General features: G+C 39.0%; 1 protein-coding gene and 1 long non-coding RNA gene across 2 annotated transcripts; both read right to left on the bottom strand.

The window, feature by feature from the left end:
- Positions 1-40,143: 40,143 nt before the first annotated feature.
- Positions 40,144-41,226, bottom strand: LOC110906659. Its single transcript, XM_022151762.1, has one exon. It carries the CDS (start codon positions 41,224-41,226, stop codon positions 40,144-40,146), a length of 1,083 nt encoding a protein of 360 aa, XP_022007454.1.
- Positions 41,227-60,448: 19,222 nt separating this feature from the next.
- On the bottom strand, positions 60,449-60,827 carry LOC118486624. The gene is made up of 2 exons (XR_004879239.1): positions 60,660-60,827; positions 60,449-60,577 (listed from the first exon to the last, which is right to left on the bottom strand). It is a non-coding gene; the product is annotated as an uncharacterized LOC118486624 (long non-coding RNA).
- Between the last annotated feature and the right edge of the window lie 11,262 nt (positions 60,828-72,089).

Raw genomic sequence — 72,089 nt, 5'->3', positions numbered from 1 at the left:
TTTACGAGAACTTGTGATGGATGAAGCACACAAGTCATGCTACTCGGTACATCCAGGTTCAGATAAGATGTACCACGATATCAGAACAACGTATTGGTGGCCAAGCATGAAAGCTCTCCTCGCAACCTACGTCAGCAAATGTTTGACCTGTGCAAGGGTCAAAGTTGAATATCAGAAACCATCAGGCCTACATCAGCAACCCAAGATACCGCAATGGAAATGGGAGGAAATTTCCATGGATTTTGTTACTAGCCTACCTAGATCTCAACGTGGGAACGATACCATTTGGGTGATCGTGGATCGACTCACAAAGTCTGCACACTTCCTGGCTATTAAGGAAACGGATAAGTTCTCCACTCTTGCAGACGTATATCTTAAGGAATTTGTTTCAAGGCACGGAGTGACAACATCTATCATTTCAGATCGGGATGCACGATTCACTTCAGAACTATGGCAAGCAATGCACAAAGCTTTTGGCTCACGGCTAGACATGAGCACAGCATATCACCCTCAGACGGATGGGCAGTCTGAGCGCACGATTCAAACCCTAGAAGACATGCTTCGGGCATGTGTTATTGATTTCGGCAACAGCTGGGAAAAGCATCTCCCTTTAGTGGAGTTTTCGTACAATAACAATTACCATACCAGCATCCAAGCCGCTCCATTCGAGGCATTGTACGGACGTAAATGCCGGTCACCTCTCTGTTGGGCAGAGGTGGGGGATAGTCAAATCATAGGTCCAGAACTTGTAGTTGATGCTACTGAACGAATTGCACAGATACGACAACGCATGGCGGCAGCTCGCGACCGTCAGAAAAGTTACACTGATTAGCGCAAGAAACCACTCGAGTTCCAAGTTGGGGATCGAGTGCTACTCAAAGTCTCACCCTGGAAGGGTGTGGTTCGTTTTGGTAAACGAGGCAAGCTCAATCCGCGGTATGTCGGACCGTTCGAAGTCACTGAAAGAATAGGCAAAGTAGCCTACAGACTAAACCTACCAGCTGAACTCGGTGCAGTTCACAACGTTTTCCACGTGTCGAATCTGAGGAAGTGTATGTCAGATGAGACCCTCATAGTTCCTTTGAAGGAGCTCACTATCGACGAGCAGTTGCGATTCGTCGAGGAACCTGTTGAAATCACGGACCGGGATGTCAAGGTCCTCAAGCACACTAGAATACCTCTTGTTCGAGTTCATTGGAACTCCCGTCGTGGCCCAGAGTTTACCTGGGAACGAGAAGAGCAAATGAAACTCAAGTATCCCTAGTTATTCGGAAACAGTACAACTACTACTGAGGCTGAAGCTACTACAGAATTTCGGGACGAAATTCTAAATCAACGGGGGGATGATGTGACACCCCAGGAAAACCAGTAAACTACACAACACAACTAGCTTCCTCAGTGACCACGTGCTAAATTTCGGGACGAAATTTCTTTCAAGTTGGGGATAATGTGACAACCCGAGTTTCAAGGTTTCTATCCGACTTAACTTAGTATTTGTTGGCAATTGTGTCTTTGTATTTATTTGTTGTGCACGATTCGTGTTGTTTATATGTCCTTGGTGTGCATTATGTGGGTGCATGTTAATAATATTCTTGGTGTAAATATTATGTTATATATTTAATAACAATGAAATGGAACTTTGCTTTACACCCTAGCCGAAAACCCATACCCTATGAAAACACTCGATGACCGAAAACACCTCAGGTGTTTTCGTCCACAAGAGGCCAACGAAAAAAAAACCAAATGGGCTTTGGGCCCAGTCATGATTAGATAAACATTTGTTCTTAATCCTTTACGCTAACTGTTATTTGGCAAACCCTAATCACATCTTCTCTCTCTCACTACCCTTGAACCCGACGGCAATCTCTAAACTCTTTGGGAACCCTTGCTAGCCTCTTGTCATAACTGGTTAGTATATTATCTTGGTGATTGATTGTTGTAATGATTGTTATATAATTCCTGCAAATTTTTATGTATATTAGATGACGTACATGTAAGATGATCGGCTGAGATGTGATGTTTGGGGATTTATTCGAACTGTATGATTAGGAATTCTGGTAATGATAATCCGATGAGATGAGCATTGATTCGATGGGTGTCTAAGTATACATACAGGTGTTAATTATTTGCATGATTAATAGGGTTGAATGTTAGTAGATTATTGATGAATAACAATGATTATAAATTGCTAGTAGTTCTTATCTGTTAACTTTCATATTTGTGGGATATTGTCCATATGAGATATCAAATGAAAATTGGATATGATTGGACCGATTGAAAACAATTATTATCTCATTAATTGGCATGTGAGCTACTAATAACTAAACTAACATGTGAATATGTGATGTTAACATGATTTTTCTTGTTGATGTCTATGATGGTTCTCTGTTATATTACTGGAAAATATGGTTATGATTGTTTGTATGCATGATTCTAGAGTAGTTGATGTATCGGCCCAATCACCTTAGCACTGATTCAGAAGTTGTCGTCCCATGTGCCTCTTGAAGTGTGTGCTTTTTGATGATGTGTGATGTTGTAATTCTGAAACCCCTTGTATGTCGGCTGCCCTTCAAAGTCAAGCCCTAATCCAAACCCACATGTCCACCACTTTTATTGGCGGCCCAATCAAAAGTCCGACATGCGTGCGTGATGTTATCGGCCCACTTTTGGGTTTTAAGGCGGTGACTGGTCCGGAATTTTGAAGGACTCCTTGGGTCCGAATTTTATAAGCATGAATGGTCCAAAGTTTGGTTGGTTGCCTAGTCTGAGTTTTTATTAATACTTGTATGGTCCGAGTTTTGTGGAAATGTACCTTAGGTCGTGGGTACGGACCTAACCATTAATTAACACTAGAAGCACAATAACAAACCGAGCAAACCAAGGTGAGTTCACACTCTTACCAAGGCATGGGATTCCCGGTGGGTAGGGAATGGGATTGAAGGAAAAGGATTGATGAATTATTTGGATTTACACTGTTACTAGACTATCTACCATCGTCCTCGGTTGCGAAGGACCCTTACGTAAAACCTACGTAATACTTGTGCTTACTACTGTCCTCAGGGTTCGAGGGACACTTACGTAAAACCTACGTAAACTCATACATACCACTGTCCTAGGGTTATGAAGGACACTTACGTAAAACCTACGTAAACCCCCACGTACCACTGTCCTCGGGATAAGAAGGACACTTACGTAAAACCTACGTAAACCTCGTACGTACTACTGTTCTCGGGTTAAGAAGAACACTTATGGTTACCTCTAGTCTAGTACATACATACATGGGAAGCCCCAACTAATTGAACATACAATTGACTTAGTTAATAACGCATGGTGATGCAACGAACTTACTATTACGAACTTATTTCCTGTGAACTCGCTCAACTAGTTGTTGACTTTCTGTTACATGCCTTGCAGCACCATAGGTACTCATGGAGCTTGCACGGGAGGCGCGGTCGTTGTGGACATGGATTGTGGGTGTTTCGATGAAAACATTATGACTCTTTAAACTTAACACTTGTGTTGGATTTTTCATACTATGCTTTCGCTACTTATACTATGTTTTGAAATGAACACCAATTGAATTGTGATGAATTACATTTACACTTACTTATTATTTACATGTTCAATATGATTGGTGGCTTGATCCTGGTCATGTCACGCCTCCAAGCGGTGGTGCTCCACGAGTGGATTTTGGGGGTGTGACATCGGTGGTGCCGGGTTTTGTAAGAAGACCCAGAATGTTGTGAGAAGCTTTGTGTGGGATTTCAGTGGGTGTTGACGATGATTTGGAAGTGGATTTTGCAGATGACTTCGATTTTGCCATTTTGGAGAAGATGATCGAAGCTGGGTGTGAACAAATTTGAGAAGATGAGATGAAAACTGCTTTGAGAAAGGAATTTTTAAGAATTCAATTCGACAGTAAAACCCTGTTAGGGATTTTGAAGGGGGTTTTTTTGGAGAAAAAGTGAATGCTGACGTGGCAGCGGTTACAAAAGGTCTGACCACTATGTACAGTCCATGTGCCAACCCCTGATAAAATGAAGGACAGTACTTTTATGAAAACCACTGATGAAAGAGGATCAGTGGTTGCAACGGTAACAAATGAAGGCAATGGGTGATTTTTTACTATCAGTAGATAGCACATCAGTGGATAAAACACTAATTTTGAACAACAGTGCTTATCAAGAGAATGAGAGAACACAGGATGACTTTCAGCAGTGGACAGACTTTGAAGTAGAACAGACTTTTGAACAAGGCAGTGGTTATGGCAGACTTTTAAGGATTTTAATGAAAACTTTCATTTTTATCTATTTTTTAGGGTGGATGTTTTATTTTCTAAAAACATTTTAATGCTTTTATTCATAGAAAAACAAGATTTTGCCTGTTATTCCATGTTTAGCATGCCAATCCTAGAGATCAAGCTTTCAAAGGTGGATGTGTCTAATGCTTTGGTTAGCACATCTGCCAGCTGATCCTTAGTTGGAACATGATGCATAGAAATCAAACCTTTTTCATAGCAATCCCTCTCAAAGTGATGTCTGATGTCAATGTGCTTAGTGGTTGAGTGGGAAACTGGATTTTTGATGATATTTTCTATTGCCTGACTATCCAACATGAGTGGTGTCTTTAGGGCAGTGATACCAAAATCTAGCAACTGATTTTGAAGCCAAAGCAGTTGGGTTGTACAGCTTGTAGCAGCTATATACTCTGCCTCAGTAGTGGATGTGGAAACAGCTGCTTGCTTTTTGCTTTGCCAAGACACTAAACAACTGCCTAGGAATTGGCACCCTCCTGAAGTGGACTTCCTTGTCTTGTCACGTCCAGCAAAGTCACTATCTGAGAAACCTGAAAGCTCAATTTTACCAGATACCAAGTGTGGGAGCACCTTTTAGGTATCTAAATATCCTTTTTACAGCAATAAGGTTTGACTTTCTAGGGGCTGATTGGGATCTTGCACAAACACATGTTGCAAACATGATGTCTAGCCTAGATGCAGTTAGGTACAATAAAGACCCAATCATGCTTCTATATAAAGTTTGATCAACCAAATCATCCTTCTCATCAGACATGACTAATTTATTGGTTTGCAATCATCCATCTCAAATTTCTTTAAAGTTCTTTGGCATATTTGCCTTAATGGATAAAAGTGTCATTTTGCAGTTGCCTTACTTGGAGACCAAGAAAGCACTGGAGTTCACCCATTGCACTCATTTCAAACTCAGCTGTCATGAATTTTCTAAACTCTTCACACATTTTATTACATGTGCTTCCAAAGATGATGTCATCAACATAAATCTGGACAATCATCAAATCCTTCCCTCTCCATTTTAGAAACAGTATTTTGTCTATCTTACCTCTTGTGAAACCAATGGAATAGAAAGGTGGAAAGACTTTCATACCAGGCCCTTGGTGCTTATTTCAGACCATACAAAGCTTTATTCAGCTTGTAGACATGATTTGGATTAAATGGATCCTCAAAGCCTGGAGGTTGACAAATATAAAACTCCTCTTGAATCTTACCATAGAGGAATGCACATTTGATATCCATTTGGTACACCTTGATGTTGTGGTTGACAGTAAAGGCCAGAAATAATCTGATAGCTTCAAGTCTTGCTATAGGGGCAAATGTTTCATCATAATCAATGCCCTCTTCTTGTCTGAACCCTTGAACCACAAGCCTGCCTTTATTCTTGACAACAATACCCCTTTCATCAGTTTTATTTTTGAAGACCCATTTTGTGCCAATAGGACTTACACCCTTTGGCAATGGTACAAGCTCCCAAACTTGTTGTCTTCTAAACTGTTGGAGCTCCTCTTGCATGGCTTCTACCCAGATGTTGTCTTTAGTGCCTCTTGGTACTTGACTGGCTGATGGAGTGATAGAAAACCATCAAAAAGACAAATGTTTTGGGATTGACTTCTAGTGAGCACCCCTTCATTGATGTTGCCAATAATTTGGTCTGGTGGATGAGATTTCAAGAAGATGAGCTCTCCTTGGTATGGAACAATGGCATTAAATGGGGAAGGCTGCAGATGTGAATCATCTGAGCTAACCACTACTGGTGACTTTGATAATCCAGCAGTGGTTTCAAAAGGTGGTGGAATAGGTGGTAATGGTGTGGACACATGCTGACTTTGATCCACTGTTTGAGGACTTTTATCAACAGTGTTTGATGATGTGGAAGCAGGGGTTAAGGGGCTACTTTGGTCAACAACTGTTGAGGTAGCAGTGGTTGAGCTTTGACAACTGTTTTGAACATCTGTTGCTCTTCCCATTGTGACAGACTTTTGTTGAGGAATGATGATTTCATACCCATAGTCTGGTGAAGATTCTTTTGATGGACCTGCATTGTTAGTCTTGACAGCAGTATTTTCAAAAGTAAATTTATCAAGATCAAACAATTCTGCAGGGTTTGCTGGGATTTTCATTGATGAAAGTTCATTGAACTTTACATTCAATGTCTCCTCCACTGTTTTAGTCCTTGCGTTAAACACTTTGTAGGCCTTAGCAGAGATTGAGTATCCCAGATGATAACCACAATCAATTTTGGCTACAAACTTTGAGATAAAATCTTTTAAGTTTAAAATGAAGCATGGGCAGCCAAAATCTTTTAAATATGAGATCAATGGCTTAATTTTATACAGTAGTTCATAGGCAGTCTTTTGATGTCTGGGGTTGATTAAAACTCTGTTTTGGACATAGCAAGCAGTGTTTACTGCCTCTGCCCAAAAAGTTAATGGCAAACCTGAATCAGCAATCATAGTTCTGGTAGCCTCAATCAAAGTTCTGTTCTTTCTTTCAACAACCCCATTTTGTTCTGGTGTTCTTGGAATGCTGTATTGCCTCACAATTCCTTTTGACACACAGAAATCATCTAACTCCTTGTTCTTGAACTCTGTGCCATTGTCACTTCTGAAGATTTTTACTGGAAGGTCAAACTGCTTTTCAACCTGTTTCACAAAGTCTTGTAGAATGCCTGCAGTCTTATCTTTTGAATGTAAAAAGTACGTCCATGTAAACCTAGAAAAGTCATCAACAGTAACCAAACAATATCTCTTTTTCTTCAGACTCATGACTTTAACTGGGCCAAATAAATCCATATGAAGCATTTGCAAACATTTGGTTGTTTTGGACTCATCAATGGATTTGTAGGAGCTTTTATGTTGTTTTCGTTTTAGACAGGAAACACAATACTCAGGACAGGTGAACAATTTTTGAGGTAAACCTCTTACTAACCCATGTTTTGAAATGGAAGTGATTGTCTTGAGATTTGTGTGCCCCGTCTCCTGTGCCATAGTTCTGTCTCTTTTTTTGACGCAGCTGAGAATAGATAGGTATCAGTTCTAGGGCACTCTTATGACATATCCACCACATAAACATTGCCACTTCTTTGAGCAACAAGTTTAGTTTTTCCTGCTTTTATTATTGCTTCAATCTTTTCAACCATTTCTGGTCCAACAATCCTACAACACTCCTTTGTGAAGAATGATCCATACCCCTTATCACTCATTTGTGAGACACTCAGGAGGTTGAACTTTAGATTGTCTATTAGATTGACATTTTCAAATTTTACATTACCAGACTGTACTGTACCAGATCCCAAAACTTTCCCTTTACTATTATTACCAAAGGATATATCACCCCCTCCATGGATTTTGAAATCTTTGAGAAGGGCTTTACATCCTATCATGTGCCTGGAGCCTCCACTATCTACATACCAAAGGCTATCTAAGCATGCAGAAGCTCCCTGCACATGAAGTAAAAGGATTAGTTCATTAGGGTCTCCAAAGCCAATAAGGCTTTGGATGGGGTCTCAACAGTGTCTGGGATGATTTCAGGTGCATGGGCAGTGGTTAGCTCAGGGGTTTGAACATTTTTGGGAATGTTTTTCTCTAACCACTGTTGGGGGTTTTGACCAATCACCTGTTGATAACCAAAAGGATGTCTGTTCACTCTTGGTTTAGAAGGCCTTTTGTAAGCCTCATAAACATGTGGCATCCTTTGGTATGATGGTTGTCCCTTACCTCTTCTGAATTGATTGGCAGGGGGTGCATCAGTCGCTTGAACATCTCTTTGGACAGATGTTAGGTTCAGCTGTTTTGTAACAGCTGTTTGGACTGGCACAAACAGTGGTTGGTTCTTTGTGAACTTGACAGATGATGTTGATGAACTCAAGGATGTTTTTGCAGTGTACTCATTCTTTTTTACATCAAAGTTTTTAAGATACACACATCCTTGAGTTTTGCGGTTTATTTTACCACAGATGGTGCAGCTTTCAGCAGGTACAATGACACTTGTTTTGTTTAGATCATATGCTTTTAGATGAAAACAGTCTTTTGTTAGATGATCCCTCTTTTCACAAAAATCACAAAACAGGTTTTTGATCTTTTCTCTTTTCTTCCTTTTCTCAGACTCCTTAGCAACAGAGTTTTGAACCACTGTTGGGATGTCTTTGAAAGGAATGAACTTTGCTTTTGGAGCTGTGACACCATCAGTGGTTGTCAAATCCATGGGCTTGAAATTTTCAAGAATGTCACACTCATCAGACCATGTGGGTTTAAATTGGTATTTCTCAATTTCCTCAAGAGGTTGAGGACCCCACAGATGGTCTTTCCAGAGTGATTTTGTTACCAAGTTTGTCAGTAATCTTAACTTCTTGGCCGTTCTTGTTGGTTGGTTTTATTTCAGTTGAACCAGCTTGTTTGAGAGTAGTGTTTTCAAGTTCATCATATTTTCTAAATCCTATTCCAAACTTGACATTGCTTTCAAGCTGTTTCTCAAGCATGACCTCATAACCTTTGCAAGATTCCACCCATCTTTCACAAGTGATTTGGGTGGACTCCAACTCCTTTTTACAAACTTGGTATTTTTCTACCATAGTTTGGAGTTGAGTCTTGGTTATGCTTTGCTCTTCTTTGAGACTGCTGATTTCTTTGTCTTTTTCAGCCAATTTGTTTTTAAGTTCTTTCAATGACTTTTCAAATTTGACATCATCAGTTAAGACTTTATCCTTAAGGTTTTCATTTACCTCTTTAATGTTAGCAAATGCTATAATGCATTTGTCTGAACACAGTTTTTCAAGAACTTGAGGTGATACCTTAGCAGCAGCCATCATGGCACAAACACATTGATAATCACCTTCTTCATTAGCTCTAGCTTCTTTCTCACCTGCTTTCTTCTCTTCCTCTTCTTCTTTGTCTACTTTGGACCAGGGGTCAGATAGTGGTTCAATCAGAGTTTCTGAATTTTCTCCCAGCAATAGTTCACCAGCAACTGCAGTATCAACTGCTTCAGCCAATTCATCCACTGTTTCAGCACTTAGCTGTTCACCTTCAGCTTCTACCCCTTCTGGTATTAACTCTAATGCCATGAAACAAAATTCATCATTAAAAGTATCATTAGAAGCATAGAGTGCAAAACTTTCATCACCAAGCTCATCAGGCAAGCTGCTCTAGTCAACAAAGCCTTGGGTGAAAAAGCTTTGTTGATCTTGTTGTACCACTGTTGGAGCAACTTGTTGAGGTGCAACAGGTTACACTTGTGCCTGAGGGACAGGGGCTTGAACATACTGAATTTGTGGAACAGTGGTTTGAACATAATGCACAGGCACAGGGGTTGCAGCATAGTGAGCAGTGTTAACATGTGCTGCAGGGGTATATTGGGTATATTGCACAGTGCTTTGATGTTGTGGTCTAGGGTTTGAGCTGGGATGAGTTATTATTGGACCAGTGGTTTGACTCCTGCATTACCTAGCAAAATGACCTAGTCTATTGCACTTGTAGCATTTTGGTTTTGATTTATCCAACCCCACTCTCAAATTCCCATGTAACCCTGGGAATTTTCTCCCTGTTCTTTTATAGAATTTGCTTGTTCTTACACTAAGCAAAACCAATTGATGTAAAATGTCCATCTCTTCTAAGTCAGTGGGATCAAAGTGTTGCAAATCATTTAGTTCAAAGCACAAGTTATCTTGACATCTGGTTTTCACAATTTACAGCAAAAGCATAATTTGCAGAGTGAGAATCAGATTTGTTGAAATTTCTACCAGTAGTTATATCAATAAAGTGGTCAAAACTCTGATCCTTACTACTGCTACCAGATTCTTCCTGACCAAAATGAGCTGTGCTGCCAAATGAATAGTCATCAGCAACTTTGCCAGACTCTTGCAACTTCCTTTTCTAGTTTAACTCTCTTTCATAGGTCAGGAGTCTACCATGAAGTTGGGTCAGGGTCAGATTTTTGAACTCAGCTGAATTTCTAGTTACAAAAGCAATTGTATCCCATTTTTCAGGTAGAGATCTAAGAAACCTGCTATTTTGAGTTGCATTAGGAAATGTAACTTTAACAAGTCTTAGCTCACTAATGAGACAGCTAAATCACTCAAACTGTTGGGTCAATGATTCACCCTTGATATGACAAAAGGTTTCATACTGCTGATTCAGAATTTCCTTATTATTTTAAATAACTTCTTCAGTTCCCCCAAACTGTTCCTTCAGTGCATCCCATAGCTCTTTGGCACTGTCACAATGTAACAGTCCAGCATAGATCTCGTTGAGTAATGCAGATGCAATGATGCTAAATGCTTTGGCATCGAGTTCGAACTTTTGAAAATCAGTTTCAGTATAATTTTCAGGTTTTTTAGGTTCGTACTTCTTTGAATCCTCATCACTTGGCACCATGGGAACATGTGGTCCAAAAAAAACAGATCTCCAACATCCAGTATTCTGTTGAGCAAGGATGTGACCTATCCTTCTCTCCCAAATGTTGTATTCATTACGTTTAAGCATAGGTGGTTTGAAAAGAGAGCCAATGTTATTCTTATCATCTTGTGATTGTGACGTCATCCTAGTTGTTTTACAGGTACTGATTAATCAACTTTGATGGTGATTAATCCTTACACTGTTTTTCAACAAAACGAACAAACTATCAGTATCAACAATTTTGAGCTGAACTATTTATGTCAAAATGCTTGTTAAATCAAATTTGACTGTCCGAGCTCTGATACCAATTGTTAGGATCTGAGTTTGGATTGATTGTGTTTTACGTTTGAATTAAGATGAAAGATGAATGAGAATTGCAGCGGAAAATAAATGATAACAAACTTTGCACACAATCAAACAGGAGAATTGCTTTCAACACACAAGTTTAACATTGAACAGAATGCTTGAATTTATTACAAGATTCAATTACAATTGCAAGTATGTAACAAACTCCCCCTTAGCCTGAGCTCACAGTGATTTGTTCGTACAGGAGAAAGATGGTGAAGAGCTAATAGAACAGTATAGAGTACTGTTCTATTTATAGGCACGAGCAAACCACTGAAGCATCTAAGCTGACGTAACCATGAAAGTGACATCTAACCTCCTAACAAACTCTAACATCTGATTTATACAACCTCTGCTATGCTAACTACTGTCATACATTACCTTTCATAATATAAACTAAACTACTGCTGCATCCTTCCACTGATGTGAACCCAGCAATACTTGATATATCCAGCAGAGGTTGACCCATAGTAGTAGATTGAACAGCAGAGCTTTAGTCGTCCATCAGTCTTTGACTTGGGCAGCAGTTGTAGGTCAGCAATTTGTAATGATCAGAGGATTGGAGGTCAGCAGATGTTGAAACCACTTTGAAGGGGAGAGAATTGATAACATAACTTTTGCTTATTCTGGATCCACTTCTCTGATCCGGTTTTGGCTTTAATTATTTGTTCCTTTGATAGGGTTCAATCCCAGCAAAAGCCGTTACTCCATCCATCCGAGAACGACCAAGATGTATAATGATTTGAAACAAAATTACTGGTGGCCCGGAATAAAAAGGGATGTGGCTAAATATGTGGAAAAATGCTTGACATGTCTACAAGTCAAGGCGGAACATCAAAGACCCTATGGTAAGCTTCAACCATTGGATATTCTAGTTTGGAAATGGGAACATATCACCATGGACCTATTGACCAAACTACCAAAGACGAACTGAGGATTTTATGCTATATGGGTAGTTGTTGATAGACTGACGAAAAGTGCTCACTTTATTCCTGTACGTGAGACTTATACGTCAGAAAAGATGTCGGAGGTGTATACTAATGAGATAGTGGCACGCCACGGAGTAACGGTATCCATCGTGTCCGACAGAGATACCCGGTTTACTTCAAACTTTTGGCGAGATTTTCAAGACCAGATGGGAACGAAACTATTTATTAGCACTGCATACCATCCTCACACCGATGGACAGACTGAAAGAACGATACAAACACTAGAAGATATGCTGAGGGTGTGTATTATCGATTTTGAGGGTAGTTGGGATGTTTATTTACCATTACCAGAATTCTCTTATAACAACAGTTACCATGCCAGTATCGGCATGGCCCCGTATGAGAAGCTTTATGGTAGAAAGTGTAGAACCCCGGTGTGTTGGGGTGAGGTGGGTCCACGTGAATTGGCCCATAAAGATATAGTTCGAGCCACTAATGAGAAAATTGATGTGGTTCGAGTTCATTTGAAAGCGGCTCAAGACAGACAAATGTCTTATGCCGACAAAAGACGAAAACCGATCGAATTTCAGTGGGCGACAGAGTTATGCTAAAAGTATCCCCATGGAAGGGCGTTATCCGGTTTAGAAAAAGAGGGAAGTTAAGCCCGAGGTTTATTGGACCATTTAAAATCATTGAACGGGTTGGCAAGGTAGCATATCATCTTGAACTACCAGAATAATTAAGCGGAATCCATGGCACGTTTCACGTGTCACAACTCCGAATGTGTCTAGCTGAGGAAACGGCTTATATCCACTACAAAGACATCGAGGTAGACAATAGCCTTAATTATGCGGTGAAGCCAATTGAGATTCTAGATCGAAAGGTTAAAAGTTTGCGGAATAAGAAAATTAATCAAGTAAAGATCAAGTGGGAGCATAGAAAGGGTCCGGACACTACATGAGAATCCAAAGAGGAGATGCGACGTCTCTACCCAACATTATTCGGTACGTATTCCGGTTTCGAGGACGAAACCCTTTTAAGGGGGGTGGACTTGTAACACCCCGAAAATATAAACCTCTTATTATGAATTTAATATTGGTAACAAAAAAATGAACTAACTAGGAATAAAAATAACCTAGTTAGATAGAAGTCTTGTAGTAATATGTTAGTGGGTTAAAAACATCTAAAATAAAAACCTAATAATAGTTGGAGGGCCATTGAAACAAGTTTTAATAAAACAAAAATTTAAAACACCAAACACACACTTGTGTGTGTGTCTGGTTCGATTAAACACAGGGGGCGACCAAGACTCTTCCTCCAAACCCTAGTTCTTGCTAAATTGATCGAATTGAAGGCACAAATCTGTCCCAAATCGATAACCAAGCTTAAATTAGTGATCACCTCGATAAAGGGATCATAAGGTATGTAAAAATTTCATTATTAGGTTCCATCCAAAATTCTGGATGAACACTTATGATTCGAAATTATGCTTGCATGATTGTTGTTTGGGTGAATTTGGAATCAAATTGTGTCTAGGAATAAATCCTAGTCATTAGCTTGTTAAAATTTTGCTTATCCATATGAAATTCATAATCACCAATATAGGTATTTAGTGGGTTTTGTAGACAAATGTTAAACACTAGGATTATGATTGACATTCTAGTGTATTTGAGCTTTATAGAGTAAATTCAGAATGGAAATGCAGAAATTTGACATGAACTTGTCTAATTGATGTTTAATTTTGGCTAAAGTTAGTCATGAAGTTGATTATTAATTATATGAAATTATGCCCATTAGGTGTTTGTAGAAATGCCTAAAAGAGAGCTAATTGTTGGAATTTTGAACTAAAACGCATATTAGTATGTTATGATGAATTATGCGATATATGATATGATAAGATTTCTAAACGAAAGATTGGTTGAACTCTATAGGCAAGGAGACCGGAACGTCAAGCGGACAAGCTGGTGGTGATACATGTTTAAAGGGAGCGCATTGAAGGTACGTAACATGGGTTTTGTTACACTATACTTAGATTTGATTGTTTGTAGCTAGATTAATGACATGAAATAAAGTTGTATGTTGGAAAAGTGACAAGGTTCACTAAACAATTAGAATGGGATAAAAGACTTGTAAAAACTGAGTTTGGTTTGTGTTTGAAATGGTGGATACCATTAGACAAACAAACGGGTCAAAACAAGGGTAAATTGGTGATATTTAAGTGACGCGAGCGTCATCCTAAAATTTGGATCTATGAAAGAGTAATACCATGAAATGGTAGCGATACGCATATGTCACACCCCAACCGATGGCGGAAACATCGGGGCGTGGCACTGAGCGAAACAGATTGTCCAGAAGTTTCCATAACAATTATGAATGCCAATTATTTAAAGCATCACGTTCATACCATGACATAAAAAGTAACATAGTTATTACAGGCAAAGTCAAGACAAATTGTTCTGTTTCGACAACTCAGAATTTAAATACAGACAATTCATTTATTTGTTTCTAGACATTTCCTAGCCTCGATTTCACAGCAAGCCAAGCATCTAAACATCTTAAGCACCTGCCACATACGTTAAAGTAAAAGTCAATACACATAGTGTAAAGGTGAGCATACAAGTTTAATAGATATAATAGAGTTCGAAAACATTTACGCATAACCAGCATGTACACAGTGTGAAATGAAGCACGTAAGTTATCGACATGATCCTATCAATACCAATGACTACGGGTTGACTGCCCAAGGCAGTTCGTAATACACACTCACCACTGTGAGCCATGTGATTAATTGTCCTTAACAACCCCTATGTGAACAAGTGCTGAGTCCAAACTATAGTACTATCGTTGCTGAGGCAGGTAGACAGCAATCCATGTGTAAACATAACAAACAAGCATTCATTAAGTCACGTATAACATGCGGTAACGGTTAGCGTTAAAGTATTGCATAGTGTGTTCGATGTGATTTAGAATAAGTAACATATGTAATTGTTGGGATTGAACCCTAACAGAGGAACAGATAATGTAAAGCCAAAACCGGATCCCATCAGTGGACACTTAATAAGCAGCAGGTTACTCTAATCTCTCCCCTTGACAGTGGTTATCAAACAGCTGATGGATGTTAAGTGCTGCTCAACTACAACAACTGATAAACCAAACACTGATGATTATCTAAAAACTGCTGAAGACAAACTCTGTTGCTCTATCTACTGCTGTGTCCTAAGTACTGCTGAAGACTCAAGCACTGCCCTCTCAAAGACTGATCACCTTTGAAGAAAGCACTGAAGACTCAACATCTGTGCTAAGGCTACAACAGTGGAACGTGAAGCAGTAGTTTCCTTATGTTTTGTGTTTTAGTGATTATCAGATGTTACATAACAGGAGTTTGTATAGAACAGTATTTATAGTTTGTTAGGTCGTTAGATGTCACTATCATGGTGACGTCAGCTGAAGCATATCAGTAGTTTGGTTTGCCTATAAGTATGATAGTACTCTGTACTGTTACACTTGATCGTTTTGAGTGAGTTTTTCTCCTCAATTCATCATTTCATCTTGTGCAACCAACTCTGGTATATCAGGCTGAGGGGGAGTTTAGATTGTAAGGTTTGACTGTAATCTTTTGCTTTTATGTAAATCTTTTGACTAAATGAAAAGCAATTGTTTATCAATCTACTACTTCCTTTGTTTGTGTTTACAAAGTTTGCTACTCATTTCCGCTGCACTTATTCGTTTTATGCAAACAAACACACTCACAGACAGCCTCCGATCCTAACAATTGGTATCAGAGCTTGGACAGTCAAATTTGATCTTTCAATCAATTTGACATAACAGTTCAGCTCAAAATTCATTGATACTAAGGTTGGTTGTATTCAGTTGAAAAACAAAGTAACGAGTGAATCATGGTTAAATGAATATTCAAATACTCTGAAAATCAACCAAGATGTCATATGACACACAAATCTCACACAACAAGTGCTTTCATGCATATGTCACTCATAGTTTTCAGATCTGTAAAATATCTGATAAATTATGGGATCGTTCGATGCTTTCAAAATTGATTTCAATTGTTGTTTTGATATTTGTGATGTTTTCAATAAACAACTAAAGTATGTACCTCATTTCAGCAAAACTTATGTTCATCTAAAACACTAGAATACTGCTGAAAAAGAAATGAGGGAATAAAACTTTGGTCAAAATCTCTCATGTGCTCAAAGGAAAGTTGAGTACCTTCAAAAGGATCAAATCAACTTTGTCAAAAACACATTGAGAAAATAAGATGTCAAAACAGTCCTAATCATAAGTAATGTGAGATTTGAAATAAAACATGATCAAACATGGTCAAATATCTCAAAACATTGCTTCAAAACGAGTATGGACAAAGTATGTTCAAAATAAAATCTCCTAGTGAGTATTTCTGAACATATGAATAAACAGGGTAAAAAGGGAAAAGGAAAAAGGAACAAATCTCAAAGTGTAGCTATCTCAAAAACTCTTGAAATCAAAAGCAAAAGAGTATAAGCATAAAACACTCTTGAGGTTCAAATTAGATCATCAGTGGTCATTGACCAACTGTGTGCATTCATCAATACGGAAATTGTTCTGGTAACAATAGCATCTTCAGTGATGGTGCTTAAAAGGAATTTACAATCAATTGACAAGAAATTGACCCAAACAATGGTCAAAATAACTTGAGAATGATACGATCATGAATTTACTGAAAAATTGTCGGATCCTTTTGATTATTTTCAAAACTTCCTTTGATTTTTGTTAAGGTGTTTTCCTCTAAAATAAAAACCAGATATATTTCATTCCTTTATGAAATATATTTTGTTCTTTTACTCTTTTTTAATAGTAAAAGCTCATCTCTGGTCAGGATGTAATTTCCTTATTTTTGTGTGAAATTACTATCTAAATCTGGTCAAAAGGAAATGACATAAATACCAAGGTCATGTTAAGCTCAAGTTTGGTTTTCACAGATCAAAAATTGATTGCAAATTGATTTAGACTACTGAGATACTCATGTTCTAGTTCCAGTAATTAGACACAAAATGAGCAGCTCTAGTAGATAAGTCTTCATCATCTGAGATGCTAAACCATTTTCTAAAATAATAGACATTTGTCAAAACCTAGAACAAAAATTCCTGTAAACAATTGCTGGCAATTTAATCTTGATAATTTACATCTAAAATGTACTTTGTTAAGAATAGCATTTCAAATGCTCAAACAGATGTTAGATAAGATACTGTGCTTTCACAAAGCAAAATCAAGTTCTACATCCGAACAAGCAGATGCTAACATTTTTGTCAAGAGGTGAAACACTGCTGCACTATCAGTTGTTGAGACAAAAATCTTCATTATTCTACCACTGTTGTATCTAAAATGCTGTTGTGCTTTAACATCTGCTCTCTAAAGTCTGTCCACTGCTAAAGTGTCAACCTCTGCTCTTCAAAAACACTGATGTTTAAAATCATTGTTTCATCCACTGATACATCCACTGTTTCATTTTATTACTGTTGTAACTACTGATACTTGCTCCATCAGTAGTTGTCAAAACAACTGTCCTCCATTATTTACCCTTCCATCAGATGTTTGACACGTGGTCAGTTTTTAGCCGTCAGATCATTATAACCACTCACACACATCAGCATTCACCTTTTTCCTTAATAAAACTCTGCCCTAACACCAAAACAGGGTTTTACTGTCGAATTGAATTCCAAAAGTTCTTTTCTCATAACAGTTTCCCTCTCATAACTCCAAAATCTTTTTCGATCTTCTTCATCAAAAATGACGAAACCAAAATCGAAAACAAAATCAAAACCCACATCAAAATCATCGAAAACAGCCTCTCAAAAGGCAACTACCACTGAAATTCCATTCAAAAAATCTCACAATCTCCTGGGTCTTCTCACAAAACCAGGAACCATAGATGTTTTCGATTCCGTTATCACCATCATGACAAAATCAAAGTACAAAACTTTGCTCACCGCCGACGCACCCATCTACTTGGCGACCCAAAGGGAATTTTGGAAGAATGCAACCCTTGAAAAACAAGGAGACATTGCAACTGCAATCCAATCTTCCATAAAAGGTAAAGCTATCCACATTACACCACAATCCATCTCCGAAGTCTTTAAACTCGATGACCAGGCAGGTAAAACTTCCTTCACTAAAAACGAGTTGCACATTGACTTCATTGAAAGAGGGTATGAAGCCACAATGATGAAGAAACTAACCTTAGAAAAAGGTTATTTTCCTCCTGCACCAAGATTTCTATTTCATACCCTCCTCTTATGTGATTCAAACAAAACCACTTCTTTTAATGAGATCCCTATAAAGATTCAAAATCTGGGATATGCAATTCTTCAAGAAGAAAATTATAATTATTCTCGGGAAATCTTTAAAGATTTGGTTAATAATGTTGAAAGCAAATCATTCTTACTATTCCCAAGGTTTTTAAGCTATTATTTTCAGAAGAAATTCAGTAAGGATGATTTAGCTCTAATAAACCAAGGTGAAATAACTGCAATAAACTGCCTAACATCTGAAACTTTTTCACGAATGTTAGCACCTTGCAAAACACAAGCAGGGGTACCTGAGCAGAATTTAGCAGCAACCACTGCTCCTCAGGTATCTGCTGCTGAGCCTACTGCTCTAGGTGATCAAAGCAGCAGACCAACTATTTTGAAACCCACACCTACAAAACCCAAAAAGCTTTACAAAAGGAAAAATCAAAAACCCCCCAAACCAATCAAAATGGCAACTCTGGAGGATGAGATACCAGAGTTAATGCCTGTGACAACACAAATGTCACAAGAAACCACTGCTGCTTCTTCCTCACAGCAGTTGGTACAAATATCTCAACCCATAACCATACCTCCTCCTGCTTCTTCACAAAAAGAACAGGTTGTACACAAAGGGCCACCACATTATGATTCTCTGGATACACTCGTCTCCATCATCCACAGCTCAATGCCCGGAGCAAATCCGCTTCCTACACCCACCATCACATCCTCAATTCCATCAAAAACACAACTACTGTTGGATGCAATTGATTTGAACCAGGCATTACACAGTCCTTCTCAATCACCTGTCAATGAGAATATACCTCAACAAATGACTGAGCCTGTTGTATCATTCATTGCTAACCCACCAACACAACCTGAGGAGGTTACACCCATTGAGTTACAAGTAACTCTTTGTGGTAATCCAAGTGAAGCAGCCACTACAACTGTTGAACCTACAGGTTTACAGTTGGACAGTGGTTACATCAATAAGACTTCCTTGGAGGCAATTCCTTTTATAGCACCTCTGCCAATCACCAGTGGATTTATTTATCCTACTGGCAACATCAAAAGGTTGTCAAGTGTTGAAGGAAGAAGACCCCAGTACCAAGAAAAAGGGGCATCAGTGGTTAATGTTTGGAGTAAACTCCCTACTTCTACCACTGATAAAACCACTGATAGTGGGAAATCAGATGATCCCATTAAATTGGGTGATGGTTTAAAGTACCAGAAATTGACGGCTCGTGTTGAAAAACTTGATAACTCTGTTGCAGAACTCAAAGAAATGCTACAACAGTTGTTACAAGTACAAAAGGTACAATCCACTGCTGTTCCACCTCAAGCACCTGCTCTACAACAGGCACCTGCTACAAATGAGCTCTGGAATCTATTTCAACCTTTTCTGCATCGTCAAGCATAGATAGCAGATCAGCAACATGAAAAACATGTTCAACAATTAAGAAATGCTATGGAGTCTAGGTACAGAGACACTCAGGCTGATCTAAAGGCTCTCAAGACTCAGATCCTGCACTCCACTGGCACTGCTCCTCCACCAGAATTTTTCATTGATCAACTCCCCGAAGATAATGCCAGAAAGGGGGAGAAAATTCATGAATGGAGAAGGAAGGGAATAACAGATGGTCTTTACCTCGCACCAGAAAATTCCAATATGACCAAACAGATTCCTTTGCCAGATGGGAGTAAGAAACTTGATGTGACTACAAATGCACTTGCAGAAGCACTTGCATGTGTAAAAAGGGATAGAGAGGCCAAAAAGAAAGCCAAGGTGGATTATCCGGATCAGGGTACTTCAGGGTCAAGAGATGATGAAAATCTCTTTGATGAAAAGAAGAAGCCTACTAGAAAAGTAAGGCTACCCAAATCCATTCCGGTCAGACGTTCAAAGTCTGCTCAAAAACCGCCACCTAAAACAGCTGTTGTAACTCCTGGTGTATCAGCTGCTGTTGGTACCTCAATAGTTTCAACATCTGTTCCCACTTCAACACACACCACTTCAACACACACTACATCCAATGTTTTACCTCCATCACCACCAAAATCACAATCACCTCCTGTCAAAAGGCAGAAGAAGCAGTTGTTATAACTTCTGCTGTAAAGACAACAGTGGTTGGAACACCAGTTGTTCCAACAGCTGTTAGTCTATCACAAACCACTGCCACTACAACCACCTTTCCATCCAAAACATCATCAGTCCCTCCTCAAACAAAGAGGAGAAGGCTAATTCCCAAAGATGATGTCACTTCACCATCTCCAAAACCTTTAGCTCTTGTCAATATACCAAAACCAGTTCCACTTTCTTCAGTTCCAATGCACAAACCCTTACCTCCTTCAGGTGTTCAATTCCCTCTTGAACTAGAAGCTGTCAGAGAAGAGATGAAATCCTTCTATACTGAGGATGACCCTGCCAAAAGGAGTTTGCCTTCAATCAAAGGATATCTCTGGCCCAAAAACATTGAAGAATATTTAAAGATAAAGGCCAAGCAAGCAGAGGGTATCTCGAGAAGAAACACACAAGGGAAATCTGACAAAGAAGTATCAAGATACTACCAATATCTGCTCACACAAGTCAGTTCCCTAGAACGTTTTGCTAAAAATGTCAGTCAACAAATTTCTGAAAGAGCAGCTGAAACTCTGAAGAAAGACTACATTGAAAGCATTATGTTTCACAAGAAATACAAAGGAGAGAGACACATGTACAAAGAGTGGACTATTCCAGAGCTTGAAGCTGAATCAGCCAGAATTCAAGTTATGATAAAAAGGAAAGTCACTCACACTCCTCCTGATTGGGCAAAGTTCAAAAAGAATGTACCTGAAAAGCAGTTGGAACTAAAAAGAATGAAAGAAGAATTGGTTGTTGCTGATTTTGGCACCAAAAGACAAGTTGCTAGATGGAAAGAAGATGTGGCCAGGTCAACCTACAAAAGGTTGGAGGAATTATGGAAGAAAGATCCAAAAATCCCTCAAAAACCTGACTATCCTGAAGCAGCGGTTTCAAAAGGACCATCAAAGCTGCAAACCAGGAGAGCCACTGCTCCAGCTGGTACTGCCATCTACAAAAGAAGGACACAAAGCCAGTTTGGAGCTGAAACTGTTCAAGAAATTCTTGCTGGAAATGCTGTCTTAAAAGAAGGCTTGTTAAGAACGTTAAAAGAAGAACTTGAACAAGAAAACTCTGCTACCACTGCTCAGCCAGTGATGAACCGGCCAGCCTCACCAAATACTTCTGCAAATAAACATCTCCCAAGAAACCCACCAGGCTCAAAAATACAAAAGTGGGCAACTGACAAACAGACATGCGTATTGACTTTGCTCAGGTCTGGTGGAGAAGTGGAGAAAATATCAAGGGAACAAGCTCTTGGCCTGAGTCTTGAAGATTTGCAGGATCTCCTTGATCTTCCACCTAGCAGGGATGATGAAGATACAGATGCCCTTGACTTTGAATTACAATTTAAAGGTCAGATAAGGGAGCTGTTAATGAGGCAATAAAATATCCACAAATAATGAAGGGTTTTGGCATTATCTGTTCCAGGGGGAGATTGTTGGGATTGAACCCTAACAGAGGAACATATAATGTAAAGCCAAAACCGGATCCCATCAGTGGACACTTAATAAGTAGCAGGTTACTCTAATCTCTCCCCTTGACAGTGGTTATCAAACAGCTGATGGATGTTAAGTGCTGCTCAACTACAACAACTGATAAACCAAACATTGATGATTATCTAACAACTGCTGAAGACAAACTCTGTTGCTCTATCTACTGCTGTGTCCTAAGTACTGTTGAAGACTCAAGCACTGCCCTCTCAAAGACTGATCACCTTTGAAGAAAGCACTAAAGACTCAACATCTGTGCTAAGGCTACAACAGTGGAACGTGAAGCAGTAGTTTCCTTATGTTTTGTATTTTAGTGATTATCAGATGTTACATAACAGGAGTTTGTATAGAATAGTATTTATAGTTTGTTAGGTCGTTAGATGTCACTATCATGGTGACGTCAGCTGAAGCATATCAGTAATTTAGTTTGCCTATAAGTATGATAGTACTCTGTACTGTTACACTTGATCGTTTTGAGTGAGTTTTTCTCCTCAATTCATCCTTTCATCTTGTGCAACCAACTCTGGTATATCAGGCGGAGGGGGAGTTTAGATTGTAAGGTTTGACTGTAATCTTTTGCTTTTATGTAAATCTTTTGACTAAATGAAAATCAATTGTTTATCAATCTACTCTTTCCTTTGTTTGTGTTTACAAAGTTTGCTACTCATTTCCGCTGCACTTATTCATTTCATGCAAACAAACACACTCACAGACAGCCTCTGATCCTAACAGTAACACCCAAAAGTGCGTAAAGCAAAAAGGGTTCGAGTACACTCACAACGATGATGGATTGAAGGGAGCGCTAGAATGAGATTAGCCTGATTAGAACGATAGCATAAACGATAAGCGACGCGTAAAATGGTGCAAGGTGTCAGAGGATTGGACGGTAATCCGATCGGGTGGCAAACCGATCGGGTGGCCGGTCAATCGGATGGCAATCCTTTCGGATGGTCACCCGATCGGGTGGCCATTCGATTAGATTGTCATCTCGCTTGGTGAGGATGTGTTTGTGTATGATGGTTTGCCTTTTGAAGTTTTCGTTGTAGCATTTTTAAAACAGAGAAGTATCCCTGCCCTTCAGGTTCGTCGATCGAACGGTCGTTCCATCGGACAGCAATCCGATTGGCGAGGCTTCTGAGGTTGAGAACAAGTTCACCGCATGACGGTCACTCGATCGGATGGCTATCCAATCGGGTGGTACTCCGTATGCATTGAACATATTGAAAATTGTTTAAGTCCCAAACGTCACACGATCGGACGGTCACTCGATCGGATGGCAATCCGATCTGGTGGTAATCCGTTTCAACGTTCAGATCCTTTGAATAGTTTGAGAAATAGTTTAAGTATGGAACCAAGTGCAGCCCGATCGGACGGCAATCCGTTCCGACGGTCTGATCGTCCTAACACTTGTTTCTGTTTGAAGTATTGTAGCTTTGAATGAGACGTATTGATATCTTGCTTGAACAACAGGACATTTCTAATCAACCAAGGCCCATCCTCCACCAATTTATCCATCCCTTCCTTTGTTTTGAATTTAAAGAAAAAGAACCCGTTTGCATTCATCATTAGTCTAGAAAGACCATATTTAACCCAGTTATTCTTTGCAAAATAATCCACCACAGGAAAAGCCAGCCGTTTGCCCAGAAAATATCCAACACGTTGTATGGATATTTTCTGGGCAAACGGCTGGCTTTTCCTGTGGTGGATTATTTTGCAAAGAATAACTGGGTTAAATATGGTCTTTCTAGACTAATGATGAATGCAAACGGGTTCTTTTTCTTTAAATTCAAAACAAAGGAAGGGATGGATAAATTGGTGGAGGATGGGCCTTGGTTGATTAGAAATGTTCCGATAATCTTGAAGGAGTGGTCGGCCTCTGTCAAGCTGGAAAAAGAAGACATAAAGGCTATCCCTGTTTGGGTTAAGATGCATGAAGTGCCGTTAGCAGCTTATACTGAGGATGGTCTTAGTTTGCTTGCTTCTAAGATAGGGGTGCCTAAGATGCTAGATTCATACACTGCTACAATGTGTGCTGAGTCATGGGGAAGAAGCAGTTATGCTAGAGCTCTTATTGAAATTCAAGCCGGGGCTGAATTAAAGAGGAGTATTAAAGTTGCAATCCCATCTTTACAGGGTAATGGTCACTCAATGGTGGAGGTGAAAATCGAATATGATTGGGAGCCTTTGAGGTGCTCCGCTTGTTGCGTGTTTGGTCATGAGGATACCTCGTGTCCTAAGAGGCCTCAGGTTGTTTCGAGTGGGGAGCCTAGTAAGAAAATTGATGATTTTCAGGTTGTGGGTGCAAAGAAGAAGAAATCTACTAATCAAGGTCTTCACATGAAAAATCAGAAGCCAAAGGTAGTGTACAGACCAGTTGTAAACCCTAAACCAATCTCGTCCTTGAAGAAGCCGGTGAACAATCAGGTATCAACATCAAACCCCTTTGATGCTCTTAAGGATGATGATGGTGGTCAGGGAGGTAGTACTGTGGGTCGTAGAGAGAAGGAGAAAAAGTCGACTGATAGGCAGGATTCGGATGAAGAGGAGGTCGAAGAAGTATACAATGAAACGAGTGCATTTATGACATCGGGTACTCATCCGTTCTCTTCGAAAGCAGGGGCAAGCACCTCTTCCACAAAATTCTCAAATGGATAGGCTGATTTTGGTTCGGTTGAAGGGGTTGCCGGTTTGTGGCAACTTTATTTTTGATGATGGCGGCTGAGGATTTTGTTTTGTTTTTTTTCCAGTTTTGTCTGCTAGATCATGATGTTTAGTAGGCTAGGTTTCGGGGTGTCATAGTTGTTTTGTTTTTGTTGGGTCATACATATATGGGGCATGTCCTATATATGAACTAGTGTGGAACACATCCTCACTACTTGTACTTATTTGCGGTTGCATTTTAATAGATTCACCGGGGTAACCCTTTACCCAAAAAAAAAAACAGGACCCTTATCTCGTTCCAAGTGACCCGGCCGAACAGGAATCACCCTAGTCTGAATAGTTCACGGTTCGAGTTGGTTGTTCATGTTCAAACCTGAAATCGACATCTCTCCCGGATAGAATTCAGATCTGGAAATAATGCATCACTAAGAATGAGTAGAAGATTAGAACAAGCTCCGATTCCATCGGGTTTGAGAGTGTAAAAGAGTTGAAAGAAAGCTTGACAACCATCTTTTAATCCTTTTCACCATGAATATTGTGACACCCCAGGATAACCGGGAAAACCATACAACTTGACTAGCTTCCTCAGTGAGTGCCGTCAAATTTCGGGACGAAATTTCTTTCAACTTGGGGATGATGTGACAACTCGAAATTTAGAACCTTTCGTTGTAACTTGCTTGTACGTTGACTGATTAAACTTAATGATAACGTGAACCTTTTTATGTGATAAGTGCTTTGTTATGTGTGCATTTGTATATATATATGTGTGTACGTGTTTTATGTGAACCAAGAACCCGACACCCGACACGAAACAACAAAGAACCCGACTCGAGACCATGAGGTCTCGAGTGACTAGTAATCGGTTTTGGGCCTTGGGCCGAGAACCTTTGGCCGGTTGGGCCTTTGGGCCGTGAACCCCCACTCGAAACCCACTAAGGGTGCACACTCTTGGAACTTGACTATATATACCATACCTTAGTTAGTTTTTGCCATTTGTTGAACATTAGAACACACACACACTTCTATCTTCTCTCCCACTAGAACTCTAGCACACAAACACACCTCCAAGACTCTCGGATCTAATCGGTTAGCACAAGAACTCTCGGGCTTGGAACTTCGGACCGGCACACACACACACATCACCAACCGGTTAGTATTTTTATGGTTAATCTTGTTGTGCTTTGTGATGTATGATAAAATGCATGAAATGATGCTTAATGTTAGTGTTTCTTGATGATCATTGTTGAATGCTTAGTGATAGTATGTTCATATTATGCTTGTGCTTAAATAGATGTATGAATGAGATGATGTCTTATGTGTGTTAAAAAGTTTAGTGTTGGAATGTGTTCATGGGTTAAATAGAGTTTAAACTACTAGATCTTGATGATACATGAAATCGGGTTGCACTTGGCATGAAATCGGACATATATGAAAACCGAGTTGTGTGTTATGTTTAGTGTTTTGATGCTTGTTCATGGTTTTGGGTGAATAAGTGATTAATATGTTATGATCTTGATGAATATGTGTTTGAATATGTGAAGAACACTTTGAATGATAGTTAAGAATATGAAAACCCTTGTGATTTTGATCCATCTTTGACTAGTAACCTGATTAGGAAAACTGTTAGTGGAATGCTATTGGTAGTTTCCTGATTTGGGCCTGATTATATTGTACTAATGGGACTGATACACCTGCATCAACACGTGAACTTGAAAACGACAGCTTACCGACTCGCAATCACCCGTTGCGACTCGCAACCACAGCGTGATGACTCGAGACCACGCGGTTGCGACTCGCAACCATATCAGGACAAGCCGAAACCACAGGTTACGAGTCCGGTTGCGACTCGAGACCTTAGCATGATGAACCGAGACTACGGTTGCGACACCGGTTGCGACTCGCAACCATCCATGATCAACACACAGCATGACTCGAGACCATGCTTGCGAGTCCGGTTGCGACTCGAGACCACACTTTTTGGGCCTTAGTTAATGGGTCAGACCGATGGGCTTCTGTGTTATCTGCTTTTACGTGTTTGGGCCTAAGTAGTTGGGCTGAACTTGTGAACCTTATGTGCTACTGTTGATACTGTGAACTGTTAAACGTGCTTGCCAAACGTGCTGAACAATTGTGCACTACTTGGTTCGAATCTGATTATACGTGATATCCGTGTTAGGACGTTATTGACTACTTGCGACTTGATTGACTTTCTGTGATTAACTGCCGAGCAAACCAAGGTGAGTTCACACCCTTTACAAAGCATGGGATTCCCTGGGTTGGGAACGGGGTTAAGGAACGTGGTTCCTCGTCTACCTTGGGTAGGACGTCAGTGGTTCAGGAATGTGATTCCTCGTCCGGATGGACGGATAAACGTACTAGACTAAAACTCTATCACGAAGTCCCTCCTTTTTGTATCGACTAATCGCCGGGCCAATGGCGAGCGGGTCATTAGTTAGATAGCGCTATTTAGGTCTGACAAGCCTCACACCGTGCCGCAGAGGACGGGCGTGAACTAATGGATCTGGGGCACGTCAATGATGATAGACATTGATGTTTTCAGGGCACATAAACATGACTACAGTCAGCAATCGATACGGTAACGAGTCTAGTATACACATGGGGTAGCCCCCACGGCTGGAGAGCCAGATGATGTACATGGGGTAGCCCCCACGGCCGAAATGCCTGATAACTAACATGGGGTAGCCCCCACGGCTGGAATGCCGGAGTAACTGGGAATGAACAGGTCACGTTTTTTTAAACTATGGGGTAACCCCCACGGCAGGATTGCCAGTTAAGGGAAAACTGTTTTCGGAATAACTAAAACAAACGCCCACCCGTGAACTCACTCAACTAGTTGTTGACTCGTTACTACATGCTTTGCAGGACCATAGGTACTCAGCTGGAGCTTGCATGGAGGAGGATCGTTGTGGGACACGGATTGCTACGTGTTATGTTAACTTGAAACTTTTGGACTTATGTTATAACTTTAAACCTATGCTTCCGCTTGCAACTTAAACTTTATTGTTTTGATACACCAATCGTATTAGTTAAACTTTTATAATCATTATATGCTTGTTCAGTATGATTGGTGGCTGGATCCTGGTCAGTCACGCCTCCATGCGGTAGTACTCCGCAGGTGGGATTTTGGGGGTGTGACAAATATGTTCAGATCTGTGCAAGATCTTTGTTTATTTATGTGGAAATCGTCCAGATCTAAGTTGTTCTTGGTGGATTGAAGCCAAAACATGAAGTTCATAAGAACTCCATGATGACATCATCCTAGAACACTTCAAATCTAGTGATTTCACAGTGAAAAGTTAAGATTCAAAAGATAGAAAGGTGTAGGAGTGCGTGTAGATCAAGGAAATACAAGATTTAGGTTAAAAACTTACAAGGATCGCGAGAAATCGGAAGAAAGTGGGCTGGAGCGAGTTGGGAGAGAGAGCTATCAACATCAAGTGATGTGACATATGAGGGGTATTTATAGGGTTTCCATAAATGGAAAGTGCGGAAAAAGGCTGGTCGATCCGGTGGCAGACCGATCGGGTGGCAGCTCGATCGGGTGGAAGCCCGATCGGGTGGCACCTCGATCGGTTGGCCACTCGATTGAAGTGATCGGCGCGACGAGTTTTGTTATTTCCATTCACGTGTTGAGTGTTGCGATGCGATAGAGTTTCTCATCAAACTACTTTTAATCCTAAGCATAAATAAACATGCACAAGTAACACATAAAAGGCACACACACACATAAAGCAATAACCAAAACGCGTAATTCGAGTTGCGAATGCAATTGCGGTGCGATATGCGATAAAACATGTGATAAACATCGATTAAACCTCGATTATTAACAAGTACTCCACATAATACAACTAACGTAAAAGCATAAAAAGACTATCTACAAGTCAAAGAAGTCAAAACAAGAATTTAGCAAGGAGTGACAGATCGCAATTAGCAATCTTGTCTCCCTTTGACTTCAATCTTGACTTTGACTTTGACTTTCGAAACACGGGATGTTACAGCCTCCCCTACTTAAGGGAATTTCATCCCGAAATTAGGCCAAAGCCGTAACGAACAACTGCAGGTACTTCGCCTTCATGTCGCTTTCGAGTTCCCAAGTGAACTCTGCACCTCGTTTGCCTTCCCATCGAACCTTCACAATGGGAATGCACGAGCGTCTGAGCTGCTTGGTTTGGCGGTCCATGATCTCGACAGGCTTCTCCACGAAGTGTAGTGTTTCGTTTACTTAAAGATCTTCAAGAGGTACATACAAATCATGCTCAGCCAGGCACTTTCTGAGGTTTGATACATGGAAAGTCGGGTGGATGTTATTAAGTTCCTCTAGTAGTTCGAGTCTGTAAGCCACTTTTCCGATTCTTTCCAGAATCTTAAAGGGTCCAACATATCGAGGCGCTAGTTTCCCTTTCTTGTCGAATCTGACCACACCCTTCCAAGGTGATACCTTTAGGAGTATGTAGTCGCCAACGTAAAATTTAAGGGGCTTGCGTCGTCTATCGGTGTAACTTTTCTGACGACTCCGAGCTTTCAGCAGGTTGTCTCGAATTTGGAGGATTTTGTCAGTCGTTTCTTGCAATAGCTCAGGACCAGTTAATTGCGAGTGACCGATCTCATGCCATACAATAGGCGATCGACATTTTCTTCCGTATAATGCCTCAAACGGTGCCATTTGAATGCTCGAATGATAACTGTTACTGTACGAGAATTTGACTAAAGCTAAGTATGCATCCCAATTACCACCGAAATCTATGACACACGAACGGAGCATGTCTTCAAGGGTACGAATCGTTCTCTAAGTCTGACCGTCGGTTTGGGGATGAAAAACAATACTTAGATTAAGTGTGGTACCGAGAGCCATTTGAAATGTTTCCCAGAGACGCGAGGTAAACCGAGCATAACGGTCAGAGATGATGTCGCGAGGCATCCCATGTCGACAAATGATCTCATCGGTGTAGATTCGGGCTAATCTTTCTACCTTGTAGTCTTCTCGTATCGGCAAAAAATGAGCAGATTTGGTCAAACGGTCAATGACAACCCAGATACTGTCGTGACTTGATGGCGTACGCGGACGTTTCGTTATAAAGTCCATAGCTATACTTTCCCACTTCCATATAGGGATTGCGAGTTGTTCAAGTCAGGCACTTCGAAACATAGACGGTGATATCTCTCTTCATGCCCAGCCACCAGTACTTGTAGCGAAGGTCCTGGTACATTTTATCGGCACCGGGATGAATAGAATACCGAGACTTGTGGGCTTCGTCCATCAAAATCTGTCGTAAATCGGTCCGCTTAGGGATCCAAATTCGGTCCAGATAATGGAAAATCCCATTCGACTTATTCACTAGATGGGCTCCATCGTGGTAGATCATTTCCTTCTTCAAAGTGCGTTCGGTAAAACAAGCATGCTGGGCTTCGCGGATAAGGGTTTCGAGATGATGTTGGGCGGGAACATTACGAGCGCTTTGCAAATAGCTTCGTCGGCTTAGAGCGTCGGCAACGACATTTGCTTTGCCAGGGTGATAACGAATCTCACAGTCGTAATCGTTGAGAAGTTCTACCCACCAGTGTTAACGCATATTTAGCTCTTTCTGGTCAAAGATATGTTGTAGGCTCCTATGATCGGTGAAGATCGTACACTTGGTACCATAAAGGTAGTGTCGCCAAATCTTTAACGCAAAAACAACTGCGCCTAGCTCGAGGTCATGGTTTGTATAGTTCTTCTCGTGGATCTTGAGCTGACGAGATGTGTAGGCGATAACCTTGTCTCGTTGCATGAGAACACAACCAAGACCAAGGTTCGAGGCATCGTAGTAGACAATAATGTCATCTTTTCCGTCAGGTAAAGTAAGGACGGGAGCATTGCAAAGCATATGCTTGAGGGTTTGGAAAGCAGTCTCTTGTTCAGTTCCCCAAACAAAAGGCTTGTCTTTATGCATGAGAGCGGTAAGCGGCACAACAGTTTTAGAGAATCCTTCGATAAATCGGTGATAATAGCTCGCTAATTCAAGAAAAGAACGGACTTCAGACGGGTTCTTCGGTGTAACCCAACTCCTAACAGCTTCGATCTTCACGGGATCGACATGAATACCTTGACTATTGACAATATGACCGATGAATTGAACCTCTTCTAGCCAACATTCGCACTTGGAGAACTTGGCATAGAGTCGATTCCCTTGGAGCAGTTCGAGAACCAAACGTAGATGTTGCGCGTGTTCGGCTTTCGACTTGGAATAGATCAGGATATCATCCATGAACATGATGACGAAGCAGTCAAGAAATGGTTTACACACGCAATTCATCAGATCCATGAAAACCGCGGGTGCGTTGGTTAAACCAAAAGGCATAACAACGAACTCATAGTGGCCGTATCGAGTGCGAAAAGCGGTTTTGGGTATATCCTCCTCTTGAATGCGTAGCTGGTGATAGCCTGAGCGTAGATCGATCTTTGAGAAACACGTAGCACCTTGTAGCTGGTCAAATAAATCATCAATTCGCGGCAGGGGATAGCGGTTCTTGATTGTCAGCTTATTCAACTCCCGATAGTCGATGCACATCCGGAACGACCCATCCTTCTTTTTGACGAAAAGGACAGGTGCGCCCCAAGGAGAGGTGCTTGGGCGAATGAAGCCTTTATCAAGTAATTCCTGGAGCTGACTCGAGAGTTCACGCATTTCGGACGGAGCGAGTTGATAAGGAGCTCTAGCAATGGGATTGGCTCCAGGAATAAGGTTGATACGAAAGTCGATATCACGACTCGAAGGAAGACCGGGGAGATCATCAGGAAAAACCTGAGGAAATTCACAAACAACAGGAATATCTTTCACTTCTGACTTCCCTTTCTTTTCCTTCTCCGCTACTACAATGTTGGCCAAGAAAGCTATGTATTCCTTGCGGAGATACTTGCTAGCTTGGACGCATGACATGAGCTTGAGACCCTTCGAAGCAGTTTCACCATAAACACACAGTTGGTCACCATTGGCGAGCGAGAATCGAATCATCTTATCAAAGCACACAACTTCAGCATGGTTTTCACGAAGAAAGTCCATGCCTACTATGATGTCAAAACTTCCGAGTTGCATCGGAATAAGGTCGATCGGAAAGACATGATTTTTGAGTTCAAGAGTACAATCATGAAGAACAGAATTGACTGCGACGGTTCTTCCGGTGGCAACTTCGACATCGAACGTCGAGGGGAGATGGGAGCGCTTATGATTAAGGAGCTTCTCGAACTCAAACGACACAAAACAGTTATCGGCTCCAGTATCGAACAAACACGAAGCATAAACACCATTCACGAGAAACGTACCATTGACCACGTTGTTGTCAGCCTGGGCTTGGCGCGCATTGATATTGAAAGTTCTGGCGCGGGCGGCTTGTTGTTGTTGCTGCTGAGGCTGTTGTTGCTGCTGTTGTTGAGGCTCTTGCTTCACAACCCGATTGGGGCACATGTTTGCGAAGTGGTTGGGATCACCACACGCAAAGCAGAACCTGGCGTTGACCGCAGGTGCTGGAGCCGCTTGTTGGCCTTGAGGGGCAGGGAGTAGAGCTTGATGAGCAGTAGCTTGAGCTGGTGCTTGTCGAGGACCTATAAGGCAGTTGGCGGTGAAGTGGCCATACATGTTGCAATGCACACAACATCGCCAGGCGATACCCACTGAATGATGGTAGGTACATGTCGGGCAAGCAGGGTGAGGACCAGTGTAAGCATGCTTTGCAGCAGTGCTTGGGTAACTAGTGTTGGAGCTGATCGGTGTTGGGGTGGCTGTGGGGCTGGTATAGCTTGTAGCGAGGAAGCAGTACTGACAGCACAGTTCTTGTTGCTGGAGTTGCTGTTCTTCCTCTTGCGACGAGAGGACTTTGATGATTGAGGAGCGGCGGCAGTTTCGATGGTTGGTACGGTGGTAGCTTAGTGCAGATTCTTGGTGGCTTTATCCCAGTATCCAGACTTGACTCGCTTGTCGTTTATTTCGGCGGCAAGCAGGTAAGTCTCCTTGATTGTTGCTGGCTTTGAGGCCTGCACAAAATCTTCAACACAATCCGGCAGGGGTCGGATATACTTCTTGATCATCATATCAGCAGTCTTGACTTGATCAGGACAGATTATACTGAGCTGCTTGAAGCGAGCAGTTAAAGCAGCGTTGTCACCATCCTTCTGCTTTAGATGCCAGAATTCGTCCTCCAACTTTTGGCGCTCATGGGGAGGGCAAAACTCTTCCAACATGACGTTCTTCAACTCATCCCATGTTAGACCATAAGCTGCATCCTTTCCGCGTTTGTTCCTCTCGGCCGTCCACCAGTCTAAAGCGCAGGACTGGAAGACGCCGGTAGCATCCAGAGTGCGGAGATTGTCAGGACAGCCACTCTGACGCAGGGTGACCTCGATCGAATCGAACCATTTAAACAAGGCCGTAGGGCCATCTTCGCCAGTGAAATCTTTTGGTCCGCAAGCTTTGAACTGTTTGAAGCTAAAATAGCTTTTGGAGTAGCTTTAGGAGTTTCAGTCCTGGACTCTTCAGACGATTTGCTCACATTCTCATATAGTTCACTCACGATCTGAGGAGCAACCTTCGCCACTTACTTAGCGACGAGAGCAGCAAGGCGTTTGTCTCTCTGTTCTTGACGAGTAGTTCTGGGGTGACGGGGTCCGGATGACGACATTGTCTGCAACAGACATCGCCATAGGACTCAAACACAATATAATCGAATCTCACCCCACATGCCTAATACTACTAAAGCTCAGGAACACGTTAACGTAACACATAAACACATAGACACATAATCACATATTCACATAAGCACGGAAGCACATAGGCACTTAGAGACACATGAGCACATAGAGGCAGTCAGAATACAGAAACCTATCATTCAAAGTTCGTGCGCGTTTGAGAATAGCGATTGCGTTTAGCGAGTAACATAGCGAGTAGTATAGAATGCGTATAATTACTACTAATGACGATTTGTTAGCGTGTTGAGATAGGTGTGCAGTGCAAGTCGTGTTTGTCGATCAAAGCGAAAAGTGAAAAGCGAATAAATCACCAAAAATCATAACACATAAACAGATAAAATCACATAATCACATAAAATCCATATAAAATGGGCGAATATCAGAGTCGGCAGTTGCGAGCTTAGAATCGAAAACACATAAAAATAGAGAATAGATTATCTGCGGCTGATAGACATCAACTATCCAAAGTGGTTTGACTATTCACAAGGATGTACCCAAAAGTCCTTGTTGACCTAATAGACTGTGCTCTATCACCGACATGTGGTGAATGGCACCCATCCTTTCAGCTATTCAAGCACTTGAGTCCTTGGAATCCATTGGGACTTTGGTGAGAGTTTTGTAAAACAAAATAGAGATCAAAACAAGTCGTCAAGATTCAGGTTTCACCCCTGACTTAACAACTTCGTTCCTGTTTTGATAAAATAAGGGAGAATTATGCGTCAAATTATGGATTTCACTCCTGATTCAATGCAAATTCTCCTGTTTATAGATAAAAATGCTGGTCGAGCAAGCAATTTGGTCGAGAGTTTGCGGCTTTCACACCTAATCTCGACCTAATCTGTCACACCCCAACCGATGGCGGAAACATCGGGATGAGATGAACAAATTGCTCAAAACATCATAACACTACATGTGACAATATAATTAAATTTCATTTACTAAAATTGCAAAGTTTCATACATTGTCATAAAAGGAAATAACAAACATTAAACATAGTTTATTTCAAAATTGGGTTTCTAGGCCATCCTATTCATTTCTTCAAATCTTGACTTCCTCATCCTGCAGTATGCATTTAAAATAAAGTCAACAAAACATGTTGGCGAGAATACAAGTTTAATAATAGTATAATATGTTTGAAATAGATTAACATGCTCAAGTCCACGTGATTATATGATTTCATATTAACAGTTATACTCGTAACGATGAAATCTATGTGTTCAAACCAAAGTTTAACGCAATTAACATAGCCTAACCCTAGAAGGGTGGTAAATGAGTAACATAGAATAAACCTAACAATACCCATAATATTATGGGAGGGGCGTTTCTCAACCTACAGCGCTGCCATTGTTAGGGGAGGCTTGCAAAGTTAATGAACACACAGTCATAAATGTTTAACAGTAGCATAACGTGATTAACATGAGTCAAATAGATTCACATGAAATGTGGATTGAGGGTGCAAAAATGTTTAACATAGTGTGTTTGATATACAAATGCATACAGCACCCAAAATGTGATAAAATAGAAAATGGGTCATGTATACTCACCTTAGGTTGCTGTTGCGTTTTTCTTGGAAAAGATTAAGAATCAAGGGATTGTCCAAGAGGATGTGCACAAGAGATTTACCCTATTAATTTTGAGGATTTGTTAATTATTGGGAATTTAGAGATTATTTAAATAACAAGGCATTTATAGAATAATATTAACATTTCTAAAATAATAATCACATGTCTCATTTTTATAGTTTGTATTTAATGAAATACATGTCAATTTATTTATAATTAAGTGAGTAAAAATAAATACGGATTTTTATATATTATTAAAATAATAATTCTGATTTTACCAAAATATTATAAATATTATTACTAAAATTCTGGATTATAAAGATTATAATTTCTAATTATTATATATATATTAAATAAAAATTCAGATATATATAAAGTAATAATTCTGATTATTATTATATAATAATTCTAATTATAAAATATTAATTCTGATTTAATAAAATAATAAATCTGAATAATTCAGATTTTAAATAATAATCTAAAAATAAATCTGATTATTTTGTTGTAATAATTCTGATTATTAAAAAGAAACAGGAAATAATAAATTTCTGTTATAAAAATATGATTTAATAATATTTATAAATCTGATTAATAATATTAATAATAGTAAAAATTCTGATTTTTATATAAATAAATCTGATCGATATAATTAATAATTATTCTGAATTATTTTATTAATATTATAGTAATAATATATTGATTAGAATAAATCTGATTAATAATAATAATAATAATAATAATAATGATATAATAATAATAATGATAATAATGTAATAACAATTCAGAACTAAAAATATAACAGAAACGAAAAGAAAACGGAATCGAATCGGTACCGAACAAGGTTTGCAGGTGGTTTTCCGGCGGTCGACAGGAGGTTCCGGCGACGAAGGTCGTGGCCCCGGCGGTGTGGAGGTCCTCCGGCGAGAATGTGAACGACGGCGCGAGTCGGTTTCGGTTCGCTTCGGTAAACCGGAATAAAAGGAACGAGTGCGTTTGAGGGTGAAGGGATTGAACAAATTGAGGTTGATCGTGATTTTAAAGGGGTGCAGGTCGTCGGTTTCGGATATGGAGGGTCGAAGTCCGGTCACCAACTTAACAGTCGGAGAAGACGATCGGGTTGGCGGTTTTTTTATTTTAAATACGCGCATTTAATTTGTGTTTAAATATCATTTAATTACAATATAGAACGGATGTGGCATGCCCGGCCGAGTGGTTGTGTGCGCGTTTGTGAACCTTGAGGTCGCGAGTTCGAATCCAGGGGAGGCCGGTTCTCACCCAGGAGACCCCCCCCCTTTTTACTACATTTTTTTTAACTAACTGGGTTAGTCACTAACTGAGTTTTCTAACTCAGTTAGTGCTGTCCTTTGATAAAATTAACCTGGTTAGCTGATTTAACCAGGATTTAGCTAACCAGGTTAGTTTAACTAACCAAAATAATCAAAAATCATTAAAAATTCAGTTTAAAATATTTATTTATTTAATTTTAATTATTAGTTTACTTATTTAAAATATTAACAAAATAATATAAAAATTATTTTAACCCAATTTTGATATTTTTACCGAATTAACGTATAAATTCCCGGTTTTTGTACGGTTTAGGGTAATCTCTTGGCAATGATGAATTTGAGAGCTGAGATTAATATGTATTTTCACTGTTTTTACGTGTTTAACATAGTTTGACATGTTTTTAGTTGTTTTGACAATACATAGTATTCAAACACAAATATGAATAAAATAATGCACTTTCATTATGATTTCAAGTCTCGAGTACAATTTGGGAATGAAACCAAATACCACAAAGGTACAAATTACAAAAATAGAAAGTACAAGTCGACTTGCCAAAAATGGAAAGATTGAAAATGCGAGGCGTTACAGTCTCCCCTACTTTAGGAGGTTTCGTCCTCGAAATCTTAAGAAGAAGACTGATCGAAGAGATGTGGATACTTTGCCATCATGTCACTTTTGAGTTCCCAAGTAAACTCAGCACCACGCTTGCCTTCCCATCGTACTTTTACAATGCGAATTTTGCTGCGTCTGAGCTGCTTGGTACCTTGATCCACAATTTAAACTGGTCTTTCCACGAAATGAAGCGTATCGTTGATTTGCAAGTCGTCGACTGGGACATGAAGTCCTTCATCAGCTAGACATTTCTTGAGATTTGAAACGTGAAATGTCGATTGAACGTTACTCAGTTCCTGTGGTAGATCCAGCAAATACGCTACCTTGCCAACTCGTTCGAGGATTTTGAAAGGTCCAACGTAACGAGGGGCAAGTTTACCCTTTTTACCGAATCGAACAACCCCTTTCCATGGAGATACTTTAAGTAATACTTGATCCCCAACATTGAATTCCATGGGTTTGCGCCCTTTATCTGCGTAACCCTTTTGTCGATTCCTGGCCTTGAGTAAATTGTCACGGATTTGAAGAATCTTGTCCGTGGTTTCTTGAATAAGCTCAGGACCAGTAAATTGCTTATCACCAACTTCGTGCCAACTGATTGGTGATCGACATTTTCGCCCATATAGCGCTTCGAATGGGGCCATTTGAATGCTGGAGTGATAACTGTTATTGTACGAGAATTCGACCAGAGGCAAATGCACATCCCAACTACCACCAAAGTCAATGACACAGGATCGAAGCATATCTTCGAGAGTTTGAATGGTACGCTCAGTCTGTCCATCTGTTTGAGGATGGAAGGCTGTACTAAGATTTAAATGAGTACCCATGGCTGATTGAAAAGTTTGCCATAGGCGAGACGTGAAACGACCATCACGGTCTGAAATGATGTCACGAGGTATGCCATGACGACAGATGATTTCATCAGTATAGACTCGAGCAAGTTTTTCAACTTTGAAGTCTTCCCGAATAGGTAAGAAATGGGCTGACTTGGTCAAACGATCAACGATGACCCAAATACTATCATTACCAGATGAGGTTCGAGGAAGTTTAGTTATAAAGTCCATTGCAATACTATCCCACTTCCAAACAGGAATTTCTGGTTGTTCGAGCAAACCAGAGGGACGCTGATGCTCTGCTTTAACCTTCGAGCATGTAAGACATTTTGAGACATACAAGGCTATATCATTCTTCATACCAGGCCACCAATAAGATGTTCGAAGATCATGATACATCTTATCAGCACCGGGATGTATTGAGTATTTAGACTTATGAGCCTCGTTCATGATAAATTCACGAAGATTGTCGCGATTTGGTACCCAAATGCGATTAAGATAATATTGAAGTCCGTCTGGCTTCGTCACAAGTTGATCCATAGAGGCACCATGGATTTCGACGAGCAGACTTCCTTCGTTAGCTGACGCAAACTGTGCCTCACGAATACAATTGTGAAGGTCACTTGACACTTGAAAACAACGCATACGATAGACATGAGCCTTACGACTCAGGGCATCCGCTACGACATTCGCCTTTCCAGGATGGTAGCGAATCTCGCAGTCATAGTCGTTAAGTAATTCCACCCAATGACGTTGACGCATATTTAGTTCTTTTTTATTGAAGATATGTTGTAGACTTTTGTGGTCAGTGTATACAACACATTTCGTACCATATAGATAGTGACGCCATATTTTTAATGCGAAGACGACAGCACCGAGTTCAAGATCGTGAGTAGTGTAATTTTTCTCATGAATCTTTAATTGGCGAGAAGCGTATGCAATGACCTTGCCCCGTTGCATAAGGACGCAACCAAGACCACGATTTGATGCATCGCAATATACTACGAAGTCATCATTTCCGTCAGGTAGGGTTAAGATAGGAGCATTGCAAAGCATGTCCTTGAGGGTTTGAAAAGCTTCTTCCTGCTCGTGACTCCAAACGAAAGGTTTTTCCTTTTGGGTCAACATAGTGAGAGGAACAGCTATCTTAGAAAAATTCGAGATGAATCGACGGTAGTAACCCGCCAATCCTAGGAATGAATGAATTTCTGATGGGTTTTTAGGTGCGATCCAACTTTTGACTGCTTCAATTTTAGCAGGGTCGACATGAATACCTTTTTCGCTGACGACATGTCCAAGGAATTGGACTTCCTTGATCCAGAATTCACACTTTGAGAACTTTGCGTATAAACGTTCACTTCGCAAAAGTTCGAGTATGAGACGTAAATGACGCTCGTGATCGACTCGAGATTTAGAATAAATTAGAATGTCATCAATGAAGACAATTACGAATCGATCTAGATAAGGTTTGCAAACACGATTCATCAAATCCATGAACACGGCAGGCGCGTTAGTCAGACCAAAAGGCATGACCACGAACTCGTAGTGTCCATAGCGCGTTCGAAAAGCGGTTTTTGGGATATCCTCTTCGAGGACACGAAGTTGGTGATAGCCAGATCGAAGATCGATCTTGGAGAAATAACTTGCACCTTGGAGTTGATCAAAGAGGTCGTCAATGCGAGGTAGTGGATATCGATTTTTGATAGTGAGCTTGTTGAGCTCTCGATAATCGATACACATTCGAAATGAACCATCTTTCTTTTTAACGAATAGAACAGGAGCACCCCAAGGAGAGGTACTAGGTCGAATGAAACCCTTGTCAAGAAGCTCCTGGAGTTGGCTGGAAAGCTCTTGCATCTCAGATGGTGCAAGGCGATAGGGAGCTCGTGCAACAGGAGTTGCACCAGGCACAAGGTCGATACGAAAGTCAACTGACCGAGGAGGAGGAGGACCAGGTAAATCCTCAGGGAAAACTTCTGGGAAATCACACACCACTGGAACATCGCTTACGCATTTTCCCTTGCCCTTTTCTTCAACTACGTGGGCTAAAAAGGCAAAGTACCTTTTACGTAAGTATCTGTTCGCTTGGGTGCATGACATTAGCTTTAGACCATTGGAAGGTCGATCCCCATAAACATGTAGGGTATCGCCTGATGGAAGAGGCAAACGAACGTATTTTTCAAAACAGGCAATTTCAGCATGGTTCTTTCGAAGCCAATCCATGCCAACTATGATATCGAAACTACCCAACTCCATGGGTATGAGGTCAATTGAAAAGGCATGATCATTCAAAGTGAGAGTACAATTACGAAGAACAGAATCGACACGAATAGACTTGCCATTGGCAACTTCGACTGGGAATGACTTAGGTAGTTTTGAGCGTGTGCATTTTAACAATGGTTCAAGTTCTACAGATACAAAACATTTATCTGCACCAGTATCAAATAAAATAGAAGCATACAAATTATTAACGAGGAACGTACCGTTCACGACCTCATTGTCGTTGCGCGCTTGCTGAGCATTGATAACAAATGCACGGCCTTGTGGTGCCTTCTGCTGTAAATCTTGCCTCAATTGAGGACACTAAGGTCGTAGGTGAGTTGGATCCCCACATTTGAAACATGCCCTGACCACATTTGCTGGCTTTGAGTTTTGGGCTGTCGTTGGGTTATTGCGACAGTATGCTGCCAAATGCCCATAACGATTGCAGGAGGTACAGTGTCTACATGGGCTCGTAGTTGGGTGATGAAAGTGGCAAGTGGTGCACTTAGGGTTTGATCCTGTGTATTGCTTCTTTTCTGGGTTTGTTGGGTTAGGTTTTGGATTTTCAACTGGTGTAACAGCGTTGCAAACTGAGGATTGGTGAGCATGCTTCTTTCCCCTATTGTTGTGGGTGATTTGATGAGCGGGTTTTGAGGAGGATGTAGGTTTAGATGCTGCTGCGACTTGTTTATCATGAACTCGATTATTATTCAAACTTGCCACGAGGCGGTACACGTCCTCAATATTATCCAACCTAGCCGCCTCGATGGTATCACGCATCGTAGGAGGCAACCCATTAATATATTTCCGAATGGTGCGTTCTGTGGTCAACACCAAATGAGGCACGATAAAACACAACTGCTTGAACCGGGTAGTGTATGCAAGGTTTTCATCCCCAACTTGTTTGAGGGTCCAGAACTCTTCTTCTAACTTCTGCTGCTCATGAGGAGGGCAGAATTCCTCCATCATAAGCTGTCTGAGCTCTTCCCAAGACAACGCGTAAGCTAGCTCATTGGATCGAATGTTTCTCTCGTTAGTCCACCAGTCTAGTGCCCTGGCTTGGAAAACACCAGTGGCACTTCGCACCTTGAGTTCCTCTGGACATTCGCTATTTATGAACGTGACTTCCATGTTGTCAAACCATTCCAACATAGCTGTCACTCCATCCTTCCCAGTGAAAGTTTTGGGGTTACAGGCAGTGAAGTGTTTGTAGTTGAACGAGACTGGTTTAGGCTGTACTATGTGAGAATCGCCAGAATGATTGGGAGTGCTGGAGGCTTGAATCTCAGACACTATCTTTGGCACGATTCTGGCAATCTGATTTGCCATGAACGTCAGCATTTTCTTTTTGGAGTTAGCCTTGGATTTTCTGGGAGAGTGAGAGTACTGACGAGATGACGACATCTAGAAATTCAAAACAAGGAATGGATGAGACTTTTAATCATAATGTTTTTGTTTAGGAAAAATTGATTTCATGTATGCATCACATAGCACATTGTTTTTCGCATAAATTGTCAAATAGTTTCACATAGAATAACATAGTATTGCACATAGAATAACATAATGTTACACATAGAATATCATGTATAATGAAAGCAAGATAAATTTAGTTTGTTCACAAAGGAGTAATTATTAATTGTTTTAGATTGCGATAATAACGTGATTCGTGTTCCCAAACTTGAAATGAAGATAACGCTCAAATGTAAATCACATGATAATTGAGATAACATAAAAAGAGATTTATCATAAAAATATGGATTGTCACGGAACATAACATAAGACTATTCCAAAGTGAATCGAAATCCTTTTTGAATTAAGGAGGCGTGCTTTGGCCTAATAGACAAATACTCTCAACGAGGAGCGACTAACGATATTTGTCCTTCCAGTTACTACACGTCCTTAATCGATTGGGAACATCGAAACTTTGGCGGGATCGAAAATCAAGGAATGAGACTTGTTAACAAGATGCGAGTTTCACCTCTAACTTGATAACATCGTACCCTGATGTGGTTGGTACTCATCCAAAGATGAGGGTCCACTAGAATATGAAATGGAAACTCCCATCAAGGTTTGGATGTCACTCCTAACTTGAGGGTAGATTTCGTGCAAAAAGCAAATTTAAGCTGAATGAAAATCCTCACCAAATATGGGAATCACCCCTATTTTGATGAATCATTTCGATTGTGTTACATGAGTGCCTTCACAGCTTCCATGTGTGTATTGTGTTAGCCTTAGGAAAGGCTTGTATATTAGAAGTCCAAAAGAATAGAGGGAAGCAAGGAAGAGAGAAGGGAATATTGTCTTAAACAGCAAATAAATGAGAAAGCTCCTAAACTATAGTCTAGGTAAAAGCATTCCTACTTTTCCTAATTCCCTATAGTTATGGCTCTGATACCAATCTGTCACACCCCAACCGATGGCGGAAACATCGGGATGAGACGAACAAATTGCTCAAAACATCATAACACTACATGTGACAATATAATTAAATTTCATTTACTAAAATTGCAAAGTTTCATACATTGTCATAAAAGGAAATAACAAACATTAAACATAGTTTATTTCAAAAGTGGGTTTCTAGGCCATCCTATTCATTTCTTCAAATCTTGACTTCCTCATCCTGCAGTATGCATTTAAAATAAAGTCAACAAAACATGTTGGCGAGAATACAAGTTTGATAATAGTATAATATGTTTGAAATAGATTAACATGCTCAAGTCCACGTGATTATATGATTTCATATTAACAGTTATACTCGTAACGATGAAATCTATGTGTTCAAACCAAAGTTTAACGCAATTAACATAGCCTAACCCTAGAAGGGTGGTAAATGAGTAACATAGAATAAACCTAACAATACCCATAATATTATGGGAGGGGCGTTTCTCAACCTACAGCGCTGCCATTGTTAGGGGAGGCTTGCAAAGTTAATGAACACACAGTCATAAATGTTTAACAGTAGCATAACGTGATTAACATGAGTCAAATAGATTCACATGAAATGTGGATTGAGGGTGCAAAAATGTTTAACATAGTGTGTTTGATATAGAAATGCATACAGCACCCAAAATGTGATAAAATAGAAAATGGGTCAAGTATACTCACCTTAGGTTGCGTTGCGTTTTTCTTGGAAAAGATTAAGAATCAAGGGATTGTCCAAGAGGATGTGCACAAGAGATTTACCCTATTAATTTTGAGGATTTGTTAATTATTGGGAATTTAGAGATTATTTAAATAACAAGGCATTTATAGAATAATATTAACATTTCTAAAATAATAATCATATGTCTCATTTTTATAGTTTGTATTTAATGAAATACATGTCAATTTATTTATAATTAAGTGAGTAAAAATAAATACGGATTTTTATATATTATTAAAATAATAATTCTGATTTTACCAAAATATTATAAATATTATTACTAAAATTCTGGAATATAAAGATTATAATTTCTAATTATTATATATATATTAAATAAAAATTCGGATATATATAAAGTAATAATTCTGATTATTATTATATAATAATTCTGATTATAAAATATTAATTCTGATTTAATAAAATAATAAATCTGAATAATTCAGATTTTAAATAATAATCTAAAAATAAATCTGATTATTTTGTTGTAAAAATTCTGATTATTAAAAAGAAACAGGAAATAATAAATTTCTGTTATAAAAATCTGATTTAATAATATTTATAAATCTGATTAATAATATTAATAATAGTAAAAATTCTGATTTTTATATAAATAAATCTGATCGATATAATTAATAATTATTCTGTATTATTTTATTAATATTATAGTAATAATATATTGATTAGAATAAATCTCATTAATAATAATAATAATAATAATAATAATAATGATATAATAATAATAATAATAATAATAATAATAATAATAATAATAATGATGATAATAATGTAATAACAATTCAGAACTAAAAATATAACAGAAACCAAAAGAAAACGGAATCGAATCGGTACCGAACAAGGTTTGCAGGTGGTTTTCCGGCGGTCGACAGGAGGTTCCGGCGACGAAGGTCGTGGCTCCGGCGGTGTGCAGGTCCTCCGGCGAGAATGTGAACGACGGCGCGAGTCGGTTTCGGTTCGCTTCGGTAAACCGGAATAAAGGAACGAGTGCGTTTGAGGGTGAAGGGATTGAACAAATTGAGGTTGATCGTGATTTTAAAGGGGTGCAGGTCGTCGGTTTCGGATATGGAGGGTCGAAGTCCGGTCACCAACTTAACAGTCGGAGAAGACGATTTGGTTGGCGGTTTTTTTATTTTAAATACGCGCATTTAATTTGTGTTTAAATATCATTTAATTACAATATAGAACGGATGTGGCATGCCCGGCCGAGTGGTTGTGTGCGCGTTTGTGAACCTTGAGGTCGCGAGTTCGAATCCAGGGGAGGCCGGTTCTCACCCAGGAGACCCCCCCCCCTCCTTTTTACTACATTTTTTTAACTAACTGGGTTAGTCACTAACTGAGTTTTCTAACTCAGTTAGTGCTGTCCTTTGATAAAATTAACCTGGTTAGCTGATATAACCAGGATTTAGCTAACCAGGTTAGTTTAACTAACCAAAATAATCAAAAATCATTAAAAATTCAGTTTAAAATATTTATTTATTTAATTTTAATTATTAGTTTACTTATTTAAAATATTAACAAAATAATATAAAAATTATTTTAACCCAATTTTGATATTTTTACCGAATTAACGTATAAATTCCCGGTTTTTGTACGGTTTAGGGTAATCTCTTGGCAATGATGAATTTGAGAGCTGAGATTAATATGTATTTTCACTGTTTTTACGTGTTTAACATAGTTTGACATGTTTTTAATTGTTTTGACAATACATAGTATTCAAACACAAATATGAATAAAATAACGCACTTTCATTATGATTTCAAGTCTCGAGTACAATTTGGGAATGAAACCAAATACCACAAAGGTACAAATTACAAAAATAGAAAGTACAAGTCGACTTGCCAAAAATGGAAAGATTGAAAATGCGAGGCGTTACATAATCGCTCGTTCATTTTTGAAAATTAGAGTGCAGTGATAGTGTAGTGTAGGCGAGAATAGCGAGAAATAGCAAGCAAGCTCGTACATAGCCCCTACAGGGCATGCACAAGTCGCTCTGTTGGTACCTAACTATAGACTAGGTCGTTTCTAAGACATCGACCCAGACTAGGTCGAGTCTTGCCTAATTCCCTATAGTTACGGCTCTGATACCAATCTGTCACACCCCAACCGATGGCGGAAACATCAGGGCATGGCACTGAGCAAAACAGATTGTTCAGAAGTTTCCATAACAACTATGATTACCAATTATTTAAAGCATCACGTCCCATACCATGACATAAAGAGTAACATAATTATTACAGGCAAATTCAAGACAAATTGTTCTGTTTCGACAACTCAGAATTTAAATACAGACAATTTGTTTATTTGTTTCTAGACCTTTCCTAGCCTCGATTTCACAGCAAGCCAAGCATCTAAACATCTTAAGCACCTGCCACATACATTAAAGTAAAAGTCAATACACATACTGTAAGGGTGAGCATACAAGTTTAATAGATATAGTAGAGTCCGAAAACGTTTACGCATAACCAGCACGTACACAGTGTGAAATGAAGCATGTAAGTTATCGACATGGTCCTATCAATACCAATGACTGCGGGTTGACTGCCCAAGGCAGTTCGTAATACACACTCACCACTGTGAGCCATGTGATTAATTGTCCTTAACAACCACTGTGTGAACAGGTGCTGAGTCCAAACTATAGTACTATCGTTGCTAAGGCAGGTAGACAGCAATTGTGACAACCCGAACTTCCAAGGTCAGTGCCTCTGAGCCACGTGATCCTGTTTTCTTATTATTTCTCTTTCAGGTCTCTTGCGACGATGAAAATTGGTAAACACTTGTGACTGTAATGCAATTGCTAAATGTATAACATGTTTGAGTATGTGTGCGTGTGTTTGACGGATTAACTACAAGGAACCGTTAAACGCTTCTAGGTGTCGTTTAGTTAATTTAGGGGACTAACCTATTTGGGCCGCGAGCTACACGATGCATATTGGGCTGCAAACCTACTCGATACACGCACACACCCAGAGCCCAAACTGAACACATGGATACACCCAAAGGCATCGGACCCATGCTTGGGCTTAATAGAGCCCCACTGAATGGTAGGATTAGGCCGTCTCCTTTTATCAGCGTATATACACGCATATGTGATTCACGTAACAAGATATTGCAAGCATATTTAAAAAATCAAACCCTAGTACCCTCACTCCTCTCTCTAAACTGGACGACATCATCCTTCCCTGTCGTGGCCTCCACATCTTTGGAACATCACCTCCCTACTCGTATCCGGTTAGTATAATGACATATTGGTTACGATCTTTGATTGTTTGTTGTGTTGTCTTGATAGTCATTGTACTCAATTAAGTATGCTCATCATGTGTATTAGATATATGGTTGTTAATCATGATCGTATTCCTGTTTGTTTGGGTGGTATGGATTATCTTGAAAGTCCACGTATGACAATTGTTAGAAGTCGTGGGATCGCTGAACTAGGATTGATAACCTAGGAATATATGAGAGAAATTCGGTTAGGGAATTACTGATTATACGATGAGAGATAATTTAATAGTTCATGATATTAACATGTGATTGATAAACTAGGGCCGCATACATACTGTCCGCACATAATGTGTCATCATATGTCAGCACATGTCTTGAATTATAACCTAATATGTATGCTAAATATGTATCTGAACATAAATAAATCACAACAGTCCAAATCTGATCAGTTCAATCCTCAAAGTTTGAGTTAAGTGGGCCGCACATGCATTTAAATGGTTGTGATGTTAATGGGCTGCACATGATATCATGCATATATCTCTTTTAGATCAAATGGAAAAGTCTGTTATACATTGCCTAGTGGGCCACAGATTTTGATTTAGTGAACTAGGCTGCATAGTTTATTCATGTGGTGCTACTCGATTCAACTGGATATTAGGTTTAGGAATGCCGACTCCGGTTGATGATCATATAATAAATTTATGTTATGATAATCATACTATTTGATTCATTGAGATGATGATTACGTGTTAATTATCGTTAATAATTAGGCGACAATTAGGGTCATGTGAGGTAATGACACTAATCGGCTAATTAATCTGTTTGATTGGATCGGTAATGGGTTATCGGTATTGGCCTGAACATCGGAAACGAATAGCACACTTGGGTGGATTACACTTGAGAATTGGGCCACACAGATCAACCTGATCACGCACACACTCAGTGGGCCTAGGATTCCTTGGGTCACACACTTCATGGCTGGGCCAGTCGCACACTATTTTGGGCCACGCTTTGGAATGGGCCGGATAGGGTAAGGATCGCACGGCCCAGTTAGAGTCACACACTTTTGTTTAGTCGCACACCTTAGTTGGGCCTCATCTAGGTACTGGGCCGCATACGGGAACCGAATCGCACACTCTCCTAGTTGCATACTTTTGGTTATGGGCCAATAACTGCTGGGCCGCACTCGCACCCTCCTAACGGGCCTTAGGTAGGACCGCATACTTGAATGAATATACTGTTGGGTTTTGAATATGCAACTATGTGTTGACTGCCATAATACATGTTTGTGAGTAGCATTCTGAAATAAGTGTATTGTTACCTAATGTGCTTGTACCTGAATTCCATACGCCTACTATGTGAATTTACGATAAATGCTAAGGATCAATGTGTTGCATGATTAACGGTTATGAAATGTATAAGGATAAGTGTTGTACTTGTATGCTACTTATGTGACGTGTACGTAACTTACGTGATATACGTGAATGTTAAACTGATATTGTTTGGTGACCACGGTAGGGTTTGGGTTGACCAACTTGGACGGGTAACTTAACATACCGAGCAAACCAAAGGTGAGTTCATTTCTCTTGAGCATGTGTCCCGGTGGTTGGGACAGTCATTGGGCATCCCTGAGAGGGATGGGTTTGGGTAAATCAATTAGGTATTCCTGAGAGGAATACGTCTTGTGGCAAATCTGGAATGTTGGATAATATACTCGTCCTATCACCTTTAAAGTCCTTCCGTGTTGTTTGGTTACCTGAGAGGTAACAAGGTATTAGTTAGTAGCGCTACTTAGGTTTGGCACCCTAACCCCGTACCGGAGAGGACGGGTGTGAACTAGTGACCTAGTCATGACCAATGCTTTGATAGGAGCATTGGGGAAAGGGCAAAATAAATCAGGAGCTGTCTTGTATCTGAGGTATTATCAACATTATCATCAATGAATTGAACTAAACACCTGGTAACTAACGTTTTTGTAAAACTATGAACTCACCAGCGTTGTCTGATACACGTGTGTGCATGCTCGCAGGTTATAGATATGTGGAACATGGGAACTTGCTGTCTGGGTCGAGATACATGGAAACTTGGAAAGAGACTAGCTGATTACATACACTTGGGTTTTGGTTAAACTTTGCAGTATGCTTCTGCTGAACATAACGAGTTATAAATTATGATATTGTAACACTTATTTGAAATGAATGAAAGCTTTTTAATTGAAATCTTGTTATGAGTTTAATGTGATTAGTGGCTAGACCCTTGTACGTCACACGCCTCGTGGGATCTTCGCATGTGGTATTTTGGGGGTGTGACAGCAATCCATGTGTAAACATAACAAACAAGCATTCATTAAGTCACGTATAACATGCGGTAACAGTTAGCGTTAAAGTATTGCGTAGTGTGTTCGATGTGATTTAGAATAAGTAACGTATGTAACACCCAAAAGTGCGTAAAACAAAAAAGGGTTCGAGTACACTCACAGCGATGATGGATTAAAGGGAGCGCTAGAATGAGATTAGCCTGATCAGAACGATAGCATAAACGATAAGCGACGCGTAAAATGGTGCAAGGTGTCAGAGGATCTGACGGTAATCCAATCCGGTGGCAATCCGATCGGGTGGCCGGTCGATCGGATGGCAATCCATTCGGATGGTCACCCGATCGGGTGACCATTCGATTGGATTGTCATCTCGCTTGGTGAGGATGTGTTTGTGTATGATGGTTTGCCTTTTGAAGTTTTCGTTGTAGCATTTTGAAGACAGAGAAGTATCTCTACCCTTCAGGTTGGTCGATCGAACGGCCATTCGATCGGACAGCAATTCGATTGGCGAGGCTTACCGCGTTGAGAACAAGTTCACCGCAGAACGGTCACTCGATCGGATGGCTATCCGATCGGGTGGTACTCCGTATGCATTAAACATATTGAAAATTGTTTAAGTCCCAAACGTCACACGATCGGACGGTCACTCGATCGGATGGCAATCCAATCGGGTGGTAACCCGTTTCAACGTTCAGATCCTTTGAATAGTTTGAGAAATAGTTTAGGTATGGAACCAAGTGCAGCCCGATCGGACGGCCGGTCGATCGGGTGGCAATCCGCTCGGGTGGTAACCCGATCAGACGACAATCCATTCCGACGGTCTGATCGTCCTAACACTTGTTGCTGTTTGAAGTGTTGTGGCTTTGAATGAGACGTTTTGATATCTTGCTTGAACAACAGGACCCTTATCTCGTCCCAAGTGACCTGGCCGAACACGAATCACCCTAGTCCGAACAGTTCACGGTTCGAGTCGGTTGTTCATGTTCAAACCCGAAATCGACATCTCTCCCGGATAGAATTCAGATCTGGAACTAATGCATCACTAAGAATGAGTATAAGATCAGAACAAGCTCCGATTCCATCGGGTTTGAGTGCATTGAGTGTAAAAGAGTTGAAAGAAAGCTTGACAACCATCTTTAAATCCTTTTCACCATGAATATGTTCAGATCTGTGCAAGATCTTTGTTTATTTATGTGGAAATCGTCCAGATCTAAGTTGTTCTTGGTGGACTGAAGCCAAAACATGAAGTTCATAAGAACTCCATGATGACATCATCCTAGAACACATCATATCTAGTGATTTCACGGTGAAAAGTTAAGATTCAAAAGATAGAAAGGTGTAGGGGTGCGTGTAGATCAAGGAAGTACAAGATTTAGGTTGAAAACTTACAAGGATCGCGAGAAATCGGAAGAAAGTGGGCTGGAGCGAGTTGGGAGAGAGAGAGCTGTCAACATCAAGTGATGTGACATATGAGGGGTGTTTATAGGGTTTTTCATAAATGGAAAGTGGGGAAAAAGGCTGGTCGATCGGGTGGCAGCCCGATCGGGTGGCACCTCGATCGGTTGGCCACTCGATTGGAGTGATCGGCGCGATGAGTTTTGTTGTTTCGATTCGCGTGTTGAGTGTTGCGATGCGATAGAGTTTCTCATCAAATTACTTTTAATCCCAACTACTATATCTTACATACAATCATCATAATTAACTTGCATTTAGCGTTTTCGATTCGATTGCGATTGAGTTACGATTGCGTTTCGACTAATCACCACAACGTAAGCATAAATAAACATGCACAAGTAACACATAAAAGGCACAAACACACATAAAGAAATAACCAAAACACATAATTCGAGTTGCAAATGCGATTGCGATGCGATATGAGATAAAACATGTGATAAACATCGATTAAACCTCGATTAATAACAAGTACTCCACATAATACAACTTGTTAGTGCATGCGTCTGTCGACTTCGTCTTGTATCGAGTCTTGTACTAAGAATGTTAGATCAGGGAACGTAGTTCGAGAATATATGTAATTTCGCTTGAAAGGGTAATTCCGCTTGAATGAGACATGCTTGTAATTCCATGCGGAATTAGATTCCGCTTGGAATCTAATTTCTCTTGGAACATTCTCAAGCGGAATAAGGAGCCTATAAATACCTGTTCAAGCGAAATCATTTGTAACAATTCCGGTTTCAGTGCCGAACTGCTGCCGAAGTGTCATCTCGCTGTATATTGTCATTAAATCAATCAAACCGACGGTTAAAGTGATATTCTCGCTGAATTGATCTCAATACGACTGTTTCCGCCTTTCGTTGAGTATAAACTCTTCTGAACGACTCGTTCGGGTCCGTAATCGATCTTACAAGTGGTATCAGAGCTCAGGAGGAAGAGTTCATACAAATTCAGCTGCAAATTCTGATTTCCACACCTTCTTTTCAAATTAAACTTGATTTTACGGTCAAAATGCTTTGAATTTTACACATCATGTGCGCATTAGTGTTTTAACAAACCCTAGAAAGTTTCAAAACTAAAATCGGCTTAAAACTTGATCAATTTAACAAATTTCGTTTCGAGATGATGACATCAGCGTAATTTCGCACGAAATTAGGGGTTAATTTCGCATCAGAGTGTAATTCCGCTTGAAAAGTTCAAGCAAAATTAGTTGATTCCGTTTCAAGGTGTAATTCCGTTTAAGTGGTCCAAGCGAAATTAGGTAATTTCGCTTCAAAGGTTAATCACGTTTGATATTTCCGCACGAAATTAGAATTCCGTTTGAAAAGGCACAATCTCAAACGAAATTAGGGTAATTTCATTCCAAAGTTAATTCCGTTTGAATAATCTGTTTTGTGAAGTTTGGAAAACCGAAACATGGAAGAGGAATTTTATAACGGCTTTGCTACCCCAATTACTGTTACTCAGCAGACAATGTTGGAAAATGAAACGGGGACTATGCAAAAACCGCCTAAGCTCATGAACATTGAGGAGTATAAAGGTTGGGAAGGACATTTTGAAAAGTGGGTTCAAGCAAATTATTTGGATGCTTGGGAATGTGTTGAGACGAAATATGTTAGACCTTTGAATGATGACGAAGAGGAGATTGCAATTAAAGATATGAGTGCTGATGATAAAAATAAATACATAAATGAAAAAATGATGTTAAGTCTACTTCAACAAGCTGTGAAAGAAGACATCTTGGTTTTATTGCAACATAATGGAAGTGCTTATTCGATTTGGAAAGCTTTAAAATCAAAGTTTGTTGGAAGTCAAGAAATGGTTAAAAACAAGAAGTCACTTCTGAAGAAAGAGTTTGATCTATTTCGTGGTTTGAAAAATGAAAGCACAAAGCAAATTATTCAAAGATATTGCAATTTGTTGATGAACATGAAGAGATTGAGCATCACTAGAGTTAAGTGAACAAGACATTGGTCTTTATTACAAAGCAGGGTTGAATGATAAAACCAACATGTCACCGAAAGTTGAAATGGCGTTCAATGCAAAGAGTTCATCCGGAGGTTCGTCTAAAGGATCAAACAGCAACACAAGTTTTTCATCATATCCGTCATTTGATCCAAACTTGTGAGCAACAAAGAATGGCAAAAAGCTACAATGCAACATCGTATTGAATCTTGATAATGATCAGGATTATTCTGAAGAAGTTGCAAAAAGTCACATGTCTTTGTTGGGAACTGTGTTAGAATCATATGGTAGTTTAGTGGCAGGAAGGATCGGGAATCCAATGTTGACTAAAGAGGATTACGATCAGATTGACGCTGAAGAGATGGAATTGATGGATATAAAATGGTGTTTGGCTAGCGTGTTAAGGAGAGCTGAGAAATTCAAACAGATCACGGGACAAGATGATTTCCGTGATGCATGTGTTTCTAATTTGGGTTTTGATAAATCTAAAGTCACTTGTTTTCGTTGCAGGGAAAAAGGACACTTCAAGAGAGAGTGCAAGAATCGCGGAGCAAGTGGAGCTCAAAATCCTTTTGGAGATAACGATTACTATCAGAAATCGATTTATCATCAAGTTTCTCAACAGCCACATCAACAACAAATGCAAACTACTCATGGCAGGAAGGAGATTGAAGAATCATCAAAGAGAGCATGTTTGGTGGATCAAGAAAATTTCAGCTGGGACAAATATATTCCAGCCGACAACAAAGCATGCTTAATCAATCAAGATGATGAAAAGTTGCCAGAAGGTTTTAGTTGGGCAAATTTCAATTGGGATGATTGTGATCCAAACAAAGCTTCAAATCACAAAGCTTTTGTTGCTCAAGTTGAAGAAGACAGTGATGATGATATTGAGTATTATGCTAAAAGATTGGCAAAGCACTTGAAAATGATGGAAGAGAGTGACAGTGAAGATGAAAAAGCTTGAAAGAAAAAGAAAAAGGTCAAGACACCAGTCAGCAGTGATGATGAAGAGGTTCCAGTGGTGAAGAGAAAAGTGAAAGAAGTTCTAGCTTTCAAGATTGATGAAGAAGCTGATGCAAGGAAGAGTCCGGTGATTTGTGAAAACTGTGAAGCTGTATAGAAACAAAATAGTACATTGATTCACAACTTGAACAGATTGAAGGAGTCCTATGATGTACTGAACAAAGCTATGAATCAATACAATGAATCCAGTGATGAACAGGCAACAGCAATGAAGACACTTCAAGGAGCGTTCATGATAAAGCAGAAAATTGTGAACAATTACATCGAGAAGTGTGCTGCTCTAGAACAGAAACTGGAGACTCAAAGAATTGAAACAGAAAGAGTAAATCGTTTGTTAAAAAGTTACTCATGTATTTCTTATGTCATTGACAGGATTTATCCAACGGTTGAAGGCATGAAGGCATTTGAGGATGATGAAGTAACTGAAGAACAAAAAGTATCTGAAGAAAAGATTCCTGCTAAGAAGAAGGATACTAAAGTAAAGACATCTGGTAAGAAATAAGGTATCAGTTACAATAAGTGTCCACCCCCGCTTGAAAATGGATATTCTCTGAGAAATCCAAATTCAGAAAGAGTCAAAAAGGAAACAAATTTACAGTGGGGGTCGGAGTCCTCAGTCAATTTGCCAGAAAATATTGATGTCACGTTCACATCGTCTGACACTGATCAACAATCTCAATTGATGAAGAAAGTGGTGGATCATGTGTTAGATAACGATGAAACCGAGGAGTCAAAGTCGGAGTCTATGTCAGAGTCAAAGTCTGAGTCCATCACTCCGAGTCAAACCGAAAAACAGGGCAAAAGAGTTTACAATAAAGAATTCTTGTTATCAAAATCTAATTTGGATGATGAAACTTTCTAAGTGGCATATACTTTGAATGATTCTGACAAATTATATTCTGATGAAGAATTTCCAATAAGAGGTGTCAAACCTGAGATGATAAAAAAGGTTTTCAAACTAACCGAAATTAACATTTCTGAAATAAAAGATGTAAATCTTACTGATAAACCGAAAAAAATACACCTCAAGAGTTCAACAAAGAGAAAACAAGAAAAAGGGTTACAGTTCTGGTTTTTTGTTATCGAAAGAAACCAAACCATAATGGTAATTTCAAACAGAAAGGATTAGGATTTATTCCACTAGAAAATCATAAAAATGAAAAATATGTTCGAGATTTTAAATCAAAAATGGTATTTGTTTCACGTACATCTTCTGAAGAAGAAAAAGAAAAGTTGTTCAGAAAGCAGTCAAACAAAGAATTCCTTGCGAAGAAGCAAGAAGAGATGAAGACTGTGGATCAGAAGAAGGAAACGAGAACCTATTTTCAATGCAAAACAAGTGGTCATATTGCCAAGAATTGTCCTAAGGCAATACAATCAAAACAGGGAGTTTCTCTTAAATTGAAAGAAAAGATTGTTGAAAATGAACCACCAACCGAACCGTTTGTTGTTTTCAAAAATTCAAAATTCGAGGTTGGTGAATGTTCAAAGAGGTTTTATAAGAGAAGAGCAAATCTTGACAACCAGAAATGGGTTGTTAAGAAATATGGTGATAGTTCTAGCGATGATTCTGATTCATCAAAATCAGAGGAGCTATCTTCTGGCGATGAATATGATTCCACAAAGTTAGAGGAGCCACAGGTTGAGGAAAAAGGTGAAAAATCAGTGCCGACTGTGGATGATGTGAATTTTCCACCATTTCGTGCTGAAAATTTTAAAAAGAAAATTGGGAAAGTTGAAATTTCAAATCAATTTTATTCTAATAAAAAGGTTTTTGATGTTGAAAAGGCTTTTAACCCAAAGTGAAACACATTTTTGGGAAAATGGTTGAAAAAAAAATTAAAGGGGTTAAAGAGTTTTATGAGAAGAAGATGGTAGGTAAGAAACCGAGTGTTGGTAACTCGGTATCACCCAAGGCTGGTCAGGCTTGGGTGGATATATTCTTTGATTAAAAACCCGACTTGCCGGAGCTTCCAGGTTGGTAAGAGTGGAGCAGGAATCGGCATCATTCTTTGTATTAAATTTGATTATGCATACTTACAAGTGGTAATTGGTTTGTTCTACAAGTGGTAAATCAGGGACATTAAATTGTACTTGATTTTCTACAAGTGGTTAAAAAATGGGGTTCAAATCATTGAAAAGAAGAGAGGAACAAAGTGATGATCTCATCCCCATTCCCTACAAGTGGTAAAATCAACTAAACTAATTTTCCGGAAAAACCATTTTGATTAAAACAAACTTTAGTGTTTTGAAATCATAATGGGAAAATAGTTTGTTGAGAGGGGGAGTTCTGATTGTTTATGCCAAGTGGATGGAGAATTAAAGTGATTCACATCAAGTTGTCATGTTACTTGTACAGTTTGTTTTCAAATTTCTTTAAAGTTTTTGAATTTTAGGGGGAGTAAAAAATCGAAAATCCAAAAACATTAAAAACAAAAACGAGTTTTGTTACGAAAAGAAGAAATGATAGTACATCAGTGGACTATCACAACACGCTAAAGAATTGAAAAGTTTAATGTGATAAACAATCTCACTATGGATGTGCCAGTCGGTTTTTGCACATTCAGTAAATTGTTTTCGAGATATAAACCTAAATTTCAAACTTACCTATATCGTGGGGAACATTTCTTGGATATATGGGTAACCCCCGAAATCTTGTTTGAAAGGTCCCTCTTTCTGAGATACTAGGTCTTTATACTCAGTGATATCTGGGGTATTATCACGGGACTTCTGATTTTGCGGAAGCAATGGCCTAGTCCCCGTATACTACTTTGCATTTGCTTGAAAAATAGCATCGCCCTCAGTACAAAAAATGATGAAACATTGAAAAATGCTAATCATGTGTTGTTGAAGAAAAGATTCTCTTAAGGGAACACACCAAAAGACGAGCCGCCATCTCTCTGCTGAACGGAAGTTCTGACCTGAGCTCTCACGGTTTCGCATTTTAACCCTTTAACAGATATCATCTAGGTATACTCACCTGTAAGACTGAATATTGGGATCTGGATACGGGAGTATATTCAAGTTGTGGGACACGCGAATAAGTTTAAGTGCTTAAAACACTAATCTCGTATCTCGAAACAGTTGAACTTTTTGTGAGAATTTAAGTGGACCAATATACTGACAATCTAGGTGAATTGTTTAGAACTTAAAATGTTTAAAGCTTAATGGTGTTAGTGATTTGTCTCACAAACTGATATGATCCTCTTACACAAACTCACAAAAATAGTGTCTGTAAATATTTCTTTACAGCATTGCATTAAAATCAAAAATTCAAAAAGATTTTTAGTGTGTTTTAGCATAATTTTTTTAAAAATACAAAAAGATTTTTGACAACTGGTGTTGAAAAGCTTATTTTCAAAATTCCAAGTGCTAAACATGATGATCATTTTATGAGGGGGAGTTTGTGTTTTTGCTTACAAGTGGTGTTCAAAAATTTTTAAATGATAAATCATTCTGGATAAATTTGAAGGGAAGTTTTGTTATATAAATTTGTAAAATGTTAAAATTGTAAAATTTATTGTGTGGTAGAGATTGTGCAGGCATGAAACCTGAGAAGAGCCAGGTTCTGATCCTGTGAGCCAGGTTACGATTTTGGTATTGATGATGTTGATGAACTTAAGGAATCAAGAGATCTGATCAAGAGAATTAGAAAGCTTGAGAGCCAGATTGTGATCCTAAGTTGTTAAAGATCAACATCCGAGGAGGAGTTTATTTGTTCGAGGAGAGTCTGATGGTGCTAAAGAAAAGAGAAGAGAAAGATTTGAAGATGCTTTACAATGTCAGATACTTTGAAGAGAAGCCCAAAGACTGATATAGACTGGAGATGTTGAAGACTCAACACTTAAGACTCATCAACATTCGAGGGGGAGTCTGTTAGTGCATGCGTCTGTCGACTTCGTCTTGTATCGAGTCTTGTACTAAGAATGTTAGATCAGGGCACGTAGTTCGAGAATATATGTAATTTCGCTTGAAAGGGTAATTCCGCTTGAATGAGACATGCTTGTAATTCCGTGCGGAATTGGATTCTGCTTGGAATCTAATTTCGCTTGGAACATTCTCAAGCGGAATTAGGAGCCTATAAGTACCTGTTCAAGCGAAATCATTTGTAACAATTCCAGTTTCAGTGCCGAACTGTTGCCGAAATGTCGTCTCGCTGTATATTGTCATCAAATCGACAGTTAAAGTGATATTCTCGCTGAATTGATCTCAATACGACTGTTTCCGCCTTTCGTATTGAGTATAAACTCTTTTGAACGAGTCGTTCGGGTCCGTAATCGATCTTACACAACTAACATAAAAGCATAAAAAGACTTTCTACAAGTCAAAGAAGTCAAAACAGGAATTTAGCAAGGAGTGACAGATCGCAATTAGCAATCTTGTCTCCCTTTGAATTCAATCTTGACTTTGACTTTGACTTTCGAAACACGAGGTGTTACAGCATAAGCACATAAGCCCGGAGAAAATGGGTATGTATACTAGGGATGTAAGGCGGATGATTGATATGTGTTGTAAAAGATAGAAACAAATGGGTCGAATAACCGAAACATGGAATTATGAACTATTCATTCGTAAACCGGGTTTCGATGCGAGATAATAGGATAATTAGATCCGTATTTTTATTACGGACGCGTAGGAAAAAGAATTGCCTAAAACGGACTCGTATATCAAAAGTTATGCATGTTTGAAGTTGAATTTAAAAAAAATGGAGTTGGGCAGGAAGTGCAGGATTCAGACCTGCACCTGCTGGAAAAGTGGTTCCCCCGCGGCACGCGACAGGGAACAGCTATCCTGGCGCGACACGCGGGAGCGCTCGCGGGGCGCGAAAAATTTCATGGAGTCTGTCGCGTGTTAAACCCTTGAAGTTGAGCATGTTAATTCTGGGATAACTGACTTATAACCTGCTGTGAATAATGATTATGGGTCGCGGGTTCACTAGATAATTGTTTGCATGTTCGGAGAACGAACACAGCAAGCTGTCCGACAGATACAGCCGACTTTAGTTGGCTGTAACCGGGTCTTAATATAACTAAAACTGAGTTTTCTTGTGTCCACAAAAGAGAGTTTCGAAATACAATTCAAACGGCGCTAGAATCATAATTTTATGACATCGCTTGCTATTTTAAATGGAATTTTTTGTTACAGTGCACTGGGCTGTCCATTTTCTGAAGAAATTGCAAGTCACGATTTCAGTCATATCTAAGGGTATAATGGGACATAAATTACGAAATTTAAACTGTAGAAAATATGCGAGTAAACTGAAGTTCTCCAACTAGAATCACCTCGTTTGGAGATTCAGTGATTTTTAAATAAAATAAACGGTGGGCAGGGGTAGGAATCATAACGATTCAGAATACTACCCATTGCTCAAATTTGTACGAAAAATTTTGTAGACAATTAGACTTTGAAAATTTTACAGAAACATGCTGAGACCTTTTCACATATCATATATTTTTTTGGGAATTTATCGTGACATATAACTATTTTATAAAAAAAATACCCGAAAACATCCCAGTTTTGAGTATTAAAGCTGAAACGTATTAAGTCGCAGTGTGTGCATCTGATTGTTAGTTGTGTTATCTGAGAATGATCGAACAGGTTTAATGTAAACATTAAATTCTGTTTAAGTTGTTGTATGCTTCGACCATTTATATATTCATATACATATACCGTTTGAACGAAAATATATATGTGGGATATATATGTAAGTTGTCAACGTGATTGCATGATACGTGTTAGATACGTGTAAGGATTTCGTGTCTTTCATGAGCACACTAATAAAATAAACGGTAATCATGTTAGGACGTGATTGACGGGTTCCACCTCGCCTATTTCTTTTCATAACTTAATCTGTCGAGCTAACCTAAGGTGAGTTCACACTTTTGATAAAAGCATGTATTCCCGGTGGTTTGGGAACGGAATAAACAACTATCTCCTTGTGTGGGATACCATTACGTATTCTCCTTGGGTAGAATATGGGAAACCTTGTCCTCCTTATGTGGGACATGTTAATTTACTATTATATTACATGTCTTAAGCGTACTAGACGGAAACTCTATCTGAAAGTCCCTACACACTTTATACCGATTAATCGCCGGGCCAATGGCGAACGGGTTATTAATTGAATAGCGCTATTAGGTCTAACAAGCCTCACACTGTGCCGTAGAGGATTGGCGTGGACTAATATACTTGGGCACTAGTCAATGACGATAGACAATGACGCGGGACAGTAAACATACCCACAGTTAGTAGTCGATATGGCAACGGGTTTAGTAGCTTAAAAAGGTGGGGTAGCTCCCCATGACATGTTTTATAAGAACAGATTAATTTAACGAACTTATATTTTTGGAACAACACTAAAATACTGTGAACTCGCCAACATTTTTGTTGATACGTTACTACAAGCTTTGCAGGTCGTTAGGTACATGGCTGGAGCTTGCACAGAGGGATGGTCGTTGTGGCAGGGAACCATTTGTTGGGTTCCCATTGAAAATTATGAACTTAACAAATTTATTGGGTTTTTAACTTTATGCTTCCGCTGACACTTAAATTTGGTTTTGGATATTTGTTTTCGTAAACACTAATCATATTGATTGTTGTGGTTTTTATTTACTTTACTTATTGTTCAATATGATTGGTGGCATGATCCTTGTCAGTCACACGCCTCGCGGTAATACCTCGCATGTGGATTTTGAGGGTGTGACACCAAAACCGTAATTTACAGATTCATATACAATTTCATCATCACTACTGATGCTATTGGTAATTGTTCAGAGGTTTCGTTATTTGTTCATGCATGGGAGGGAGATTCAGTTACAAAGATGAATAATAATGTTTTTCTTTCCAACGTTTCTTATGCGGTTACACGCGTGATGAAGATGACCGACAGAGTTTCATAAGTTCTTTAATATTGATGCTTTGTTGATTTTACACTTCTTAATGAAATTTTTAACCTTATGGGTTGTGTAAGTTAGGACATACTCATTGTTAAATTGCTTGCAGTAATGTCTCAAACTCTCGGCTCTCAGCTGAAGGAAGTGGTGTTACTGTAGAAAGATCTACTTCTTTTCCAGAGGAGGCTGATACAGACACAAAGGTAAAATGATCTTACTTTTTATGTTATGACTACATGATGATTCCAACTTCTATATTATTTTGATTATATGATAATCAGTCACAAAGAAGGAGGATGCCATAACAAACCACAGGATGATTATGATAAAAGTTGCATCTATTTAATTTTGTTAATTCTTGTGGTATAGTAATTTCTTTTTTAGAATGTAACAGCAGGATTGAAAATCAATCATCAGATGGAAGATGGATATGAGTAATGGGATACCCACTCAGGGTGCACGTGGCGTTGTCAGTGATGTCGCCATGGAATCTAGTCATTGGAGGGCTCAACTACAACGTCAAAGGCTCGTGAACAAGACGTATATACTTATGGTATCTTTTTTTTTTGTTTCTTTTTTTTTGGGTTTATAAAATTTGGTTATGCTAACTTGCTTACTTTTGCCTTTCAAGCTGCATCAGCTTGGCCAATTGAAACAGTTCATCTCCACTCTCTGTTGCTCTGGCTGGAACAGAGCTAGAATTCCCAAAGTACCCCTGCATACCTGTAATTCACATTTAAGGACACTCGTATAATAAACTCACTGTTACATTTGTGTAACCTTGATAAAAATGTATTCACTGTACCAAATTTGCTTCTTCTTGACTGGCCTTCAACCGCATTAACCCCACCTGATCCCTCTTTAGTAATTTGAGGAGCCCCGCTACTTAGAATTTCTCCTTTATCAATACCCTTCAATATAAACTGCCAACAAAATAGCATGATTTTAGTACAATAACAAGTTTGAAAAAACTATACTATTTACCCTTACCAATTTGTTAGACATAAATATATTATAAGCTAGATAGTATTATTATTATTATCATAAGTTTTATGTTAGGATAATTAGAAAGGGCGGTTATCACCACTCAAGTTATTTCGATGTATATATGTATTCTGTATACCAACATTTTCCATTATCAATTCATATTTTCATGAACAAAACCTTTCATCGTTCCCAGAAACCCTAATTCATAATCCAGGAAATCTAACAAAGTGGTATCAGAGCCACATCGATCGGATCCGCGAAATCTCAAAGTTCGAAACAATCAAGTATGAATCAGGCACAAGGAATTCAAACGCAAATCCCCAAACTCACCGGCCAAAATTATTATCATTGGCACATCCAAATCAAAGTTTTATTCGAATCACAAGAACTGTGGAATATCATTGATGAAGGAATTAAAGAACTGGGCACAAATCCAACAGAGGAAGCGACTGCAACATACCGAGAATCAGTCAAGAAGGATAAGCGAGCATTACATATTATCTATCAGTCAGTAAACGACACCATATTCGAACGAATTGCACTTGCAAAAACATCGAAGGAGGCCTGGGATATCTTACACAAATCCTACAGAGGGGAAACACGGGTAAAAACAATCAAACTTCAATCTTTACGTTGTGAATTCGATGCACTTAATATGAAAGAAGGGGAATCGATTGAAGAATATTTTAATCGAACGATAACAATAGTAAATCAGTTACGAATGAACGAAGATAACATTAGTGAACAACATGTAGTAGAGAAGATCCTGCGTAGTTTGACTCGAAATTTCGAGTCGGTAGTGATTACGATAGAGGAAACAAAGAATCTAGGGGATGTTTCGACCGAAGAATTAATGGGAATTCTTCAATCTCATGAACTGAGATTAAAGCGTTATGATGATGCTCCGATAGAGCATGCATTCCAAGTCCAAAACACTATCCAAGATAGATATATACAGACTCGGAATGATGGAGCAGGGCGGGGACGCAATAAAGGAAAGGGTCGGAACTGGAATTCTATTAGATGTTACAATTGTCAAAGACTTGGACATACAGCCAAGTTTTGTAAACGTAAAGATGAGAGCGAGAAGCCGGATAATGCCTTGATACATAAAGACGATGATATCGTTGAGCATGAAGATACAATGTTTATGATCTTCAATGTGGAGGAAGCAGTCAAAGAGGATTGCTGGTATCTTGATAGCGGCTGTAGTAATCACATGACAGGAAACAGGGATCTATTTATTAATCTGGATGAATCGCTTAAGAAAGAAGTAAGAACAGGCGATGATAAACGGCTGGATGTTATCGGTAGCGGAGAAGTGTCTGTTTCTATCAAAGGACGGACTCGGAAAATACCTAATGTATTTTACGTGAAAGGGTTAAAACATAATCTTTTGAGTGTAGGACAACTGATAAATAAAGGATATGCTATCTTATTTCAAAAGGATCGATGTATTATAAAGGATGCAGAAAATGAAGTCATCGGAAAAATTAGAATGACAAGTAATAAGATGTTCCCTCTTCATCTCGACAGCGACATAAATCTTGCAATGACTATGACAACAAAAGACATGACAATCTTGTGGCACAAAAGATATGGTCATGTGAATGTGGACACGCTAATCAACATGGAAAACAAAGGTCTTGTTTTCGGATTGCCTAAAATTATGAAGCGAGAAAGTTTATGTGAGGGATGCATTTCAGGAAAGCAAACAAAGAAAACATTTCCAAGAAAAGCCATATGGCAAGCTAGTAAACCTTTACAATTGGTACACTCAGACATATGTGGGCCAATGAGAACTGAGTCGATAGGAGGGTGTAGATATTTTATCACCTTTATCGATGATTATACAAGGAAATCATGGGTATATTTTTTAAAGTATAAGTCAGAGGCATTGAGTTACTTCAAAAGGTTCAAAGCATTGAACGAGAAGCAATCAGATCACTTAATCAAAACACTAAGATCTGATCGAGGTGGAGAGTATTGCAGCAATGCATTTCAAGAGTATCTGAAAGTAAATGGTATACGGCATCAACTTACCAATAGTTATTCCCCCCAACAAAATGGGGTAGCCGAGAGAAAGAACAGAACACTTATGGAGCTGAGCAGAAGCATGATGAATGCAAAGGAGTTACCAACTTGTTATTGGGCGGAAGCAGTGGCATGTGCTACTTATATTTTAAACAGAACAGTAACAAAGACTAGACCAAATATTACTCCCTACGAAGCCTGGAATGGAAACAAACCGAATGTGGAACACCTTAAGGTATTCGGTTGTCTGGCATATGTTCACATACCTAAGCAACGTCGTGATAAACTGGATAAGAAAACAGAAAAAACTGTTTTCGTTGGGTATAGCGAGAATAGCAAAGGTTACAAATTGTACAATCCACAATCAAATAAGATCATCATCAGTCGAGACGTAGTATTTGATGAAAACAAGAGATGGATTTTAGATCCTGAATCAGATGACACACATATTATTGTAACCGACGATGAAGAAAGCCAAATGCAAACTCACAAAGATGATGCCCAAGAAGAAACTGTATTACCTGAACAATTGCAGCCACATGCCTCAACATCCCAAGCAAACGAAGAACTAAATCCAGGAGAGAATCAAAATCAACACAGTGAAGAATGTTCGGCAGCCGAACATACGCAGGAGCATGACATAAATTCATCATCGTCAGACTCGGAAAATGAGGTTATTCGTACCAAAAGTCTTAACAATGTATATCGAAATTCTAGGGCATTGACCGAAGAAGAAGTGCGGCAGAAATATAAAGATAATCAAGTAGTTAACTTTGTTCTATACACAAGTGCAGACCCAACATCCTATGAAGAAGCCAGCAAAGATACAAGATGGACAGAGGCAATGGACAAAGAAATAGAGTCAATACATAAGAATCAGACTTGGGAACTTGTAGATCCTCCAATACATCAAAAACCCATTGGTGTAAAGTGGATCTACAAAACAAAGTATGATGAAAAAGGGAATGTAGACAAGTATAAGGCTAGACTAGTGGTGAAGGGATACAAGCAGAAATACGGGATAGATTATCAAGAAGTATTCGCTCCGGTAATCAGGTTTGAAACAATTAGATTAGTATTGGCTCTTGCTGCTCATCATGGATGGCATCTTCACCAAATGGATGTCAAGACTGCCTTCTTGAATGGTAAATTAGAGGAGCAAGTTTATATTGAACAACCACAAGGTTATATTCAAAAAGGAGAGGAGAAAAAGGTATGTCATCTTAAACGGGCTTTATATGGTTTAAAACAAGCCCCAAGAGCATGGTACAGTCGAATAGATGCTTATTTCGTCCAAAACAAGTTTAAGAAATGCATTTATAAACATACACTTTATATCAAGGACACGAATGAAGGAAAATTAGTAATATGTCTTTATGTAGACGATTTGATTTTAGCAAGTAGCTCAATGAGATTAATATCCGAGTTCAAGGAATCAATGAAGAAAGAATTCGAAATGACAGATATGGGCTGTCTACACTATTTCCTTGGCATGGAAGTTTCCTACGAAAATGGAAATATTATTCTTTCACAGAAAAAATACACGAGAAACCTACTAGAGAAGTTTAGAATGACATCATGCAACACAGTCTCCACACCTATGGAATATGGATTGAAGTTATCTAAAGATGATCCAGAAGATTTTGTTGATGAGAGGGTATATCGAAGTCTAGTCGGAAGTTTAATGTATTTAACAAATACGAGACCAGACATTATGTTTGCAGTCAGCAAAATAAGTAGATTCATGGAAAATCCTAAGAAAAGTCATTGGGAAGCAGCAAAGCGCATACTGAAATATATCAAAGGAACCCAACAGCAAGGAATTACATACGCAAAAGGAGGAAAGAAGCAACTAGTAGGATTTAGTGATAGTGACTATGCAGGAAATGTAGATGATAGTAAAAGCACTTCCGGATATATTTTTCATTTAGGATCTGGTCCTGTATCGTGGCAATCAAAGAAGCAAAAGGTGGTAGCTCTATCTTCAACTGAAGCAGAGTATATGGCTTTGTCTCTAACTGGATGTCAAGCTTTATGGATTAAAGGGATACTAAATGATTTGGAAGGAAAACAGGACTGCTCTATTCCAATATTTTGTGACAACAAATCGACTATCTGCCTGGCAAGAGATCCTGTATATCATGGTAAAAGTAAGCATATTAGAGTCAAGTATCATTTTATCAGGGACTTGATCAAGAAAAGAGAAGTAGCAGTCATCTTCTGTGCAACGAAAGATCAAATGGCAGACATCATGACGAAAGCTCTGCAACCGAAGGACTTTATTCGTCTGAAAGGCCTACTGCACATGAGCCTAGAATGATCTAGCTTACGGGAGGGTGTTAGACATAAATATATTATAAGCTAGATAGTATTATTATTATTATCATAAGTTTTATGTTAGGATAATTAGAAAGGGCGGTTATCACCACTCAAGTTATTTCGATGTATATATGTATTCTGTATACCAACATTTTCCATTATCAATTCATATTTTCATGAACAAAACCTTTCATCGTTCCCAGAAACCCTAATTCATAATCCAGGAAATCTAACACAATTCTTCTGGAGTAGGTGAAGTAAGTGCAAGTGGCTCGAGGTTTCAAACCGTGAAACCGTCCAAACCGGTCATCGTTTGACTTCGCAGTCTGTTTTTTTCATCTAACTATGGGTCGGTCGGTTTCAACAATTTCAAACCGTAACGAACGGTTTGGTTTGCGGATTATACCGAAAACCGACCGTATAAAACCGAACCGTACCGTAAGAGCACTATACATATTTTTTAGATATATCATATTAGGTATTATTAATATTTCTTATTGACAGCTAACTAAAGTGGTCAAAACTCTTGAATCATGTGCTTAAACGAGTCAATAAGAGGAATGATGTGAGGTAAATTTATATGTGACCTCACATTTTGGTAGTTTTTTTTACTTCTGTTGGTTGTTGCTTTTTATCTGAGTGTAGGCTAATAATAAGCACTATTATATATAGAACAAGTGTCGAAACATTCAGCTACAATCCGTCATCTGAAGGTTTCTTTCACATCTTTTAACCAAAGTTATTTTTTTTTTTAATTTTGTTGCTTATATCTTTATCTCTCAGATGTAGTATTTATTTAAGTGTGTATGTGTTATTACCTGTATGTGAAATAAAGGATTATAAGGTTGTTTATTTAAATTGCAAGCACCCTTTATTATGAGTGAATTGGTGGGGTCTGAACTAATCTTTTCATTGTGGACCTTAAGTATCTTTGAATGTCTTATTGAGTCATTGTGAACTAATTTTTTCCCGTTTTCCATTTCCCATTTTTAATATATTTCAATATTCAGGTCAAGTACGTGGGTATGTGTTGTCAAATTTTGGTCAACTATTTCACAAACAAACAAAGATTAAGAAACAAACTTCATGTCTCGATTTTGTGTAGAATGGATACCTTGAAAATCATCTTCCTTTCTCTGGATATAAGAGACTATAGGAAGTTAAGAAAATAGCTTTTAGGGTTCAACATGAGATTTATATTACTGTCACAAGCCAAGTTTGTTCTGCTCTTCGTATTGTATAAAATAGTTTTGTTGTTTTTGATTATTACTTTTTTGATTATGTGGAATGAAGAATTTGCAACTCTTTAGGACATGGAAGTGATATCATATTTTTTCGTACACCGTAAGGTATTCGTGGACCTAAAATCATGTAATTTATTTGCTTTGCGGTCTGAATATTCACGGAAGATATGCTTCATGACGCTGAATTGTATGTCGTACCTGCATGTATATTGTTTTATTAGTGTTCACTCGCGTTTATTCTTTTACAGTTTCCTTTGTGTTATCTCATGTTCAGATTCTCTACATCGTCCTACTGACCTAGCGATTTAGGTAAGTTCTTTTTTATTTAACTTCTGAAATTAAATTTTGTTTTGTTTTCATGAGTATTCTATATCCCGTATTACTTTATGCGTGTGGTATTTGTATGTTCTTTGGTTGTTGTAGTATGTAGCTTTGTTCTGTTTGTAGTTCGAGTCTATTATGGGTTAAATTATTGTTTGTTTTTTTACATTTATTTTGTTAGTGATATAGTCACTTTTTTTTATAGTTCAGGTTATAGTTCTTTAAGATGTTAGGTCATAAGAGGTTGCAGTTGTGTTGTGAAAGAGTGTGTCAGGGATGTTAGTGACGATCCACCGTGCTACATCTTGCTTGTGACGACAGATGCCAACCGATAAGTTTGACTAGGTGTTGTGGTTGATGTGATTTGATTTGTTGTCAAAGGATGATGTGTTGTTGAACTGTTGAATCTTTGCAAATCAAAACCTGGGTCACTACTGAATCACAAATGTTTTTTACAATCAATAAACAACATAAAGTCTATTATATGCTAACTGAAAGAATTGCAGATAGTTGCTACCCAAGTAAACGAATGGCAGATAAGACACCATCAAACAGGTTTCTTCACTTAAAAAACAGGCCTTTAGATTAGTAATTTTGCCCTAGATAAATAGGAATTTTTTAGACACTATCCAATTATGTTATCTTGGTTGGATGTTGACATAAAGTGTCGAGAATGAAGTTGCTACACTGTTGATGAAAATTACTTTTATAAATAAGGGTGTAAAAGGGCAAATGCTTTACTTAATTAATACTTCCATGTCTTAACACACAAAACACACTAACCGAACTCTTTGACATCTAAGATTTCAGCGGTGCTTCTAAGAAGGGACATCACTGATAGGCAGGATAAACACCTTTTGGGCAATGGCCAACTAGGAAACAACCAAAACTAGAAGACGTAGTTCAAGAAGCCATATCACCAAGGACAATGTTTTTTGCGCAAGTTATGTAAGTAACACGCTTAATGTTAGCCACATAACTTGCGATCATAACACATATATTAAACGTAGATTCTAAATTTTGGCTTGAGCTTATGTAATTAACTAAATCGATGTGACTCAATGACAACTGCTAAATATAAATATAAATCTAGCCCCCGCCGCATCGCGGCGGGTTGCCTTTCTTGTTAAGACAAAAAAACCATGTAGGTCCCATGAATATGCCTCCGAGTTGATTTTGGGTATGTTTAACATGGAGCTTTTAGGAGCTTCTAGATTTAATCTTTTAATAAAAAACTTCTACTCAATAAAAAGCCTTGTTTGTTTGAATGAGCTTGAAGCTTTTAGGTTAGGAGATTGAAGCTTTTGGTGGAACGCTCCTACTAGTAGCGTTTAGAAGGAGCTACAAACTTCAAGGGAAAAAATGACTATTTTAACCTCTAAAGATAATAAACTTTTTAATGCAGAAACTTTTTAAATTTTTAGTAATGTCCATTTTGGTCATTTTATACATTTTATTAAAAGCCCTAGCTACTCTGTCAAACACCAAATATATCTAATTAATTGGGAAGCAACCAGATTTTACGACATTAATACGCAAACTTGGAGGTTGGCGCTAATATTTTTGTTGGCTGCGACTAAAGAAAAAAACATCAGCTGGACGCACGTCAAGCTGGGGACGAATTTTGGAGCCGCAAGAAATAAAGCTACGGTATCATTGGGTTGGAGCGGGAGGCTTGGAGAACAAGGAATTACCGGGTTTTGTTATCCAATTCTTATAGTTTTCTTATTTTCTTTGTTTTATCCGATGAATTCTTGTTTGAGACTTTGTGTTTTGATTTTTAAGACTATTTTTCTTGGTTATTTCTATTAGACTACCAAGGTTGCAATGAACTATTGAATATATTATGTGTTTTTATCGTTTGCTAATGTGTTTTATGGATTTATCATGAAAAGTAACCAACTTTAGATTAATGATTTTGTAAGATGGTAAAATACTGAATGATCTTATTGAATCAATAGATGATTACATTATATAGAAATGGTACGAAACCCTAGATACCTAAAGTGGGTCCGTGGGCTCACACTGATAAACCTTAATAATAGTATAGTCCAATACTCCTCCACAGTCTAAGCGGTAGAGAATCGGACTCTTGGATTGCAATCAATAATAATAAAAAATAAAACAAAGAACAATTAAAAAAACTAGTCTCGATCTCGGTTCCTGACTTGTAAGTCCACAATCCTCTCTTAAAAAATCTGCTAGCTGCTTTATGTTGCCAAATTAATAATCCATATTCTTCAAAGTAGTGAACCCGAAGTGCTGCAAAGGGTGCGGTGAAGGACCGTAGTCCTACAAAAGAGCAGCGGCGTGACCGTGGTCAGGCGGCGGCTAGGCACGGTGACAGAATTGTAGGTTCCCTGACCGAGATTAGGATTTCTTGACTTGAGTTCAATTCATGACATCCCCCTGTTTTGGTTCATTGTCCCCGGAATTATAAACATGATTGCTATCCCAACGAAACAGAAGAAAGAAAAAGATAAGGGAAAATAAAAAAACAAACACCCAAGGACCTGCAACGGTGTGTCAAATCGAAGGTCGGTGACCATAGTCAGGCTGCAAGCGATCTCTAATAGCAGCGACCGTGATTCAGCGAGAACAAAAGAAAGAAAAGGAACAAACAGACACTTGGCGACCGTGGTTGTGCGGCGGTGTGTCAATCCAAAGGCCAGTGACCGTAGTCAGGTGGCGATCTCCGGTGGCAGCGCACCGTGGTCCGGCAAGAACAAAAGAAAGGAAGGGAACTAGGAGATGAGATTGCAGATCTGGAACAAGAGACATAACCCGACAAGAAATCTTCATCGTAATGAAAGATAGGCGGGTATGCAGGAACCAACTGAAATAGAACCAAACAAACTTGTGGAAACGAAAATCCAATGGGACAGGAAGGGACGACCTGAGATTCAGAGCAAACTCAAGGAAAATCTTTGGCAGCAACTGGTTGTTCAACTCGCTCACAATCAGTCCCGCTTTATGTGTAAATCTTGGCCAACGATCATGGGCAACTAATGACAGCAACGTCAAAAAGAATGTTTGAAATTACTTTTTCAAACAAATATGAGATATAATATTCTGTCGGTCATTTCATGTAATTAAATATTATTTGAAAACTGATTTCCAAACAATATTAATTGTTTATGAATATGAACAAGTTTCAACTAGAGTTTGACGGCAACCAAAATAAAAGTGACCGGCTAATGTAAGGGTTAGGGTCGTCGATGGGAATAAAAATTCTTGCGTGTGAGGACGGCTGAAATCTGAAACCGAAATCAGGACTTTATTTCAAACAAGAAATAAGAAAAAAAGGGGAAACGAATAGTGTTCGGACAGGGCGGCGGCGGTAGTAGTGGCGGCCCGCCGCCCTGTCTAGGGTTTTTTTTAAAGCGGCGACGGCTATATTTATGTGTGGCGCGGTGGGAACTGTATAGAGCCTAGGCTGGCTCTGATACCATCTAAGATTGTAAAATACTGAATGATCTTATTGAATCAATAGATGATTACATAATATAGAGATGGTACGAAACCCTAGATACCTAAAGTGGGCCCGTGGGCTCACACTGATAAACCTTAATAATAGTATAGTCTAATAGATTTAATGTGCATGCGTATTTAACCTTATTTTGAATCTGATCACATGTTTCACTTGTGTTTTTGTGGATGTCTTGCATTTATGAATGCTAGTTAGGTCGTGGACTGTGTGTTAGCGATTAGTTTACGGTTAATTCTGCAGGTTTTCCGTAGGAACTGTGATTAAGGTTTTTAATAGGATTTAATATTCTACATATCTTAATATCCGTAAGGTGAGAGGTTGTCGGTTCGTCTTTGTTGTTAGATTACTAGGGTTTGGTAATTCGTAAGAGCACCATCTTAGTTCACCTTTCAGTATTTGCTTACTGAATTAAATCAGTTTCCTTAGTTGCCTTAGATTTCCAACCGTGAGGTAGTTAATCATATTAGGGCACTTTTCTAGATAATTAGATAACCATAAGGTAATCTAATAAACCGGTAGTCTTAACAGCCTTTTAGAGTTCCATAGGTGTCTTCCCGAGAAGGGCTGGGGGTCCTGTTCAGTTTCTCTTAGGGTATAGCATTTAAAGATCCCGGTTCCATAACACATTAGCATCCGATAGAAACCATAAGATATCAATTAGGATTCCAACCTAGGTAGTTATTCGTCACCTCTGATCTAAATCTCGTCTAAGTCGCGTCTTAGTTGTTTAATTTAATTAGTTTATTTTAATCGCAAATTTAGGATATTTAGAAAAAAAAACCCCTCAAATATAAAAGCAATTAGAGTCCGTGTCAGTCTAAGTCTAGATAGAAGTCAGTAAACGTAACTAGAGAGTCTCGTGGGTTCGATACTCGGACTTACTTAGGCTATACTGCATTGATCGGTACACTTGTCGGTTGTGCAGTCTAGGTTTTAGAGAGTCTTAGTTTATAAATTTAAAACTTAGCATGTTTAGTTTAGGTTAAATTAGTTAGTTTTAATTGACCACTTTTAGCACATCAATTTACGTAAAACAAAACTGTGAACTCGCCAACTTTATGTTTACACACTTTTCTGCATGCTTGCAAGTCGTTAGATACATCTATGGATTGGAGCTTGCAGTCTGAGGAGCTTGAGGTGTCATGGGTCGTGGTGCTTATTGAACCGTTTAATGTTATGCTATGCTTTATAAGTAGTTTGGTTTCAAATGCTTAGAACAATTTCAATTGCTTCCGTTGAACATATACTTGTTTAAATCAGACGTTTTGAAATGCACTTTTCATATTGAATAAGATTATGCGTTTATTAGTTTACTGTTAGTTCAATGTGATTAGTGTTTAGATCCTGGTACGTCACACGACTCGCGGTGAAATCCGCGTGTGGTATTTTGGGGGTGTGACATAAACGACTGTTCTCATTTTCTCGCTGATGCGTCAGATAAAAAAAATAACGTCGCTAGAGTGAGTGCACTTGACTAATATAGAAATTCAAGGCTCTAAGCTCCGTTCCTTCGATTAATGGTTTGCATCGGATCTTAGGTTCTCTGTTATACTCCTTAAACAAGGTTCTTTTCACCTTTCCTCACGGTATTCGTATAGTATAGTAACGGTCATTGAGTCATACTTTGGCTTAGATGTTTCATTCCCTTTCTCGTGTAAAGGCGATCAAGATTCGAACACACATTACTCGGAAGGATCAAACCACGGGAACGGATATGCATTGCTATTACCTTCTTTGACTAGATCTTTTAACCTTTTCACAATCGGTTCATAGCGTCCTTGACTAAATTAATTGGCGTGTTTTTATCTCTAATAAATGTATTCTTGTAATATCTATATGA

Source organism: Helianthus annuus, chromosome 14, assembly GCF_002127325.2.
Source record: "Helianthus annuus cultivar XRQ/B chromosome 14, HanXRQr2.0-SUNRISE, whole genome shotgun sequence".
NCBI classification, from domain to species: Eukaryota; Viridiplantae; Streptophyta; class Magnoliopsida; order Asterales; family Asteraceae; genus Helianthus; species Helianthus annuus.
Note: the sequence above shows the minus strand (reverse complement) of the source record. Positions and strands in the feature narration are given on the sequence as shown.

Bases quoted from the DNA above. Each gene is read 5' to 3' on its own strand.
- LOC110906659 (XM_022151762.1), bottom strand. From the start codon at position 41,226: ATGTCGTCATCTCGTCAGTACTCTCACTCTCCCAGAAAATCCAAGGCT.